Genomic DNA, 72,089 nt, shown 5'->3' with positions numbered 1-72,089 from the left:
TGCCAGAAAGATGAGCCTTGGCAGAACTAAGTGCCAAGCTATTGCGACAAATGTCCTCCCTGCATTACCTGTTACTAGATGCACCATCACGCTCTAAGCGCTCATCATTGCCCATGGCTGAATAGGTGCGAGGCCCTACTTCTCCTTTGCAACAGATGCCGCGAACCACGGGACCATCAAGCGGTATCTTCTGGCTGTCAGGTCCTTTACTCCTGAACGTGGGGGTGAAAACAAAGTACTCGATTTTTATGAGGACTACATCAAGACGGCTCCAGCAATTTTGGGGCAAATAAAGACGAGGATACAGGAAGCTGGTCTCGACATTGAGCAGGTATCTGCCAACTGTGCCGACCACGCAAGCGTCAGTTGCGGTAAGCATAACTCTGTGTACACCCCAATCAAGAAAGAAGTCCCCGGGTTGATGAACGCAAACTGTGTTGCTCATGTATTGCGCAGCTGTGCTCGGTATGCAGCCGAAAAACTCAAGTATGAAGTCGAGAGTATCGTCCCTAAAATTTGCAACTACTTTTCTTCAAAGAGGCTTCATAACTTGTCGTTAGTGTGAGAATAACAACAGCAACACAATACTCAAGCAATACTAGCAACAGCAACAACAGAAACGAACAACAGCAACAGAATATTTTGCTCTCTTGAGGTACGTGCCAACTCCCTGGTTATCTCTTATTTCATCTGTGAAGAGGTTGAATGTCTGTTGACCGGCTGTCACCGGGTACTTTCTGACATGATAAATGTGGAAGCATTTCAATGGCCAGGAACATGGTGTGGAAGTGGAACCAGATGAACAAGCTGAAAACGCACGCGGCTCTATATCTACCTCAAATTTCTGGAGAACGCGATACATACCTTCCACAATGCTGTGCTTTTAGTCCAGGTCGACGAATTGACACCCTGTGAGTGCCACTACATCATGAGCACTGTCAGAACGTAGCTACAGCAGCACATCGACGATTCATTCTTTGGATTCGAAGCTGGTCAAGCCCCTGTGAACCTCGACGGGCCTCTCGAGAATAGCAGAGAAGGCGACTGGCGAGGCGAGAGCACATTGCACTTCTGAATGGGTTCACTCAGTCAAAAGGCCTACATGTCTGCAAGAAGAAGCCTCACAAATTTGAACAGTGCCGCTGGACACTTTCGCGACTCAAAGCTGGATCTGATGCAAGCAGATAAGGATGGAGGCTTTGTCGTTCTTCCTCGTGAGATGTATGAAGCAAAGGCTGTGAATGCAATTGAGAAGAATTTCAGCGCTTGCTTCTCAAGCCAGCTAAGGCTAGGACTAGAGCGCTGAAGCTGCTGAAGAAGTGTAAGCTGGGCAGACTGGAGAAGAAAGTGAGCAACTGCAAAGGAGATACATTCAAGTTTGTTTGTTTTTTTTTTTCAGTGCAGAAACACAGAAGGCTGCGTGCCCCTTCAGAGCCATCATTAGATAAAGACATAAATTGCAAGCTCGTCTCGGCAGGTTCCACCAGTCACCAACTAAGCAGTCTCAGCTAACATTCTGCGGAATGATTTGGACTGTGCAAACTTGCTTTCTAAGCGGACATTGAGGAATTTTTTACACGGTGCCGCTGTTTATTGCTGTGAGAGAGCGTATGGAAGAGGCGGGACCGGTGTCCTAACAAAATTCTTTCGGCGTTAATATTGAAACTTTTTATAACTCCTGACCATCTGCCTAATTTCCACGATTATTAGCCATGAAAAACATTTCTAGGTTCACAAACGTGGAATTTGTATTGGTTCGAGTGTTGCTCCTGTCCTATGTGAAATTTTTCGCCTAATTTTGAACGACCAGCTGCTTTAGTCCCAGTTGAGCGTTCAGCGCGTTTTGCATATTTTTAGTTATGTAGACGATTTCTGTGTTGTTCTTAAACTTTCTCCTAGAGAGTGCTTAGCTTTAGTTGCAGACTCGATCCTAACCCGATTCGAAGATATCATAAATTCACTCACTTTTGTTGCGAAAGCAACACTACACTAGTCGCCGAGCCATTTCGCGGAGCTTTGGAAAGGCCAAGCTGCGCATGCACGAGGAGTGGGTGACGTCACATGGCACACAGCTGGCGCGCTGGGCCGCCGCCGCCACCGTGCCGCGCGCGCTCTCCATCACCTCGCCGACAGTTTCCCTCTCCCTCTCTGATGCGCAGTAGCGATTGCGAATCGCCAACTGCGTGGTTTGTCGTGTATATAAAATTGGCACTTGCCTAGCTCTACTATGCCAGGATATGCGTAGCGTGAGGCGAGGGCGAGGTGTCCACATCTCGGTGGATACCTGAACCACAGGGAAGGCGCATAAAGCAGGGGACACATGTCCGGCAACGCGTCCGGCGCGCCGCTCCGGTCGCCGCTTCCGAACTGCCGCACCACAGCAAGCAGGGACACACAGGGAGCGGTGAGCATCGCTGCGCCGCTCAACCCAAGCTCCGCCCACAACCGGCGTCGCACTTCGCCGCCGCGCAGCAGTGCCTGAGCGCTGCTTGGCTTGGTGTACAAATATTGCAAGAAAAGACGGCATCGCCTTGTTATCAGAAAGACTGCCACCTATACTCGAGCGGCGACAAAGCATGCCTGCTTATGTTGCGAGCTTTCGGCAACGGCACCGCTCGTTGGCGCTCCGGGCGACGAGCTCTGCTGCTGCCTGTCTGCAGTGGTCGTCGCTAGGCCTATAGCCTGCTTCGCATCGAAGCGGCAGGGGCCGGCTCTTCGGAAGTCGCCTGCGCTATAATTGAAGGCCTATTCTTCACTCCGCTTTGCTGTCAACAGCATCATCTCACAATAAAATAATGGTATGGTCAGTTTCCGTGGCGCCTTCAGCAGCGGCTAGCGGGCGCCAGTCGAGCCGGACCCCAGCGTCGGGCCAGCTAGCGGCAGCTGCGAGGCGGTTTTCGCAACTAATTCGCTCGTACCACAGTTGTTACTTTTACCAGCAACTCGGTATTAGGCAATGAACCAGAAAAAATGATATAATTTTCTCATTTCCCTATCCCAGGGTTTATTATTTACGTCAAGAACACTCATTCGCTCGTTTTTATGACGCCGGCAGACGGGATCCAGGCTGGCCGGCCGGCAGGCTCGGTTCGCACTAGAAAATACAGAACAGCCATGCTACCAGAAAGATTGCTTCCTAGATTCGAGCAACGACAGCATGCCTGTTCTAGAGTGGAGCTTTCGGCATAACGACATCGCCTGCGGCAATGCCGGGCGACGAACTGCGCGCTAGTCCCCGACTGCCCTAGTCGTCGCTAGGCCTAGTGGTTTCGTATCGACGCCGCAGCAGAGGGCTCTTCGGGACTGGCCAGCGCTCAAAAAAGGTGCTACACTCGGCACCCCTTGTTCGTTCTCCCAAATCCGGGACTGTTTGAACAAAGACATGGTGTTCGGGGAAAACAGCGCTGTCAAACTAACCCTACAATTCAGCAGCCGACACACTGCTCACCACTGGGCCTCTTCGATTAACCACGCTCGGGCTGCCCGCTGGCGGCCCGCAAGTTCGTCTCTGACAGGAAAACGCATCACGGTCACGTGGGCTGGCGGCCACCGGAACCAGCCGGTCGGCAATCACGGCTGCAAGCAAGTCGCGGATCACGGAGGGCACATGCTCTCTCTCTAGTTTCGCGTTCTGCTGCGTCTCATTGTTACGCACGCGAACGGAAGAAACAGGCTGCTTGGTATCGAAAACAACGACTTGCAGTTATTGAGGGCTGCGTGCCGCAGACTGCAGAGCAAGCAGCTGATCAAGCTCGCACTCGTATACATCGGCAACGACAACGCGAGCGTGTGCCTTCGCTGCACTGTGTAAGCTTCAAGAATTCCTCAAAAGCATGCGATGAGCAATCGCAATCTAACGTGTTTCAGTCGACACCGCATAGGACGGAAAAACTGCCCGTGCGTTGTTTATCAAACGGCAAGCCGTACTCTCGGATTATTATGACCGCCGACGATCGACCCTGGTGGACTCTGCCGTGGTCGTTGCGATTTCTACGCTCGTAACCTGCTTCCTGTAAGCTGTAAGCAGAATAGAATTGGGATACGTTTCGTTCAACTCTGTCGGCCGCCGGCTTTTGCTGCGGGCAAGGAACGCATAATCTCGGCAAAAGCGCATATCAGCTTGTTGAACGTCCACCTATAGAACAAGCGGGTGCACTGTATAAATTTAGCTGCGTATCGTTTCTGTAATAATACAGCTTTATATCAGAGAACTGGCACTGGAATGAAAGGCGCTACAATAAAGCCCTGCGTGTCGGCGCCTCACGTTCTGCGTGTGTTTGCACGACGATCAGCGCTAGAGCTCATTTTTATCTCTCTTTTTTTTAAATGAGCCAAACGCGAGGAGGTGCATGCCTGCGGTACTTCTCAGATATTTTGAGCATATGTGGCAGAAGGCCCGAGCATGAAGCTGTACAACAATTGGCGACGACAGAATCAGCACTTGGTCGGCGCGCGACAACTGTGTGGCCACATATATGCTCGCAGAGATGTCTCGGGCAATGTGCTCGTGAGGGCTTTTAATAAAGGACATATGTTTCAGTCAAGCGTTTTTCTAAGCATATCCACTTTTGCACTGCGCCAAACGCAATGAAGACCATACGCTCCCGTATCGCGCTCAACCAACACTTCGTAAAACACGTTCAGCACATGCATATATGCGCGCGTCTGAACGCGTACTCGAAACTGGAATCCCGCTGCTCTCGTGAAAGGCCTCGAACACCATCGCAATATCCGCCGGGCGCACGAAATTAACAGCCGAAATATTTTGTGAATCAGAAGTATGCGATCGTAATCGTAATATGAAGCGAGCAATTGTGCTTGCTAGGTGGTGAGACGATCGAAATATGATCGCGCATACGCACGCAAAACATATCAATTAACAGCGAGAACTACCGCAAAAGCTGCCATTGCAGGCGACACAGTCGATATGCACCGTGGCCTAGTCGAAACAAGCGCCTGCATCGCGCAAAACATCGCATGAAGAACCGCGGTCCTTCTAGTCCATATAAAAATGGCTGCGCGAGCTTCCCGCTACCGTACACCTCTCTGTCGTCTGCTAGCTGCCCGAGCGCTGCCAGCACAAAATCGTCCTGGCGAGTCTGGCCGCCGGCTGGCAGCCCGAAACCGCCCAGCCAGAGAAAAACGAACGCGGTCCGGGCAGCCACCGGAAGTGGGCGGAGCAACCCGAGAAAATCGAGCGCGCTCGGGCAGCCCGCAAGCAACCCGCGGGCTGCCAGAGGCGGATAATCGAAGAAGTACTCTCTCGTGCTCACCTGTGACGTCGCGAACTCGACGTCATCGTGACGTTGGTGCTCTGCGCGCTCGCATTGGCTGCCACTGCCCGCCGGAGCGGCGTGCCGAACATTCGCCGGACGCGGTGCGCCGGACATATCTACGCGGTTTGACGCGTCCGGCGGTCGCCGACTGGCCGGAGCGGCGCCGCCGGACGCGGCGAGCCGGACCGGATTCGGAGCGCCCGCCTGACATGTGTCCCCGCCTAAATCTTGGAACAGTGGACACCTCAACCCTGCTTTAAGCTAAGTGGCGGTAGTGACTGGTGTGCGCTGCATGCGTTGGCATCGACAACGTTGTGCCAGAAACGCGGCGCTGAAGCCATAGGCCATCGGCGTTCGTTGTGCTCATTGGTTTTAGCGTTCATCACGTTTTACACTTCGAACATTTTAAGGAAAGGAAGTGCGCATAATAGCTCCCTGGGTCAGTGGAAGCCTGAATCGTGCTTATAGGTACGTGGGGTGATGAGAGAGAAATGTGAGCTGCAGGCATTGACAAGGTTGTGCCAGAAATGCGGCGCTGAAGCCATATATGCCATCGGCATTTATTGTGTTCATTGGCGTTGGCGTTCTCTACCTTTTACACTCCAATCATTTTAACGAAAGAAAGGCGAGCTCGCACGGCAAGGCACGCCAGCTGTGCGTAGTGACGTCACTTGCTCCTCGCGCATGCGCAGTATGGTCGTGCAAGAGCACGTCAAACGGCGAGACAGTGGGCAATGTAGCTCACGCAACAGTATATGGCTACGCGCAGATGTTGCTTTCGCAATCCTCCAGGTTTAACCAGAGTTACACCACAGACAATTTCTACTGTATGTACTGTATGCAACTGTATGCATGCCTGCATACAGTTTTATGCGAAGCATATTACAATAGGTAACCCAAGCCCTTCGTGACGGTTACACGCCGTGCACACCACGTGACACAATGACGTCACGACAGATGAGAGACGGGGCTCCAACTGATTTTTTTGGCATGAAGCTTGGCCGGCATGTTTTGGTGCTCCGCATGAGCTCCCGCGAACTTGATCGACAACGGAAGATATTGAAGGCGGAGGACTCTGAGACTTCAAGAGCCGTTTGCCGGAGCAACGGAGCTTCGAAGGGATACAAGTTTTTGATGGTAGGCCCGTTTTCATGATTTTATCGCCATTTCTGTGCGGCCTCGTAGGAGCCGAGCGCTAAGCCTAGCCTTCGACCAACCATCGTAACGTGGTCGGGGACTCACCGACGCACGCAAGATACCGGAGCTGGCCGAGGTGGCAATTGATGAGAAGGAACGAGAGGAGGATTGCGTCGAGATGACGGCGCTAGAAGATGAAGCAGAAAAGTCAGGTTTTCAAACCGGCTGGTTTAAACGAGAAGGCAAAAGGTATATACCGGATGAAGATGGCGGCAACAGAAATGCGCAGCAGCAACCTAGCCTAGGAAAATTCAAGCCCAAACTAGGGAAGAAGCTGGCGGAGAAAGCGGTGGAAAAGAAAACAATAGACCTACCAAAAGGCGCTATAAAGCTGCTCCTCAGACCGAGCGGCGGCATAACGGCGAAGTGGGGGAACGTGGAAGAATTTGAAGTTGCGAACACACTAGCGCAAGAAGCAGGGGTGGATCCGAAGGTGCTTATGAAGGAAGACGTGGTCTCGATAAACATGACACAACAAACCATCTTCGTTTCATCAGCAAGCGAGGACAGGGCTGTGAAGTACCAAGACGCCAAGAAACTGACAATCAGAGGGAAGACGGTGGAAGTAAAAAACCATGCACCGATGCCGGACGGCGCGGGCAAGGGAGTCATACACGGAATTCCTATGAGCATGAGTATGGAGCTAATCAGGGAAACATTGGACTGTGACGCGAACCCGCCGATATTGGGCGTACGGAGACTCGGGGACTCCGGCTCCCTGCTGATTCTCTTCGAGGGAAGCGAAGTGCCTTGGCGGGTGAAGTGTCTGCGATCTTTCAAGAAATGCTGGTTGTACAAGAAGAAGCTAGAAGTGTGCGTGACATGCGGCCTACTGGGACACAGAGCTGATGTACGCCCTGACCCGAAAAAACTGAAGTGCCGAGGCTGCGGCAAGGAGAATCCGGAGCAGGGACACACGTGCATCCCCGTATGCCAGCTGTGCGGGGGAGCCTACATGCTGGGCGACAGCAAGTGTAGGAAGATGTATAGGAAGCCGTTCGTGGCGACGAAAGACGCAACTAGAGCTGTGCACGGGCCGCAAATTTCAGCCCGCGCCTGGCCCGAGCCCTACATTACTGACGGAGGCCCGACCCGGCCCGACACTGAAGAAACCTAAGCACGCCCGAGCCCGGCCCGAGTTAAGGCCCGGGCCGGGCCCGGCCCGACCTTTCAAAACTGAAATTGAAGTGACGATGAAACAAAAAGAGATAATTTAAGGAAAATCAGTTCATTTCAGTGTTTTTAAAATGCTCGGCTCTCATGGTCTAGAATACTACAGGAACCTTACTACCCGGAAACCCGCAGAGCTCTAAACTTTTGACTAAAGGCTAATTCACTCTGGTGACTCGCGGAGGCACTCGAATCGTCATGGAGGGGGCGACCCCAATGAGTTGCCAGCGACATGTTTGATGCCCGATTCCGCTGTCCTCCGTGACGAATCGAGTCGCGCGACCTCCGTGCATTCACGTGACGGCAACTAAACTATGCGCCTACGCAGGTAACCATGGCGAGCAAGAGATAATGGTCACAACACGTCGTTGTTGCCACACGAGCGAGAATCCTGTTGTTCCGTACACGTGATAATGACCCCCCCCCTCCCACCCGGCCCCCGTCAACGCGTGGCGGAGGGTACTTTTGCGAGTGCCTTCGGTCCGACGCACCTCACCTTCCTTTGTGCAGTGTCATTTGGGCTCGTGAGACCACTCATGTGGAGATTAGTTTCGAACCTTGCAACAGTAGGGCGGCTGGAGCCACGCAGGAGCAATCGCGATCGCGAAGCCCGGCCGGCCCGTCCGAGACAAATATACCGTGGCCCGAGCCCGGGCCGGGCCCGGGTGAATAGACTTCCACAAGGCCCGAGCCCGGCCCGCGGGCCGGGCCGGGTACGGGCTTTCGGGCAGGCCCGAGCCCGTGCACAGCTCTAGACGCAACTAGACGAGAAGATGGGAAAGACGGAGCAGCGCAGGCCAAGGACGGGCCCAAGGGAAGGTCCAGATCTGGGACGCCCTCGAGATCCGAGTCCGGGGCGAGACTCACGGACAAGAAGGAGTTCCCGAGCCTGCCGTCCAGGGAGGACCCGAGACTACCCAAGACGGGGCCCGAGAAAGCGGTAAGCTTCGCGAGCAAGGTCACCCAGGCTAACCCAGAAACAGTAGCGCTGAGGAAGGAAAATGCAGAGTTAAAAGCGAAGATAGGGAAACAAGAGGCAGAATTAAAGAGGCAAGGAACGGAAATTGCGGAGCTGAGGAAAATGATAGAAGAATTAGTAAACAATAAGCCGAGGTCGGTGGCGCCTCCCACGCAAGCGGCAGCGCGAAAATTGCCGGAGGCGAAACTGGAGATGGAAGAAGCAGACGAGAAAATGGATACGGAGGTGGTTAGACCCACTTCGATAAAGCGAAAGGCGCCCGAGACCGACCCCCTTGTGACGCTGGAGAGGAAGCTAACGAGCAAATTTGGAAGCAACATTGATAGGCTGGAAACGCAGATGCAGGAAGTGAATGTAAGGTTAAACGCTCTAGGGGACATTAAGGGTTCAATGGACAAGATCCTAGCGGCATTAAACGGCCTCACTGCGAGGATGGCGAATACGGAGAGTGTGGTTTTTTCCAACAATGGACAGGAATCAAAGTAAGAAAGAGAACGCCACCATTTGGCAATGGAATTGCCGAGGGTACCGACGGAAGCGACCGCTATTACAGCACCACGTGCAACATGTAGAAGACAAACCAATTGCTATAGCGCTGCAGGAAACTGGGGGAAATCAGGTAAAACTGGCCGGATATCAAAGTTTCTATAGCGATAGGGGTGAAAAATGCAGAGTGGCCACGCTGGTGAAAAGGAATATAGCAACCCTAGAGCACGAAGTGAGTACGGGGGACATAGAAGCGGTAATGCTAGAAATGATTACGGGACGCAAGAGAGCAAAAAGCATATTTCTGCTTAACATCTACAGCAACCCAAAGCAGAAGAAAATGAAATTCGGGACGATATTTAGAAAAGCCATCAAACTGGCCGGCCAGAGCCCGTTGGTGATCGTGGGGGACTTTAACGCGGCACACCAGGAATGGGGGTACGCGAGGCAAGATCCGAAGGGGCAGACATCTCCTTGAGGAGTCCCAAAATCTCGGACTTACCTTCCATACCGAGCCATGTGCGCCCACTAGAGTAGGTAGCAGTGTAAGTAGAGACACCGCGCCGGACCTCACCTTCAGTAAAAATGCAGGCAGGGTAGAAACACCAGAGAAAATCTGGGTAATGACCACTTCATCGTAGCTACGAAGCTGGGAGAAGGAATCAAGCTACGGAAACTCAAACAGGCGAGAATAGCGGAGTGGGACAAATTCCGGGAGATTCGCAGAAGCCACAAAGCTAAGGAAATTGGAGACATAGGAGACTGGGCAAAACAGCTGAGGGAAGAAGCCAGGGACGCGGAAGCAGTAGCTGAAGGGGAAGATGCACCGGAGATAATGGATAGCAAGCTAATGAGCATGTGCAAGGAAAAGGAAAGGCTCGAGAAGAGACTTAAGTCTCAAAAATGGAACAGAAATTTAAGGCGTTCGTTAGCCAGACACACCAAGGAAATGGAAACGTATGCTATTAAACTAAACGAGCAAAATTGGTACGGCAGGTGCGACGAAATGGAAAGGGGCATGAGTCTAGCAAAGACGTGGAATATATTGCGGCATCTCCTCGACCCGGGAAAATCTAAACAGGCAGCGAGCGCTAACCAAGTGAAAGCGAGACACGCTTTCCAGGGGACGGACAAACAGCTGATGGACAGGCTCAGGGACATTTACATAGTGGACGCGACAGAAGTACGACAGACAGAATATGGAGGAGCGGAAAATGAAGATCTAGACGCGGACATTACGGTAGCGGAGATCAGAGCAGCTATCGCTGAGCTAAAAACTCGCTCGGCCCCTGGCCCGGATAAAATATCCAATGTCATGCTCAGGAATCTAGACAACGACTCGGTAGATGCAATTGCGCGATACATGAACAAAGTATGGACGGAAGGTAAATTGCCAGAGGAATGGAAGCATGCAGGGGTTGTTCTCATCCCCAAGCCGGGAAAAGAACCAAAATTGGAAAACCTAAGACCGATCTCGCTGACGTCTTGCGTGGGGAAACTCATGGAGCACGTAGTGCAAACGAGGTTAACGAGACACATGGAAGATGGAAACCTATGGCCGCACGAGATGGTGGGCTTTAGACCTAAGCTCAGCACGCAGGATGTAATGCTCAGACTCAAACATGACATTGTAGACAAGAAAGGATTAGATGCCAAGGTGATCCTAGGTCTTGACCTCACGAAGGCCTTCGACAACGTCCGACACGAGGCGGTGCTCAGAGGTCTGGAGGAGGTAAACGTGGGCAAGAGAACATACGAGTACATCAAGGACTTTCTCCAAGGGAGGAAGGCGGTGATTAAATTCCACGACGCAGAGTCCCCCGGCATAAGGCTGGGCAGCAAAGGTACCCCGCAAGGCGCCGTACTGTCCCCCTTCTTATTCAACGTAGCGATGAGAGGTCTCCCGGCCATGCTGAACAAGATCCCTGATCTAAAATTCAGCATGTACGCGGACTACATAAACATGTGGAGGAATAACGGAAGCGACGCGGGAATTGAGTGGAGTCTTCAAAGGGCAGCAGACGTAGTGGTGAAGTACGCGGCCGAAAGAGGCCTGGCGTGCTCACCGCAGAAGTCGGAGCTCTTCGTGTAATATAGCGACAGCAGGAACAAGAGAGACGTAGAAATTAAAGTGGTGGTGGGAGGCCTGGAGGTGCCCAGGGTCGAGGAAATGAGGATCCTAGGCATGTTTATCAACAAGAAAGGCAACAACACCAATACCATAAAGAAATTAGCCACATATGCAGACCAAGTGGTAGGCATATTCAGGAGGGTAGCGGTAAAAGAGCGAGGACTAAAAGAAAGGAATCTCCTGAGAATGTCGCAGGCGTACGTAATAAGTCGGATCTGCTACGCGACGCCGTACTTAAGCATGAACAAGGCAGAAATAGAGAAGGTAGACAGAATATTGAGGAAATGCGCCAAGCGAGCTCTGGGACTTCCGATATCTACGTCGACGGAGCGGCTTGAAAAAATGGGGGTACACAACAGATGGGTTGAGCTGGCAGAGGGGGTGAGAATATCCAAATTAGAACGGCTCGGCCAGTCTGAAACGGGCAGGACAATACTCGAATGGGTAGGAATCCGGCCAGAAAGTAGCACGCACAAGATGGTAAACATCCCGGCAGGAATCAGGGCCAAGATATGCGTCCGACCTATGCCGCGGAACATGCACCCCGTGTATAACAAGGAAAGGCGAGAACATAGGGCTAAGGCCTACGAGAGGAAGATGCAGGAGCGACCGGCATACCTGGTGGCGTACGTAGACGCGGCGTGCGGACAGCACGGGGCGGCTGTATCCGCTGTGGTCGACGGGGCAGGAGTACCAACGGTAGCGGCTTCGAGCCGCACGAGAGATGCCAATGCGGCGGAAGAGTTGGCGATAGCGCTCGCTTGCGTCGGTACCAAGGCCACGACGATTTTAAGTGACAGCAAAACTGCAGTAAGAAACTTCGCGAAAGGAAGAATCTCGGAAGAGGCCAAACGCGTCCTCGAGGCGAGGCCGATAGAACGTAACATATAGATAATATGGATCCCAGCGCATGAGTCTATTGCAGGAAATGAGGCTGCACACGAGCTTGCCCGAGCTCTCTATCACCGGGCGGCATGACATGAAAGATAGCCTAATTTCATACCACGAGATCACGGAACATTGTAAGCTGAGCAGGAGGGTCTATCCGCCGCCCGACCATTCCCTCGCAAAAGAGGAGGCAATTGCGTGGAGAAGATTGCAAGGGGGGAATCATATAAGCCCCTTCTGGGTATACATAACAATTTCCAAAGAGGGTAAAGACCGATATTGTATAACGTGCGGGGACAGGGGCACTCTCGACCATGTCATATGGGAATGTGCTGGAAGCCCGGGCGCCGAGCAAAAGATAGAAGATAGAGAAGCCTGGGAGACCTTGCTGCGGAGCGAGGACCCCGCTAAGCAGCAACAAGCCATCCGCCTGGCGGCTGAGGCCGTGAAGCGACAATGTTTCTTCACCAGACCTTAGTTTGCGTGGCTCCTAAGTAGGGCTCCCTTAGGCCTGCGTGCCGGGGGGTCCAAAAAGGAGTCTCATTTCGATGGAAATAAACGTTTTGATGATGATGATGACGGGGCTCCAACTCGTGCCGTCGCTGCGGTTGCACGCCGTGCAGACCACGTGGTATGGTGACGTCACACCACGTGACACAATGACGTCACGACAGATGAGAGACGCGGCTTCAACTTGTGCCGTCGCTGCGGTTGCACGCCGTGCAGACCACGTGGTACGGTGACGTCACACCACGTGACACAATGACGTCACGACAGATGAGAGACGGGGCTCCAACTTGTGCCGTCGCTGCGGTTGCACGCCGTGCAGACCACGTGGTACGGTGACGTCACACCACGTGACACAATGACGTCACGACAGATGAGAGACGGGGCTCCAACTTGTGCCGTCGCTGCGGTTGCACGCCGTGCAGACCACGTGGTATGGTTTCGTCACACCACGTGACACAATGACGTCACGACAGATGACAGACGGGGCTCCAACTTGTGCCGTCGCTGCGGTTGCACGCCGTGTGAATCACGTGGTATGGTGACGTCACACTCCCGCGCATTTCAAACGCGCGTTCACACTCGGTGTAGGTAAAACGCTCGCTCCACCGAGCAGGCGGACGCGGCTTCCGTGCCAATCCAGGCGCTCACCCAACGCGCGTCTCGGGGTTAGTCGGCGTTCCGCTGTAGCCATGCCGTTGTCTTCCCCCACGACGAAGGCTTCTAGTGGTTGTATTAAAATTACCAAGTATTCAACCAAGGAAAGCCATGTATTACCAAGCCTAGCCACCAATATGCTTCGCATCTGACTAGGCTTAACCTTAGCTAAGCCTCAGCCATTTTTTACATTTTCACCTGTATTTATTCATGTTGGGCATTTCTGCTGGGCTTACCCATGAAAGCGGAACTGCTTTACGCCTCCTATCATTGGAAGGTGATCAAGCGAGGCATAGCAACCACATGTCCTAGATCAGCACTTATCGAGCCCTGTCCTCACAGAGTGGGAGTATGTTTTGACACTCAGGTTCAAAGACAAGAAAGTTGGCTCCCCTGCCGATGTTCCCGTGGCAGTCGGAAAGGCTGTCAGGAAAAAAAGCTATAAGAATAAAACACCCAATTACCCCAGCAAAATGCACCAGTAGAACAGCAGAAAAGGAAGTTTCGGGATAATGTTTCATGGTCACACGCTCTCGCACAACTTGAAGAGAGTGGCAGTGAAATTTGGGTTCGGCATCGTGTTTTCAGCACCCCTTAAGTTTGCAGGGGTATGTGCTTTAGAAGTCCATGAGAGGGAAAATAATTCAGGATGTGGCACAAAACACAGGATGCCGCACGTTTCATGCTCCACTTGCATTGTTTTTTAGTTCTCTCTCCGCTTTGGGAGTGCGTACATTGGGCAGACGAGCAGATGTCTAACCGTAAGTCTGGGTGAACATGCCTCTTCACTTCGTCTACACACTGGGGAACACTTGCCAAAGCCCTGTAAGAACACTGCGCAGGTCGCTTTCCCTTTCTAAACCGCACGCAGAATTTAGGACGTGGTAAATATCAAATGGCGAGGGAAATCTCGGAAGCCCATGAAATCGCGAAACGCAGTAGTGACACGTACATTAGCACACCTTTCGTTTATCTCTTGGAGAAAGAACGAAAGTTTTTAAAATGCTCTTAAGTTTTCAAAACAGACTTCGCGAACTTTCGGTATTTTTCTGTTTCTTTTAATTTTTTTACTGCCTAATTTTTCGGTCATCATTGTTAGTGTTTTTTTTTCATTTTTTCAACATTTGTGCCTTCAAACCAACCAACCAACGAAGAATGAGCACCTGCTTTGCACGTCTACTTGGCTTAGCTACGTTAAACCCCTACGAATTGTTTTTTTTTCAGCTACTGGGAAACGTTAGTCTGTTTACAGAACAGGTGGAGCAGACGATCGACGATCGTGACACACAAGATGGCCTGCAATAACAGATAGAGAAATAACTCCAGCATCTAAATGCCGTCTCCACCAGCGCTTATGTTTTTTATTTTCAGTTTTTTTTTCGGCAGTGATGCTACCTCAGGCGTTTACGCTGGCAATCAAACCTGCGCCTGCAATACTAACCAAGAACCGGGATAATGATTTTTCGGATTTTTAAAAAATGTGTTTGCTGTCATAAAAGGAGCAAAGAAAAAGTGTTGCTGCTTTCGATGGTCTTACAGTTTTGTCTTCTCTGTGCGTCTGTTTAAGAAGCATTACGTTAGGTTGTCGTTTGCATCTTGTTGCTTCTGAGCTGCAATATGCGCATTGCGTTACGCTGCGCACTCAGCACGCATTGATACGACAGGATCAAAGTAGATGACACTTACAGGTACCCGATTTGTTGCCCATAGTATGTGAATTTATAATTGCTGTACATCGCGTTTTTATGTTGAAATCGCAATCGTCAACGCTGTGTTGGTCAGAGTCCGAGAATAATTAAATTTAGATTTGGTTTGGTTTTATGGGGGTTTAACGTCCCAAAGCGACTCAGGCTATGAGGGACGCCGTAGTGAAGGGCTCCGGAAATTTCGACCACCTGGGGTTCTTTAATGTGTACTGACATCGCACAATACACGGGCCTCTAGAATTTTGCCTCCATCGAAATTCAGCCGCCAAGGCCGGGTTCTAACCCGCGTCTTTCGGGCCAGCAGCCGAGCGCCGTAACCACTGAGCCACCGCGGCGGGGCTAATTAAATTTAGAGTATATGGTTTACGGTGTATGGGCTTTTAACCTTCCAAAGCGACTCAGGCTAATTTACAGTATATCTTAGAGCGATATTATAGATTAGATTGACCACTCCGATCATTAAAGTGCGAGGAATGTAATAAAGCCAATGATAATACCAATATTATTATTATGAACACTTCTGCACTTAAATGTGAAAGCCGAGAGTACTAGAGCTTTGTATCCATTGGTGCTAACGCACTCTGATGTGGTAGAAGCACTTTCTCTTCTAGAGCAGAGCAAGCTCCTCCAACTGGCCATCTCTCTTACAGCTGGCGGTAAAAGTGAAGGTTATAGCGCAATCTGTAGATTGTTCATAGACGACGGTAAAATGAAGGGTACAGCGTAACCTGTGAAAATTTTACGGTACGCTACACCTCTCAAAAATGGCGTTGCACAATTTTTTAAGCCGTGCGCCTCGCGTGTTACCGATATTTGTGGGCAGGAACGCCATCAAGGCGTTACTACACACTTATCTTGAAGTACGCCATAAAATATTTGAGCCACAGCCTTCAGCGCCCGTCTGTAGACGTACTGTGAGCATCCTTTGTTTCATGTGCACACCAAGGACAGGATGAATGCGTTTCATTCACGCAAGGAAGTGAAATAAATAACCGTCTTTTTATTTCGCGTCCATTATACCCCTAGCAAGTGTAGTGCAGGCAAGGGAAGCGGAAAGACGGGCCCGTTACGACATACATGACCGAAGCTAACAGTCACCGAAACAAAGGATTTTTTTTTTTCAGTTTGTGGTGATCAATAGGAGATTAATAAGGAATTATTCAAAGATTATCAATTAGATGGCAGAAGAAAAAAATTGGAGGCTTATCAAGGTTAAGCCCAGTGGATGCGAAGCATGTCTTTAGCGTTTGGAGGCATCTTGACCGCATACACGCCCGGCGCAAGGACGCTGACGCGGTTACGGGCACAGAGACTGACGCGACGGCGGGCGCGCGCCGCCTCATCCCTGGCGTGACGTCACATATCACGTGATGCAGCGATGGTGGCGCCGCCGCCGCGTCGCGCGCGACGGCGCGAACCGAAGCGTGGAGGCCTCCGCCGGGCGACGTCCGACGGCGCGATATGAGGCCCCATCTGCAGCCGGTGTGACGTCATCACGTGACGTCATGTCACGTGACCTACTTGAAGGTCACTTGAAGGTCAATGGTGGCCACCGCCGGGCGTCGCGCGAAGGCCCGAAACCTACGTTAATATGCTTCGCATAAAATAACCACTTGCCTGCCGTGGGAACCGATCCCTGGACCTTTGAATTTCGCGTCCAGTGCGCTTCCAACTGAGATACGGTGACGGCTGTAAAATCTCCTGCTTTCTGGGGTATTTATGTGTAGTGCAACCGAACCTTGAGAGTCAGCGCCACCCTCGTCCACAGCGGTGGACGTACTACTTCCTGTATTACAGCGGGCGCCACGTGAAACGTGATCTTAAGGTTAGGGCGAAAGCTGTGCGAGAACCCTCTTATGCTATAGCAGTGGCACCAAGACTGCCAGAACCGAGGACCTCGTTAGCTATTGAGAAGACAAGGGAACGGAAAGAGGAGAGCTCGTTATGGCATACATGACCAAAACCAACAGTCACCAAAATTAAGCAGCATAGTGGATGATTTCTTTTTAAATGGTAGTTTTCACCAATGGGAGAAAAATAGGTAAAAATAAGTGATTAGAAAGCAGAAGAAAAATTATGGCTGAGGCTTAGCTAAGGTTAAGCCTAGTCAGATGCGAAGCATATTGGTGGCTAGGCTTGGTAATACATGGCTTTCCTTGGTTGCATACTTGGTCATTTTAATACAACCACTAGAAGCCTTCGTCGTGGGGGAAGACAACGGCATGGCTACAGCGGAACGCCGACTAACCCCGAGACGCGCGTTGGGTGAGCGCCTGGATTGCCACGGAAGCCGCGTCTGCCTGCCCGGTGGAGCGAGCGTTTCACCTACACCGAGTGTGAACGCGCGTTCGAAATGCGCGGGAATGCCGCTCGAGGACATTCCGGCGTCTGTGCGATGGCATCGTCACGACGACGTCACGGTGTCACGTGGCGTGACGGCTAGGGGTCCCACGGCGACGGCGCGAGGTGGAGGCCGCCTCTCTCATCCGATGTCACGTGGTGTGATGTCACGGCGTCACGTGTTGTGACGTCACGGTGCCACGTGGTGTGACGTCTAGGGGTCCCACGCCGACGGCGTGAGTGGTAGCTCTAGCAATATGCTTCGCATAAAAGAACCACATGACGTCGGTAGGTTGGCTACCCAAGTTCCGGGCTGCCAAACCGGTACTGTGTGCTAACCTCCTTGACTTTTGTTTACCTACCCACAATTCTCCGAGGAAAAATCAACTTTTTGCTTGGCATTCCCTCTTGCAGGAGTCGGCCACCACTAAGGTAGTGGCAAGGGCCACGTGGCCGAGTCTTCAGGGTGTTCTACGTATATCTGTCCGCCCAACATCCGGTAGCCCTCCAGCTGCGCATCGTCAGGTCAGGCACTAGGCAGCGTGCCCTTAAAGGGGCCAAGAAACACAACCTTAGTTAACTGTTTTGCCTGTTGATTGCGTACAGTGAGTTATAATGGTGCTATTAGCGTCGGTAATACCGCGTATATTCCGTTTTTTAATATTTTAATGTCCTCCCAAAAACAACTTCATGGCTCTGATGGTGTCGCCACACAGTGGCGGGTTTTTAGCAGCGGATATGACATCACCTGGCGCGAGCTTGATGATCGGACAAACAGTAAATATACTGCAAATTGGGTGAATAAATAGAGACACATTTTGTCACCTGTCTGCGTTTTATATTAGATCAACAAAAACAACTTGTTTGTCTTAGATAAGAGCCCTGCAAAGCAAGTAAAATAAAAATACACCACCAGGGGCGCTCTGGCATGGAAACGACGCTAGCCTGAGATGATAGCCTGTTCGTGCTTACCCAATGCATAGAAATAGCTAAGGCGGAAAACAGACCTCTGTTTTTAGCCTTTCTGGACATAAGCGGGGCATACGATAACGTGAACAGGGAACTCCTGTGGAGCATATTGAAAGATTTAGGTATTGGTGGTGAGGTAATTGATTTTCTACAGGAAATCTACCGAGATAATGAAGTTGAAATTACATGGGAAGGGAAAAAAAGTACCACAACTGTGGGGGTGCACAAAGGATTAAGGCAAGGTTGTCCTCTATCACCGCTGCTGTTCATGCTTTACGTGATAAATATGGAAAGAGGGCTAGAAGAAAGTAATCTAGGTTATAATCTGTCGTGCACATTAGGCGGAAATGTAGTTGAGCAGCGACTCCCGGGTTTAATGTATGCGGACGATATTGTACTGTTAGCAGATAGCCAGGAAGATTTACAAACTTTGGTTAATTGCTGTGGAGACGAAGGAGATGCTCTAGGATTCAGTTTTAGCGCAACTACATCAGGTGTGATGGTTTTTAACGATACAACTGACCAGGTGCTTACAATACAAGGCCACGAAATACCCAAAGTGGCCGCATACAAATACCTCGGGATATGGCTAAACGAAGGACAGATATACACGGAAAAGCACGAACAGGCTCTTAGGGCAAAAGGACGAAGAGGCGCCGGAATAATGAAACATAGGGCATTATGGGGGTACAACAAATATGAAGTACTAAGAGGTATTTGGAAAGGAATAATGGTGCCGGGACTTACTTTCGGCAATGCGGTTCTGTGCTTAAGGGCAGAAGTTCAGTCGAGATTAGACGTAAATCAGAGAGCTGTTGGAAGATTAGCACTAGGTGCCCACGGCAAAACAACAAACGAGGCAGTACAAGGGGATATGGGCTGGGCATCGTTCGAAGCACGGGAAGCTAAGAGTAAAATACGATATGAAGAACGCCTGAGGAAATTGGACGATAGCAGATGGGCAGCTAAGGTATTTAAATATATATACAGAAAGAACGTTGACTCACAGTGGCGGAAAAGAACTAGAAAACTAACCATTAAGTATGCAGGTCATGAGGACGGAGAAAGAAAGAGCATTAAACGACAGGTTAAAAACGCGGAAGTTAAAAATTGGATGAATACAATGGAAAAGAAACATAGTGTAGAACTATATCGATGCTGGAAAAGGCAGATCAGGAAAGAATTTTTCTATGATAACTCAAGAGGCAGTGCCCTACTTTTTGAAGCTAGGTCAGGGTGTCTTAGAACGCGCAGCTACAAAAAGAAATTTAACGAAGAAGATGACACATGTGCAGTGTGTGGTAGATCTGTGGAAACAATTGAACACCTCATAATCAAATGTGACGGTATCCATCCGGATGTCGATGCAGGCGCAGTCACTCTTTCTGAGGGCCTAGGGTTTAAAGATAACAATGGTCATGTAAATAAATCTGCAGTGGAAGTCAGCAAATAGCGATTGGAGGATTGGTGGCTGAAAAGCAGAGATGTGGCATAAGGTTAGAATTGTAGGAAACCGTAGGTAAAGATGGTGGCGATTCTTAATGAGAATTGGCAACACAGTAAACAAAAAAAATAAAGAAGAAAAGCTGAGCATGGTGGCATTTGCCACCACCCCGTTTCAAAGGGGGCGCTCCTATCCATCCATCCATCCATCCATCCATCCATCCATCCATCCATCCATCCATCCATCCATCCATCCATCCATCCATCCATCCATCCATCGACGCTGCCAGTCTCAGCAAGAACGAGTTACAGAGAGCAGGCAACCATGGAGTACAAACTTCCGCGACGTGCTCTGGCTGGCTGTTTTGATTGGTTGCGCCAGGTGCCGTCATTGGGAGAGCGAAATAGGAGTGGGAAGCCCCGCCAAAATCGAGTTGAGGGCAGCGTTTTGTTTGCTTGTATTTTGAAATTTCTTCACTGAATAACTCCCGTTCCTGTGCATCGATTCCTGTAATTCTTTTTAGGTCAGCATCTGTGTGACTTAAAGAACCCACCTGAAGTATAGCCGGTATCCCCCCAAGCAGTGTTTTGCAGCCCCTTTAAGACCACTGAAGGAACACCAGCTGCAGACTCTGGGAAAACAGCAGCAGCGCACTGTTTAAGCGCCTGTGTCACGTGAGGTATAAAATATGAGTATTCAAGTGGGCCTTCTGTTGTTTGGTTTTATTTTTTGCTGAATTCGAATGGCGAAAATCGGCCGATATTATTCGGGTTTAACCACCGGCATAATTTCCCTTAAAACCAAAAAGTTTCAGTATTCAGGTTTTTTCCAGCTCACTTTCTGCACGGAGAGAACATTTACTATCAGCTATAGCTCTGTTTTTGCGGCAACAAATTTAATACTTTTTTAGCGATTATATTCATAACAATTTGGAAATGAAACGTAAACTAAAAACTTTTTTCGAAACAAGATATTTTTAAATATTTTTTTCATTGTGGACATTACCATCCCCGGCATTGCACTCTCATGTCCGAGTAAAACCTGCCTCCATCTGTAAACACCGAAAACATTCCTTCAAGTTCACAGTGACCATTATACACACAAGGCTTGGATAACGTCTTCAGAGTGGGTAGGGCCTGATACAGGAGTTTCAATAAGGCATCTAGTCACTACCTTTGTTTTGGCCTTTCGTTTAAAAAACAATTCCGAAATTATAAAATTAATGCACTTCGTGAAGCATAAGCTTTAAGAGATTTAAAATAACCAGTTCACTAAAGACATTCCTTTGGAATCTTATTGTTGTTTCTAAGGTGTGTAATCGAAACTTGCCTTCTCTTGGAAGCGTAACTTCGAGTAGACATACGCTTAACCTAATTATTTAGGAAACCTCTTCGAGCTTTCGGGTGAAATTTCGAAAACGAATGGCTAATTTCATCCGAAAACTACGAATGAAATTATATATATATATATATATATATATATATATATATATATATATATATATATATATATATATATATATATATATATATATATATATACCGGCTGTTTCAGCGAACATTTTCAAAAATTCTCATAAGTAGAATTTTCTTGGTAAAGATATGGCTTTTGCAGCATAGTATTACCAACGTTGGCGGACACCAGAAAACCGGTGAATCGTATTAGGTAGTAAACTGGTTCACAAATTTTAAATAAATAATTTTTTAACTATTACAGTTAGGCACCTAGTTGCAATTAGATATTTGTAGCCGGTCGTTAGTAATAGCCATATAAGTTTTTAGAATTTCGAAAATGCGATTATCCTCGGCGCTATGGCTCGACAAAATTTGGCTTTTTCGACTAGTTACGTGCACTGGAGGGGATGCTTTGCCTGCATGCTTTCGATAGCGCATGTATACATTTTTCGCCCGATGCAGCAAAACTTAGTCGAGCCACAGCGGTGAAGGTAATTGCGTTTTCGAAATTCTAAAAACTGATATGGCTATTACTAACGACCGGCTACAAATATCTAATTGCAACTAAGCGCCTAACTGTAATAGTTAAAAAGTTAATTATTAAAAATTAGTGAACAAGTTTACTACCTAATATGATTCACCGGTTTTCTGGTGTCCGCCAACATTGGTAATACTCTGCTGCAAAAGCCATATCTTTACCAAGAAAATTCTACTTATGAGAATTTTTGAAAGTGTTCGCTGAAACACCATATATATATATATATATATATATACAAAGCGCGGCTCCTGTTTTTCAGCGTAATTCACACGACGTTGTCAGGCTTGTTATATGCGTCTTTGCTTGTTGGGATCTTGCTGCCAAATTCAAACTCATGAGATTGTCATCGTTCCTCCGCATGCATTCTGCTAACGTGAGTGTGCAGTTACTGCCGCAGAAACGGGAGCCGCGCTTTCTTTCAACTCCCGTCCGAACCCACTGGCGCTTATCTTGGAACCAAGCACATCGCGAAGCCCTGTCTTGGGCAGCACGAAAGGTCCGAAGCGGGTGATGTTCCTTACGAAGCACGGATGAGAGCGCTGTAATCGCGGCGCATCCGGGCGCACGGAGCGCGCTGTCACGTGGTATTTTTTTTAAATTCCGCGGGCTTTCGCTTTTCCCGAATAAAAGCGGCCACGCTAAGTCTATCTCGTTGGAAGTGCCTGGGTTGGACGATCCTTGGGGTGCATTTTTCAAAGCACCTTACCTGGAATGAGCATGTTGATCACCTACAATCAAAATTGTCATCTGCCATTGGTGTCATTGCTCGTCTGCGTCGCATTCTCCCGACCAAGGTAAAATTAATGTTGTACAATGCACTGGTGGTATCTGTCATGCAGTATTGCATTGTGGTGTGGGGCACAACTGGCGTGACAAACTTGCAGAAACTACATTTGCTACAAAAAAGAGCTGTACGTTACATATCTGATGTCCATTATACATACTCCACAAAACCACTTTTTCCAAAATATGAAATTCTTCCTGTGTTTTGTTTTTATAATTACAGGTTGATGTTGTGCTACAAAGGTTTTGTAAAGTTTGGCATTGATTACATAACTCATCTGGCAAAACTCCAAGAAAACACAAATATTCGTCAGACCCGACATAAAGAAATGTGGTTTGTACACACCCCGAGAACCTCCTATGATGAACAATCTCTATCTTATACACTACCTTCGCTGTTAAACTTACTAGACCGACAAAATTTTGATCCCTCCAGAAACCGAAACTGTCGCATTAAACGTTTTTGTCAACTTCTTCATTTGCAAGACTAAACCATGCCTTCCTATTCGCCTAATTTTGTTCACTAATGTTGCTTATGTGTGTTGATTTATCTGTATTACCTTTTGTTGCTTCTCCGATTGATTGCCGTCTTGTTTCATTCTGTATTACCCGTTGCTTTGTGATATTTTTTCATTTTTGTGTAAGACTGGCCGTCATCCTGCTGTCATGCCAACTAACAAGGGGTCGGGACCTCGTCAAGCTGCTCGAGCTTTTAGTCCCGTACTCCTCCTTTTCTAAGGAAATAAAATGATTGATTGATTGATTGATTGATTGATTGATTGATTGATTGATTGATTGATTGATTGATTGATTGATTGATTGATTGATTGATTGATTGATTGATTGATTGATTGATTGATATTTGTGGAGCTCCACAACTTTCCTATTGACGCCTGAACGTTTCAAGCTATATTTCAAAAGTTAATTTTTTTATCTCGACTAATTATTCAAATAGGAGAAGCGAAAAAATGGTACTGTAACTTTAGATAAACCTCAACAACATCCACGCGATTTCAGTTCTTAAGAACGCTTAGTTTTTTTTATAAACCTTGGTCCAAGTTAGCTGGGACACCCTGTATAAGGTGCGACCGGCAGAGCTCTGAGTTTTGTTTTACAAAAAATGCAGAACTGGGTGAAGTAAAAGGGGAAATATTGAAAAATTCTTTCATGCCAGTTTGTTATGATTTATATTTTTTACGAAACCAAAAGACTTTACGGAAAATGTGCTTTTGACATCTGGCTACGGCGTGCTGTTGCTTTAAAGGCAGAGTGCAGACAGTCAGTACTCTGCATCACATATTCGTTGAGGCGAAATTCTAGAGTCCCGTGTACTGTGCGATGTCAGTGCACGTTAAAGAACCCCAGGTGGTCGAAATTTCCGGTGCCCTTCACTGCGGTGTACCTCATAGCTTGAGTCGCTCTGGGACGTTAAACCCCATAAACGAAACTGCATCACATACTGTACAATTCCATAAACGTTCTGATAGCATTATAGAACAAGTCAACGCGTTCAACATATTGTGTTAAGTTGGTACAAAATAAATGCACAGCTAAATGACACCTTGCATGAAATGAAGATGTAAACGACAAAGTCCACTTGCTTAAGCCAGTACTGGAAATGTGGAAGTCATGTGCGCAGCGGCAATGGTTTATATAAGCGACTCGATGCCGCCTTTGCAGCGGACACGCGCATCATATACAGAACTTCATACGAAATACGACCAACCGATTTGTGAGGCATGCAGAGAAGTGGTTACAATTAACCGCGACTTATTTTCGTGCATATAATTTGAGAAACTATAGAACAATATTTCATGCCATTATAAGACGAAGACACCCTATTCCCCTGTCTTGCTTCTAGAGAAAAGTGGATTTGTTGAATTTTTTTTGTTTCTAACTCTTAAAAGAAGCGAAATTTCTTATCTATCAATAGCATTTTATAATAACGCAGTAATTACGCATTGATCTCCACCGAAGCGCAGCCATGCGGCTGTTAGGATAGCTACCTCCAACACAAACTTCGTAGTTAAATATATTTCGTGCGAGGTACGAAACAAGGGCTACTGCCTCGCCGGCGCAATAGCTCTACCAACTGAGCTCACCAGGAAGGCAGCGTGTTACTACAAATCTTCGTGCCCATTGTTTCTTCACGCTGAAAGCCTTCGGCGCTCGGTATTATCATTTGCTTGTGAGGCGTAATGCGAACTCGAATGATCGAAACGACGCGCAGCTGCTTCCACTTTATTCCAGACTGTTGCAGTTGTTTCGCCGTCTGATCTCGATGGTTCCTCGCCAGCTTTAAATTGAGCGCAGCCAAAAGAGCGAGGCATTTTCCGTTCGACGACTGCCGAGCCCGCCCGTTACTATTGCCAGCGCTCAGTAATTCAGCTCCTTGTGGGCACCAGTGAGCCCCAATAAAAGGTTTCTTTTGGAAGGTTTTTTTCTGTCTTCCTGAGTGCCGGACTGCCGTCTCCACTACGTGGCAATAAACTACGTCAACTTCTTTATATATATATATATATATATATATATATATATATATATATATATATATATATATATATATATATATATATATATATATATATATATATATATATATATATATATATATATATAGGAGCGCGTAACGCCTGCGTGTATCTTCGCGCCAAGGAGGCGCACACATACACACAGTATTGACTACAATTTTCTTGTCATTCTCGAGCCGGGCGCGTCCCCATTGGTAAGGCTTGGAGACCGTTTTCCACAAATTTCTGATTCTTTCTTTCGATCAGCCGCGGCCGGCGCGCGAGCGAAGTGGAGAGTACAGCAGCATACACAAGGTTAGGCGCTCTTCGGGGTTCTTGACAGATCTTGAATTCTGTACGGCGCGCACTACAGAGATTGCTTCCGCGCCGCGCTGATTTTTGTGACAGATGGTCTGCGCTACTCTTGTTCTTCGGCAGCTTTCCTCTTGGCCGCGCCGGTGCTGTGCTTCTCGGCGTTAGGACTATATACAACCCCTTCAGACCGGTGCCATGGATGACATCCCCGCCGACTGAGCGGCACTAGTCGGACTAAGACTCAGATCGACGTTTAGTAGCCAGAACGGGTACAGCACCAATGGGCAGACCAAGGGCCCATGGCGAAAGTCACTGGACTTAAAGTGAGCCGGTCGGAGCAGCCTCTTGTCGTAATCTCCCCCTCTTTTTCTTCTTGCAGCCATCCCACCAGAAAAGGTTAGTAAGCAAATGACCGACGCCTCAGTGGTGGCATCACAACCGCCACATACCTAACCCAAGAACCAACCAGCCCTGGTAATCACCCCATCCAAACTCACGCTGAACGACAAACCAGCAAAGGAATTTATAACGCACGTAATGCTGGAGAAATTCCGCCAAACGACGCGCGCCAAAACGAAGCGCATGTTCGACGAGCTAGGCGGAACCTTCCACAACAAGCTGCGCAACGAGCTGCGATCTTTAATGCATGAATAGCAAAGCAGATGCAACAGCAAATGCAAGAGGTGCAGCAGCAGATGCAGCTACTCATGCAACAAATTTCGCGGCAAGTTTCGCTTCAAATACGCGCGGTAGTAGCCGAGCTCCGCCAGCGAATGAATCCGAACCACTGATGGATGACACGTACGGCGACGGTGGCCACCGCGAGGCCATATGACTGTTCCCGTAGCACACCCACCCGAGTAGTGAGAGTTGGACAAAAAGACAACACACTGCAACGCCCTACAGACGCGTTAACAGTAATGCCGCCGCGACTCACAACACACCCTTGATTCAATAGCAACAGCACTTAAATAGCGGCAACACTAACCGAAAACGAGACCTAAGACGCGTGCCTCTAAACAATACTGCACTGGTGTAAGTGCGAAACTACAGAGGTTATCGCTACAAAAGGGCTTGGTTTGGTTTCCTTTATAGGGGTTTAACGTCCCAAAGCGACTCGGGCCATGAGGGACGCCGTAGTGAAGGGCTCCGGAAATTTCGACCACCTGGGGTTCTCTAACGTGCACTGACACCGCACAGTACATGCGCCTCTAGAATTTCGCCTCCAACGAAATTCGGCCGCCGCGGCCGGGTACGAACCCGCGTCTTTCGGGCCAACAGCCGAGCACCGTAACCACTCAGCCACCGCGGCGGGGCGCTAGAAAAGGGATACTTAGCTGCAATTCTTAAGCACTAATGCAACCCCGACGTGATAACTCTTTAAGAAGCACACAGCAAGCCAACCCAGCCGAGTTACGACACTCTAGTCCGACGATTACACAACCCTCCAACATCCTGCACGTAGGCATCTTCGTGACCAACGTATACGAGTGCAGCCTTCCCCAGAGGGCCAAGGAGGGTATGTTCGAAGAGCTGCTTCACGACACGCTCAGGTGAGACAAACAACAACGCAAATCGCCCCTGATCGTGGGCGAATTCAACGTGCAGCATTCTTTGTGGGGCTACGAGACAGAAGCGCCCAAGGGACTCAAGCCAACCCTTGCCATCAATCCCACCCAACTGACCTTCAAAACCGAACCCAACCATTCCACCCGACGACTTCCCCATGGGAATAAATACAGCTAGATGCGGACATGAACAGACATATCTGTGGTGCAAGCTGGCAAAAAGACCCCAGAAATCGACCAACACCTATTCCACCTGCGAGAGTCTCGAAGAGGACTAGTCCGCACGGGCGCAAGTAGTCATATCAGCAAGAAACGAAAGCGCATAGTGCAAGTCACGCATTGAGGAGGAGCTGACCAACGCTAACTGCCACAAACTCTGATGCCTGTAAATGGCGCTGTTGGAGCTTAGACAGCGACTTGTGTGGGTGAGGGCGGGTTTCCTATCCCCTTGCCGCCTTGCCCTTATTCACCCCTGTGCCTTTTCACTCGAATATACGCTCTGCAGCCATCTCCGAACGGATTATGTTCGTATTCTTTATTCATATACGGCCCTTTCTCTCCCCGCTTCCTTCCACCTAAGCAGTCCGCAGTTGTGGAAGGCTGCTCGAGCTCGGAGCCGTATGTTCAGCTACGGCTTACGACCTGGGTAGTGGAAGTCGCCGCCAGGCATGACATGGAGGCCACGACCAGCAGCCGGAAGGCCACGAACGGAGCGGCGGCATTATAATTTTCTTTTCTTTTTGGCCTTCGCTAAATAAAGTTTTCACCACCACCACCAGACTCTGAGGCAGGCCCCACGGAACGCTCGGGAGGGCCCAAATGTAGGTACTCTCCTGTGGTCTCCTGGACCAGAATAAGAAAGTGGAGACCTCCAAGTCTGTCACCAGGCTCCTGTACAGGGAATCGCATGACATCACCGCACTGCCTTTACCCTGTAGTCACCTATACAGGGACGGGTGCCTGACCACAGTGCTCTGCACCACCATGGAGGCGACTGAACCATCCGGCATGATGAGATTGTGGAAGCATAGGTCTCCTCGCGAGCCTCACGAGAAGAACCGCAGCTGGAGCAGAACGCGCCAGGCACAATCGTCTTCATGCCTGTCTAGAGCGCTTGAATGGCGCACTGGGAAGGACATTTGCCTCATTTACTAGTGGCCTAGCTCTCAAATGCTGACCTTATCGTGCTTGCACTTTTTCAGTGGTATCGTTTTTAGCTCCATATATCTTTGAGAGCTGCATCTGGACGGCCAGGCAGCCGCAACAGGCATAAACGCACAACAGAGCGCGCCGCTCGAGCGCTCCAGGCAAGTGTGTGGACGACTGTACCGTACAAGATTCTGACGAGCATAGAGGACGGGTCGATAGCAGCCCTTAGAGATACTACAATGAAGAGCGGTAGACCGGGACCCTGCCACAAGAATGGCGCCGCGTTGACTTTCCAAATCTGGTAAGCCGCTGGCCTTCCAGAACCTCAGACCTATATTCCTCAGGTCGTGTGTTAGCGAACTGCTCGATCACGTCGTGCTGAGCCGACTGTACCCCCGCCTTGAAACAAACACCTCTTTCCAGACATAATGTTAAGGTTCCGTTGCATCTCTGGATCGAAGACGCGCTTCTCCGACTTAACGAAGACGTAATCGATCGCCCCGAAAGGACCACTCAAGCACTGATGAACAGCCGTGTCACGCACTTCGCGTAGTACCATCAAATAAACCAAAGCGATCTGAACCACTTGAACGTCCTCATCTGATCGGCGGTCAAGATGGCCCTCGGCCTACCTCTGCCCACCGCGACCCACCGCCCGCTCCAAATGGGCCTGTGGAAGAGCTTGTTGCGCCTACAGTGAAAGTACACCACAGCCTAGACAGTGTTGAGTTTCAAATTGACATTCTTATTGCGCCGTTCCCTTCGCTTGCCAGTGTCAACTTCGCCGTCAGTGCGCGCCGTCCACAGAGCGGCGTGAATGGCGCTACAGGGCACTGCCACTCCATACAGTGCGAGCCGCAAAAGCAATGATGAGGGCGCCTGGACGGTGATGACTGAAGTCCAGAAGGAGGCCAAAGTCTAACATGGTGTGGAGCTGCCGAGGCTGTGTAGAGGCCGAGTTTGGTCGGGGGCAGTAGGGATTTTAAGCCAGAAATTCGACTGCCGAAATTACTTCGGTGAAAGTCAGGCAGTAAGAAAGACGCACCGTTTGCTATGAAGTATCCACCATGTTTTGCAAACGACGGGTTGAGAAAGAGCAGTGACGAACTGTAACAAAGAGCACTGTATGTACCTTGGGACGATGGGATGTTGGCGGATCGAAGAGTGCATCTGGAGATGCACATTTACCAACACACAAGTATCAAAGGTGTAGATGTCTCGCCGCACTGAGCTTTTAATGCGCAACCAAAGTACGGACCAAATCGCCATTACTTTGTGTCCTGGGATTGCGACTGCTCTCCGAACTTTCGTGTTGCCCGTGAGAGATCTGTGGTGAGCTTGACTGAGATGTTGACGATCTGAGGTAGCGATAAAGGACGTTCAGCGTGAGTCCCCGGCCTGGCCGCACATTACTCTACAGTGGATGCGGCGGGACCTAGAGAGCAGAAGTTTTCTAGAAGCCATCACGACAAGACGCTTTTCTAGGCTAGCGAAGGTTTAATTTAGTGACGCAGCAAAGCGTTTTGGGGATGGTGCGGCGAGCTGTCATGCTGCGAAGCAAGAAAGAAGATGCATTATTATGCCGGGAGATTTTTCTCGGTTGTGAGCAAGGTCTGAGAGAATGCTGGCCACACATGAAAGTACCAACGCTGTCACTAGTCAGGGTAAAACCAAGGAAGCGGACGGCTGAAGGGCTAAAAGGCTGGTTCTAAAGAAGCTGGGAGAGTGGCCGTGGTATCAGCCTCGGGTATAGCAAGAGGGCTGTACCTGGTTCCGTAGTGGCTCATGACAGCAACTCTTAGGTCGTGGTATAGGGAGGTACAATAAGTTTAAATCTTGTAAGACCTACTGCAGAAGCGCGCAAACCAGCAAGTCATGCCTGATTGCTTGGTTGGTTATGGCTTTCAGGAACACGGGGGCCTCGAACTGCCGTAACTACGTGCCGACGCTACTTCAGTGCAAGGTAGTTAGCGGAGGGGTAAGCTCAGGCTCCGACCAGCTCGCCATCCCGCCGTCAAGGTGTGGAAATTCATTGTGCTCCAGGTTTAGCGAATACAGCGTGGTCGCCACCACCAGGCTGCGTTATGTGGATGTTGCCATCGTGAGGAAGGTCAGGCAAGCAGTTCCATGGTAGAGGTCAAAGTGGGCTGAAGGGACGTACTCGGACCAGGACACTAAATCTTGTCAGAGGCACGGCGAGGATAGACCACCAACGATAGCGTTTTAACTGGAACGTTGCTCCACACATTTTATGCAAAACAAGAGTTATCAATTTTGTCCTTTATTCTTTAATGAATAATTAACCCGCATTGAACGAATGCATTGAGGCAGAAGGGCCACAGATTGTGAATAAACGCATATTCTTTACAGACCATATTTTTTAGTTCCGAAAGCCAGTTTCATTGTCGTATAGTTTCAACAAAAAATGAATTAGCAACCAAATTTTTCGGGGCCGAGTACTCTAGAATTTTGCAGCAATGCTCATGCCGTAAAGAAACGTAAAAGTGCTGTAGGGACTTAAAAGGGCAAATATCTGTATTTGGCACACGCTTCAAAGTCTCAGTAACTAGCTGGAACCTAAGTGCAACTAAATTGCGGTTAAGTTTTTGTGCCATGCCTTCAGACGCTATGAAATAATGTGCTCAAAATCTAAAATGAGCGCACATAGGTTCGCATGCATACAAAAAAAACAGTATACAAATTGCCTTGCATTTTTTTCGTGCTGAGGCAACTATATTTTAATTATTATAATATGCTCTCAATACCAGCAACGTCTAATCGGCTACACTTCGTCCCTCTGAACTCTTCCTTACCCAAGGAATGGTCAGAGTGGGTTCAAAAATAATATGCCTGCCTTCAACGTCTTCATAAGCCGCGGAAGTGTCAGGGACTCCTTACTTGGGTTCGGAAAACCTAGTAATGTGAAGAGCGCGCAGAAATTTGGAGAAGATAAAGTTCCTTTTTATTCGTTTGTGTTTCTTCAACTGTACCGGTTTACTGTTTTCCTTTCAGGACTCCATTAATGCCCCGACTGCGTCCGAACCTATTTGTGCAAGAGAATTGTTGGTCCAGCTCTGCCGCTCGTTAGAAAATAGATCTTGCGGCAATCTTGAGTTATCAATGAGGGTGTGAGCTTTTTTCTTCAGCCGACGACCTTCAAGAAATACGCAAGCACGTGCCTGGCAACTCTGGTGGTTTTCACACGACGCGCTGCGCAGAGCTGCAAAAACAAGGAATCCGAAGAAAAAAAATCAGTGGTAGGTGTGTCAAAACGCGGCATAAATTTGCAAATCGCCACCTTTATTTTGTTATTTGCAATTATCAAAAACCAAATATACAGACTATAGCAAACCACGACGGCCACCCATTTCTAGCGACCTATTTCCTACCGTCCTGGCATCTGTTAAGTTCATATGAAGAGGCTAGCTCCAGGGTTAGACGGTAAGAAAATGTATTATTTCCTAAAGCTCGTGATGCTCATTTTCCCACAAACCCTGAGGCAAATTACGGCAGTGCAAGGTTCATAACCAGACGTCCTTCCACAATTCACACATAACTCGTTTTTGCAAGGAATGCATATGAAATCCGCTCCGTGGGTGCCTACAAAATCGCTGAAACCTTACCCGCATGCGTTGTGAGTTATTCTGATTACCATTGTGTGTTGCGTTGATTTTGTTGTACACAGAATGCGCTACGCAGAATGCTCTTAGAGAAATGCTGTTCTATGTAAATCTTGAAATTGTGAACCCATTGCTATTGGTGTGTGTCTGAGGCACTGAGCGCTACCTCAAGCTGCCTTTATCAGCTTTTTTGCCCTGTGTCCTACTTCCCCATACGGCATTGAAGTGTGTGGAGACAAATAAATTTTCACTTTCAGAAACACTGTATCCAAGCAGACATCGGCATTGTTTTGCTCCCTGACAAAATACAACCAATAGGCAGTCCTATAGCCTGGCTTTGGGATGCAATGTCTACGAGGCCTTTGTGAATTTTTCTTCTCCGCATCATTTTTTTAGTGTCCCGCTCTTGTTACTCTCTCGCCTTCTTGCTATCAAAAGAAACGCGATTTGTTTTGATTCTCTGTACGCAACCGCGACATTCGGACGTAAATGTAGGTCAGACAAAACAGAGCTTGCTCTACTCGTCGAATGTGTTGCACAAATGACCGATCTTGCTCGCCAATAGAGAGCGCCGCTTAGGTTACCAGAAACTCAATGCAATTCCTTCGCATTCTCTTATTATCTTCGCATATCTCTGGTGGGCGTCTTTAGGGACACCAAACGCATGGCGACGCCGGCGCTGCTTAGAGCTTTGCAGGGCTTTCTTCGCATCTGCTTCGCGCCGGTCGGCAATCAGTGTTTTGCTTCTGTTTCTTTGTATCACCTTAGAGGTTGAGAAAACAAGTCCCAAACTTTACAGCAGTCAGTAAAATTATTATCTTTAGTTGCGCCCCTGCCGAACATCACAATATCACGGTGTACTTAACGTATAGCCTAAAGCTCAAATATTTTCTTCCGGAGAACTCTAGTTGTGAACATTCTTAAGCTTTGCCTAAGATAAGAGCAATACCCAATCGTTATAAACCAATACTTAGGTTAGACTAGAACGCTTGGTCGGCTTGAGTGGCGTAGGACATGTGGTGTCCAGAAATTCTCTACATTTCCACCACTTTCTCGTTCACTCAGGCTGACTTGGCAATACTTATCTCTCCTGGGAAAAACTCGTCAGCGTAAGTTGTGTTATAGAAGACATGAGCTAGGTTCTGCCCACGAATTATTCAATGAATATTATGGCTCGTGCGTAAGTTAGCTGGCGCCAAGAAGATCCAGTGTGTCTCATTTTGCTCCATTGCCGCCGCATTGGCTCAGTGGTTATGGGCTCGGCTGACCCAGCAGAGGCGGGTTCGATCCCGGCCGCGGTGGTAGCATTTCGATGGAAGCGAAATGGTAGAGGCCATTTAAAGAACCCCAGGTGGTCGATATTTCCGGCGCCCTCCACTACGGCGGTCCCCATAGCCCGAGTCGTTTCGGGAAGTTAAACCCCATAAACCAAACCATTTTGCCTTATGACGCTTTCTACCCAACTCTCTCCCCGATTTCCTCCATTCAACTAGTTCACAAGTGAAGCTCGTTTCCAGTTTACAGGGGAAAGCAGTTTTCGAATAACCTGGTCACGGGCAGATGTTCTTCCCTTCGAAAGGTGAGACAAGGCTGGACACTACATCGGGCACAAAGACAGGTGTTATTTCTGGTGAGCTGTATATATGCACCAGGCCCTCCCTCTCAGTATTCTGGAATACTTTCTTAGGACCGCTTAGGACCGTTAGGACCACTTTCTCAATCAGTACTGTCCTCGTATTGACGTGCTGTCAGCCGCAAAAGTTTGCGGGATCTGCGATGCGTGGTGAAGCGAAGCACTGCATTGCTTCGCCACCTGCCGTCGCAGAACGTGGTGACGAGGCTCACTGCACTCCTGGTGCGGCAGTACCGTGAGCGTCGACACCACGTTCTGTGACGGCAGATGGCGCAGCAATCCAGTTTTTACTTCGCTGCGTCACGCATCGCAGATCCCGCAAACTTTTGCGGCTGACTGTACGTGCGAGTTGTCAATTGCAGCTACGTTTCATGAGCAAACAGTCAGGACTCACGAGTACCTGATGACGACCGTACTCCTTTTGATAGCTTATTTATTCCCCACGGTTTGTTGGCAATTAGCGATCTCATCACGTCTGTAGTTTCCACTGCACTGGTCAGAAAGTTGTTAAGTGGCGTATAGTAGGCTCGTCGATACTCGCCGCACACGCAGGCGGGATTCAGACTTTCCCTGTGATTCTGGACGACGCGAGTGAATGTGTACCGAACAATGCACAGCAACTGCCACCGAGTCTCCCTCACTCATTCTCAGCGCAAGTTTGCCAAATAAACCGCACGGATTCGAAGCCCCATCTCCTTGTCTTCCTGGCTATGTTCCTGCACTCACCCCCAAGTGACAATACCCCATTCATAATCCGCACGCGCTTGTGGCATGCTTGTCATCGGTGTTTCTTGGTAGTTTGCTGTTCGCGCCCTAAGGGCGAATCCTTTTAGAAAATGCTTTGTTATGAAAGTCTCGACAACTTTACCTTTGGTCAAATGATTTGGGCAATCTCCCAAGGAGGAGTAGGTTCGTAATAAGGGAGTAATTACTCATTGACATCCACCCGAGCGCAGCCATACGGCTACAAAGGAAAGATATACAGCTTTCTCAGAAACTTCGTAGTTAAAGAAAAATTCGTCCTGGTCTGGGGTTCGAACCCGGGGGATTCCACCTTGGGGGATTCCCTTAAACATTTGACCAACAGAGTTCCCACTTCGAGTTATTGATCAATTCGCCCTCGCCCTACCATAAGCTTGCCGTCCCGGTTAGCTCAATTGGTAGAGCGACTGCTCCGGTGAAGCGGTGGTCCCGGGTTCGAACCTCGGACCAGGACGAATTTTTCTTTGACTACGAAGTTTCTCAGAAAGCTGTATAGCTTTCCTTTGTAGCCGTAAGGCTGCGCTGGGGTGGATGTTAACGAACTTTAACTTTACAGAGAAGTCTAGGCTACGTTCCGGATATGATGGAGGTCGTTAAAGCACTCTGTTGAATTGCGTTTGCGCTGTCATGCAATGTATGCAACGCTCATTTATAGCGACTGACATGAGAACGAGGTCACTCCACAGGCTGACTTAATAGCCAGTCATCAGCCCTCACTCAACAGCCAGTTTACCACTGAAAACCACGGTGCCAAAGAGGTAAATTTCTCACCATCGTTTCTTCAGCGATCTGCATGTCTGCAACAGGAACCACGTCGGTACCCAACTGAAAAGGCAGCGTCGAAACGAAATTTGGTTACGTTTGGACAGACAGCATTCCGCAAGAACACGTGCTGGGTCATCTTGGGTAATCAGCCAAATTCATGAACCTTTCTGCCGTTTCGTCACTGGTTGCTTTTCGACGCCACGGGGCGGAGTGTTGTGAGTGTGCCAGCATGAAAACGTAGCATTGTGGCCTCTATCGCCCGGGGCCCGTTCACGAGCAGGCATACAGGGTGTTTCGCCTGGCATTTTGCACAATTTTTAAAAATATTCATTTTGGGTTATAAGAGCGCTTTTTCTGGCATAGCACTGTCAGAGGTGTAGTACATCAGAATACAGGCAAGATGTGCTCAGTAGCAGTATGGTTAACTAATAATGAATACTCAACTTTTTAACTATTACTGTTAGGCTCTTTAGTTATTGAGAGGCGTGTAGTCCACCATAAGTGATATTCATATCCGTTCCTAGAACTTCAAAAACGTGCTTACCCTCGGCGCTGTGGCCCAACAAATTCTGGCTACATCGCGTCGCAATACATTTCAGCTTTCGAGAAGCTTGCGGGCAAAGCAACCACTACAGTGGACGGAAATCGTCGAAATAGCCAAAATTTCTTAGGCCACAGTGCCGAGTGTAACCGCGTTCTATAAATTCTAAATATGGATACGAATACCACTCTCGGTGGGCTACACGGCTGTCAATAATTAAAGAACCTAACGGTAATAGCTAAAAAGTTAACTGTCCAATATTAGTTAACCATACTGCTAGCTAGTGCGTCCTAGCTCTATTCTGATGTGCTACACCGATGACAATGCTATGCTGAAAAAGGTGCTCATCTGAAGAAGCCTATATTTGGAAGTTGTGTCGTCTTAGGTGAAACACCCTGCATAAAACCAACAACCTGTCTAAGGTGCATGAAAAAAGGGCCGTTATTGAGCCGGAGTTCCTGGGTTCGAACCCAGCCGCAGCGGCCTCGTTTCGCTGGAGGCGAAACGTAAAGGCGCCCGTGACCTGTGCGATGTCAGTGCACGTTAAGGATCCCCGGGTGGTCGAAATTATTCCGGAGCCCTCCACTACGGCACCTCTTTCTTCCTTTCTTCTTTCACTCCCACCTTCCTCCCTTCCCTTACGGCACAGTTGGGGTGTCAACCGTGATGTGAGACAATTACTGCGCCATTACCATTCCTCCAAAACCAATTAATTTAAAAAAGACCCGCAGAAATTTGTGTTAGAGATATCATTTAGCACCTAATTTTTTCTCTTTGAAAAGACACTTCACGCTGCGTCACAAAGAAGTAACAAAACGTTAATGAACATTTTATCATATTTTATGTAACTTCGCTATTTTTCTCTTCCTGCTAACGGCCGCTTCAAATTATAGGCAGCGGTAGCGTTTCCAGGCTTCCTAATCAGCGCCAGCTTAAGTTCACTGTAATGTTGTTTTTCTCGGCAAATGAATGCCAAGCTACAGATATTTCGGGTGGCATCAGAAAACAAACAGAAAACGATAAAATAAACACGCCTTTGGAAAGGAAGAAGCTCGACATCTCTTGCCGCAGAAGGCCATGATGGCCGTATTGCTCCACACAGTGCCATCGAGTAATATAAAGGTTAAGCCTAGTCTGAATAAGGAAGAACTCACCCAGTTCGCCCACAGCCACCCTTGTATGCAGGGAATTATTTCCTAAGTGAAAAGTAAAGCACATTTGTTGCGTTCATTATTCTAATCAATGCCCTGAAAAGCCCAGAATAAATAATTCCTTGCAAACTAACACTGCGAGAAATCTGGCAATTGCGTTTTTCGAACCAATATTGCGCAGGCAACCAAAAAGTGAAGGGAAAAGTATGGTGTGTTATTCGATTCTCTGCAAGACGTACCCACTCAGAACATTGCAGGAAGGTGCCAGCGAAGCCAATTGCGCATTGAAGAAAATACACATGCCAAGATCACTCATCCGTTCCCTGAGCCATGGGTCATAGTCGCTAATATACAGACTAATGGCACTGTTTCTTCGGCACTATTTCGCACAGTACTTGTTTAAGTGTCCAATATTTGCCATTATTAATATAAGCCATGCTTGCATGGTACTTTCTCCTATAACAGTAAGCTGAAAACAAGGCACATTTCTATGCTGCCCTGGAAGCTGTCTTATCATAAACAATAGAGCGGTTTCATTCCAGACTACTGCTTTCGGCCTTTGTTATTCGCCGAGGCGCCACTACACACAGCTATCGCTGGCATCAGCCATACGGCACGGTTTATGCCATCGATAAAGTAGAACAGAATGAAAATAATCCTCCAGCCCTGCGCATTTGCTCGAAGGTTGTGGATCATGTTAGAAACATGGCGCCCTGCTTCAGGATGCCGTCGAAGGTGCCCACTCGGAGCGGTGGAAGCGCTGACTGCAGCCATTCTGCATGTTTAGCCAAGGAAATGTGAGCCGTATGACTGCCTTTGAAACACTTAACGAGCACGTTAACTGTGCTGCGCGCTAACCGTTAAGCATCCTGTTATTCACGCTATTCGCTGTCACATGCGTGCTTGTTGGTGGCCTGGCTTTTACCCTCTTGCTAGCCACAACAATTACCGGATACGCAAAAAGAAAGAGCGCTCAGAGCATTTATGTAAGGCTGCACACACAGCCACACGCAAACTGTTTCCAACAGAAGAAAAAAATGCAACACTAAGAAAAGCACTCACAAGACAAGACGGGCAGTCAACATCCGTTTTGTCTCATGCACACCCTTCTTATTCTCGCTTAGTCGCGCCGGTTTTGGTCTGCTTGTTTCCGCAGTAGACCAAGCATAGCTAACTACAAATTTTATCCTAATAGAACATAACGCCCACCGGAAGATGTCAAGGTCTATCCAGGGCACACTTTTAATTTTGATGGTTTTCTTATAATCCTTCGTACGAGTTCGTGGCGCCACGGTCCTGAAGGAACTTGCACATAGGACACCAAGTTGCTACAGAGGCTAGCAACAGGAGGTCAGCAACCGGTCTGCTAAGGATCACAGTGCTAATGCAGATACCTGAAAGAGAGATATTATAGAGTTCTTAGTGGCCGAATCTACACGCAATCACGCTGTAAGTCACGGTCTGCTGAGAAAGCAGGTCGCTGTCGCAGTGGTGGCAGGAAAACCTTCAGATGCTATGAGGCGCCTTACCTGAAAGTCTTCGCTGCGGACGACTTTTTCGCATATACCTATGGCTTCGCATATGCTTCTCACGAACTGCAATGGAAGAAGATAAGACTGTCACAGACTCTTCAGCAATAAAGTGGAATACCTTGGAAGGCCAACATATCAGGTGGCGCCAGAGATCCGACCGGGTGAGATAAGTGAGATGAGGAAATAAGTTTGCCTGAGCTAAGGCAGGACAGATTAGAGACCGTTTGTCTTATAGTTAGAAGGTGATTATAATGATTATGATATAGCAGCCCCAACACAACAGTGAAATCAGTGGTACTGTCGGGAACAAGTCTCCAGGACGCGTCATCGAGAACCTACGCTGATAGCCCTGTGATTAGCCGCTGGCTGGAGAACACACTTTTCCAGGTGAAAGTCGGACTCGCGTACTGAGATATGTACTAGTGGTAGCAGGTTATAGCTTAAATACATGACAGATATTAGCCAAAATCGCTTGTCGCAAGTCGTGGAAAATTTTGCCCCCATAGTACGTCCGCAGTCCCGCTGTTTTTTTTTTTTTAACCTCAAGTTTTATCTTATGCAACTTGCAAACAGTGACCCGAATAAAAATAAAGTGGCCAATCTTACCTAAACGCATAAGTTTCACTTGTTGTTTTCCTCTCTGTGAAACAAACATCCTCGATACAATGTAAGTAGGGGTTAGTTGACGCTATTCTTAAGTCTCTTCCACAGCACGCCACGGACAGCGACGAAATAAAGGAACCCACCGGACACGCGCGTCCAATGTTTTTTTTTATTATTATTATTTCGTCCGTGTTTTTGATGTGCTGTACATTATTTCAAACATGAAAAAAAAAATGGAAGCGATCCTGGCGTTGCAGAGCAGACACTGGGTCGCAACCAAAGTGCTAGCACGCTCCACCTGACAGCCCTGGCAGCTGACAGGTTAGGTGCATGGGGTTTAACGTCTCTAAGCGACTAAGGCTATGAGGGATGCCGTAGTGGAGGGCTCAGGTTAATTTCGACCACCTGGGGCTCTTTGACATGCGCTGAAACCGCACAGTACACGGGCCTCTAGAATTTCGCCTCCATCGAATTGCGACCGCCACGGTTGGTATCGAACCCGCTAGCAATCGCATTTCGATGGAGGCGAAATTCTAGTGGCCCGTGTACTCTGCAGATTCAGCGCACGTTGAAGAGACCCAGGTGGTCGAAATTTCCGGAGCCTTCCACTACGGCGTCCCTCATATCCTTAGTCGTTTTGGGACGCTTAACCCTATAAACCAAACAACCTGTCACCTGCCACGGTTGTGGCGGCTTCATCCGCAGGTAGGATGGCTTTTTCACTAGCGAGGCATCCAGTGCTCGCGCACTAAAAAAAAAAGAGAAACAGGACATGACTTGGTAACGAAGCAACGCTAGTGTTCGATACTAGAGATGCTGCGAATTTAACCCACTATTTATTATTACAGCCATGCGTCTTCAAGTTTTTGTTCGTGACTTTTCGGGGAATTTTAAGAATCAGAAAGGAAATGAGAGAATAGCTTTATTTCGGCTATAGATAAAGGTCAGGGCCAGAGCGAGGCGAAAACACAGTTGCAAACTCTGAAAAGAAAAACACAGCAGCACCTAATTCCAACATGTATTGGTTATGCGACAGCATTCGAACCTATTGATCCCTTTCCCGGAAGTGACTACTCAAGCTTTTGAGCCCCAAGTTGCTCTTCCCGCGTGGCAGATGGGGGCTTCAGATAAGCGAACCTGGTATGGGGCCGTCAGTGTCCTAATGGTATCGTCAATGAGATATATCTATTCTGGTGGCGTAAATGATGCCGCCACTGCCCGCCAGCCAATCATAATTTTCTGAACGACCCCGGACGCCGGCGGGTTTTTGTTCTGTGACTGTTCTATGCCATCGCATGAAAGCAAGTTCCCTGAGCAATCGATGCCAGTGAGGAAACTATGGCCGCCATCGAGCCTTCTCGAAGTACATTTGCTACAACTGCTATCGCAGCGCTTGTCTCTTGTCACGGTGTTTTGCGCTGTTCCGTCACAAATGAATAACCAACATGCCCAAGCTGCTGTCCTGGCTAATTTCATTTCTAGTACCTCGGGCTCTTTTCAGTGTTTCACTCTCGACTTCCAAACTCTTTACAGCAGCGCTTGTCTCTTGTCCCGGTGTTTTGCGCTGTTCCGTCACAAAAGCTTTCAAGTGCCTCTCATTTTCAAGAAAGCCATGAGGAAGATTCCACTATAAGGCCAATAAGAAGATCGGCATTGGGTCCCAAGTAGCGTGTTCGCACCGTTTATTGATGCGTTGGCATTACAAGAGCCTATGCAAGTGGAAATGACGACCTACGTCACGTGTGGTGCATGATGCGCTGCGAACTTTGTGACGTCATCAACTCCTGCACGCCGCGGCAGACGCACTTATTAGGCGCTGCGTCAAGAGGGCGCTGCGCCTCCCCACGTGCCCCTTGCACCGCGTGGCAGATGGGGGCTTCACATCCAACCAACCGCCATCCAATGGACCGCCTGTTGGAAAAAATTGGGGGGGGGGGGGGGGGGGGCTGAACTAGTCGACGCTGTGCGAATCGCCCAGCTCGAAAGACTGAGTATAACGAGTACGGGAGGCACCATCTTGGAGTTGGTCGGACGAAGATTCGGTAGAGGCATATGCAACAAGGTCACCCTACCCCACAATGTCGCGAGAATATTACAGTTCCCTCCCAAGCAACACGCACCCCGAACACCATAGGAAAAGGCGGGAGAAGGAAGCGGAGGCACTAGCTAGAATGGCCGAGGAATTTAGGACCGGAGAGGTAGCCTACGTGGACGCAGCGAGTGGCAGGTCGGGGCGGCGGTCGCCTCCGTAGTCGACAGCCGAGGTGCACCATTCGCCGCCGCCTCCACAAGTAGCAACGCAGATACGGTGAGGAGGTCGTAATATCCCTTCCTTGAGCCGAAACCAAGCTAGTTTGATTCTCAGCGACAGCAAAACCGCAATCGGCAATATCGGAAAGGGTAGGGTATCGCCGGAAACGGCTCGCATCCTGTCCGCAGTCAAAGTGGATCACACGATCACCTTAATTTGGGTCTCAGTGCAGACATCCGTCCCCGGAAACTAGGTGGCCCACGCGTTATCCCGAGAACTCTACTTCCGGGCAACCGTAGAGCCGACCGACTGCCAGGGTATGGACAAACGTTTGCAAACATATGCGTAAATCGTCGAGAACTACAGGTTAGGAAGACGTCTGGTGCCACCACTGGATCTAAGCTTAAACAATAAAAGGCCGTCGCCTGGCAATGATTAAAGGCCTAAAATTTTGCAAACCCCGTCAGGTTGTTTCGCACCCAGGTAGCCGATAGGAAATACGATAAATGCAAGACCTGCGGAGCGAGGGGGACCCTCGATCACATACTTTAGGAATGCCCTGGATCCCCGAATACAGGGTTAAAAAAAAAACGCGTGTCGATGGAATTGCACAACCAGGCCTGGGGTGCGGCCTAATCTCGGTGACCCGCACTCGGTGACAACGCACTCCCTCGCCAGAGCAGGATTTGGCCACCCTGGTGTAGTAGGTATACTTAGGGCACATGTACTTAGGGCAGGTAGTGGCTGCTGATCCGGATCATGACAGGGAAATAACTAGGAGGATAAGAATGGGGTGCAGCGCATATGGCAGGCTCTCTCAGATCATGAATGTCAGTTTGCCATCATCCCCCAAGAGAAAAGTATGCAACAGCTGTACCTTACCGGTATTCACCTATGGGGCAGAAACGTGGAGGCTAACAAAGAGGGTGCGGCTTAAGTTAAGGACAACGCAGCGAGCTATGGAAAGAAAAGTGATAGGTGTAACGTTAAGGGACCGCAAGCGGGCAGAGTGGGTGAGGAAACAAACGCGTATAATGACATCCGTCGACCAAGCTGGAAGGTGGCGGTGAAATTAATGATTGATTGGTCCCGACACATTGCTCGGGACCGCGTGGATCGCACTAATTCCGCCAGTGGCAGCACTTGCCACCCCATCCTAGGGCTGTGGAGTACCGCTTAACCGCTGCGCCAGTGCGCCAGGAGTGGTACGAGGACTCCCAGAAATCTATAAATGTTAAGTAGGCAAAAATCGATTCTGCATATATGGCCATTAACCCTGGAGCTGTCGCGTCATAATCTTAAGGGGGAGTGCGCGCCGCGGTACGGCAGCGACTGCCTTCACGAAGTTAGCGGAGAGATCAGAAGGGGTGCGGCAGCTATGTAGCGCCATGCAGACGTAAACTGGTAACTATTATGCCTACTGGTTACATTACGCTGCAGCGCTCGGCGACTTCGTTCCCAAAGTGAGCGGGCGGCCTTAAGTCTTCTCACACGTAAGCAGTTTGAAGTATCTCTGCCGACTTCCTTTTCTGCTTTCTCTCCTCTAAGATTACCGTTGTGGAATATGCTTTGTAGTATTGAAGCAATCCTGCCTTCCGCCGGAAATATGCCGTGGCTGTCCCGCAGAAATATGCGGCACGAACCGGGTGTAACTGTTTATTCAATTAAAATTACAGACTGAAAAAAACTGATTTGTGATTAGCAGTCCAACCTGCATTTTACATCGTCCGAATCATCCTTTAATTTTTATACATGCCCATGGAGCTATATGGCCTCGTGTCAGCACGATCGATGCGTATAGCGAAGAAGTGTTCACAACTAACAGCCTGCGCCCGTGTGCTGCGTGTTGTCAGTGCACGTTAAAGATCCCTAGATGGTCTAAATTATTCCGAAGCCCACCACCATGGCGCCTCTTTTTCTCTTCTTGCACTTTCACCCTCCTCCCTTCTCTCTTGGCGTGGTTCGGATGTCCATCGAGATAGTGAGACAATTACTGCGTCATTTCCGTTCATCAAAAAAAGAAAACAATTTTCACTGTTGTCCAGCACTTCATGGGTGAAAATGAACTCTACCTTGCCGATGAGGGATGCAGGAGGGTAAGGCTTTATGTTCAACATTATCTTTGAGCAGTTCTTGATGAAGTGGTTCGTCACACGTCCAACGGCCGTTGACACGAAGAGTGCTGCAAGAGGAGATAAGCACACGATTTATGTGCTGCTCGCAGCAACGGGGCTCCAAGAAAAAAAAATGGCTGGGGTACAACGTGACTTGAGCCTAGTTATACGAGCGAAAACTCTAGTAAGCATGATCTCCATTGGCTCAAATCAAATCTCAAGGTCAGGATCAAAGGTCAAGTACCCGATGGTCACAGACGTACGATCACATGGCCATACTACCATCGCTTGGGCCATTCAAACACGCAGTTAAGTTCGGTTTAGCCTTGTGAGGCATTGAAGGTCATTGTCGAAGTGGTGCCCGCTGGCTCAAATATAATGTCAAGGTCAAAGGTCAAGGTCAGGTACGCAGTGGTCATAGTAATATGGTCACGTGGTAATACCACCATAGCTCGGGCCATACCCCCACACAGTTAAGTTCGGTTTGACCTTGTGAGGCATTGAAGGTCGTTGTCGAAGTGGTGCCCACTGGCTCAAATGTAATGTCAAGGTGAAAGGTCAAGGCCAGGTACGCAATGGTCACAGTCATATGATCACGAGGTCATAGAACCACAGCGTAGACCATACCCCCCGCAGTTCAGTTCGGTTTGACCTTCTGAGGCATTGAAGGCCGTTGTCTCATCCACATCTAAATCGGAAACGGTACCCCGAGGAGTGGAGGTCTCGCTTTAAAACGAACACTTCGGAATCAGGAACTTTGGGGTAGCAGACAAAGACGGCACGGTAAGGACTGGCAGAGGCGACCGGTAACGACTATCGGCCTATTACCAGGGTATTCATCACCGAACTGCTATGTATGATAAAGGGGCGAGGGGAAAAAAACAAACAGGAGAGAATAAGCTATTCGATACCAGTCCTCGTGTATATAGCGATTCGGCGACGAGGACCCTGAGTTGGCAGTCTGCCGCCGTGTTTGTAAGTGCTTACCACGCCCACTCTTGCCGAAGATCAAGCTCCCACCGCCGGACAGTAACCACACGCGAGGCACCTACATATGCGATTTTTCGGTGGTTAGCCTGTTTAATAGTTTGCAGAATTTTTGCATATCAATCAACCACCTCAATTTTGCATATCATTCCGAGTACTGTTCCAAGACTGTTCAATTCCAAGACTGTTAAATAATCTTAATAAAGGCCATACAATGCATGAACATATTAGAAACCTTGACGTCATGTACAGTTGATTTTTATTTGTGGTATATGAATTCTGATGAATGCAGTTAATGTGTATATGTGTGTGTGAAAGTGGTGTGTATTATGTCGACATTTTTTTACACGGCAACGAAAAATTGCCACTCTCTGGTTTGTCAAATTTGCATGTTATTACAGTATTTATAGAGTTGTCATGTGTTTTGATAATAGTTGTTATCTAATTACTCTAATGACTTTACAAAATATGTAATTCCTGATGTTTCGCGCATGTACTGTGTCTGCCCTTGTCCATATGTAATAGGGGGTGCGAGCTTGTCAAGCTGCCCGTAAGGCAGCTTTTTTCTCTCGCCCCCTCATGTCCTTTCAATACGTGAAATAAATAAATGAAATGAAATGAAATGAAATGAAATGAAATGAAATGAAATATCCTGTGCCCGGAGGGAATGTCAGTAGCGCATCCCTGTGGAAGTACAACTGGCGGCGAAATTATACCCGTGCCACACGGACAGTTCCACGCCGCCGCTCACTGTACGCTCTTGCAAGGCAGAGTGCCATACGCAACAGCTGCGTCACACGAGGGAGGTGCTTCACGCCGAGAGCCGCGGTCTCGCAGGCGTAATTAGACGAACTTGAACGAAATTTTAGACGCGCGTATCTCAGGGCACAGGCGTGTTACTAAAATTGCACAATATGGAACAGCCCTGAAAAGCAAACGCCCCCAAGTTCTCATTATAAGTATGCATGCTAACTTCAGGCAATAAAAAGTTAATCAGAATCAGAATTTTTTTATTAGTCAATCATATGAACAATGTACAATGATATGCAGAAGGAGGTCCCATAGTCGAATGACTGAATGAATGGTCTTTAGCTAATTACGGAATTTATGCCGACAATTATTACCCCAATCGGTGTCCGCCTGGTCGCATTACCAAAGCGCAAAAGCGGCATTAGCGTACGGCGTTTCGCTTTTTTTTAAATCAGTAAAGTCTAACTTTTAACACCCTGTATATACTGCAAACATTAGGTGTTTCAGCGAAGGTGAACTTGAATTCTGCTAAATAGGCTTTTTGAGGTATGAATGCGACGTTTTTGGCGCAATAATACCTGCTTTGGCGGACATTAAAAAACAGATGAATTAATTTAACAAGTTAGCCGCTTAACTAATTTGTGATAAATAACTTTTAACTAGTAGAGTTACGCGCCTAATTACCATTGCAGATTTGTATCCGGGCGTTACAAAAGTCATGTGAGTTTTCAAGTTTTCAAAAACGCGATTGTCTTTTGCGCTGTAGCTCAAAAAAATTTGCCTTTTTCGACTAGTTACGTGCACTGGAGGGGTTGCTTTGAGTACACGCTTTCGAAAGCGCGCGTAATTTCGCACTATGCCGCCAGATTTTGTCGAGCCACAGCGATGAGGTTGATCGCGTTTACTAAATTCGAACAACTGATGTGGCTTTTACTAACGACGCGCTGCAAATCTCTAATTGCAACCAGTTGCCTATCAGTGCTAGTTAAATAGTTATCAGAAATTACTTAAGCGGCTAACTAGTTCACATTATTTACTTGCTTTTTTGATGCCCGCCAAAGCAGATGATATTGTGACGCAGAAGCCGCCTTCATAGCTGAATGGGCCTATTTTAAAAAATTCTGGTTCACCTTCGCTCAAACACCTGGTATATTGAGGAGCCCCCTGCTCTTCATGAAACTAATATCGTGCCTTGTCTCTTTGCTATTTCTGATCTCCTCAACATCGCTGACGAACAGCGCCAAGATTTCTCCTTACGACCCCTCATTGGTGGCCGCAGTTCAGAACACCCGAATCCGGCCCTGAAAATTTCTCAGAATGACATTCTCTACCGCCGCAGCCTACGTCCTGATGGCCCACCGCTATTGATTGTCATTCCTCAACAGCTACGCTCCTCTGCCCTTGAAGAACTCCACGAGCTACCGACAGCTGGACACTTTGGTGCCTCCCGTGCTTGTGCTTGGGTCCGGCGCCGCTTCCTTTGAGCCAGTTTATATCGTACCATCAATCGTTGCGTCGCTGCTTGTGGCCTGTGTCAACGCCGGAAGAAGCCCGCCACATTGCCAGCCGGTCTTCTCAAACCCATTGATGTCCCGCTGGAACCTTTTCACCGTGTTGCCCTCGACATTTTCGTCCCTTTTCCTGCCTCCCTACCCGGCAACAAGTGGATCATTGTCACAATGGACTATGAAACTCGTATGCCATCACACGGGCCTTGCCGAAAATCTGCGGCACAGGTGTCGTTGATTTTCTCTGGCAAAATGTCATCCTGCAGCATTGCACTCCTCGCCAACTGCTTACCGACTGCGGTCGTACGTTTCTGTCCAGACACATTGACAACGTCCTCCGTTCATGTTCCACGCAGCACAAGTTCGCCACAGCGCATCACCCACAAGCCAATGGGCTTACCGAGAGGCTCAACCGAACTTTGACCGACATGTTAGCTAACTATTTCTCCCCCGACCACCGTGACCGAGACAACGCATGTCTTATGTGACCTTCGCATACAGTTCTTCACGGCATGACACCGCTGGCTATTCGTCTTTCTACCTTTTTGTTTGGTAGGTACCCCCCCTTGCCCTTGTACACTCTCATGCCACCTTCACCAGTCTCTGCTTACGCCCGTGACGCCATCGATCAAGCCGCCCAGGCGCGACAAATAGCCCGCCGTCGGCTCCAAGCATCTCAAGCCTCCCAGAGGTCCGCCTACGACCGCTGACATCTTGAAACAATTGCGAACATAAATCACTTGTCCTTCCGTGGTCGCCTTCGCGTCAAGTTGGTCTCTCCGAGAAACTTCTTTCTCACTACAGTGGCCCTTACCGTGTAGTGCGCAGAGTGAGTCATGTCAACTATGAAATCGCTGGTCATGCGTCCTCACCGTCGACCTCTCGCCCCGGCACAGACATCGTCCACTTCGACCGCCTTAAACCCCTACCACGGCGCTCACACTTCGGTACCCTAACGTTGAGACGGCGCTTCTGCCGCCCGGGGTCTCGAAGAGATGCATTACGCCACGAGTCGACGATGGACGAAGACGACAAAGATCTTTCGCTCGGTCCGCTCGGCGCTGCTCGCAGCTATCACTGTCCATACCTGTAAATATATTCTTCTCCGCTGATACTATATATATATATATATATATATATATATATATATATATATATATATATATATATATATATATATATATATATATATATATATATATATATATATATGTGTGTGCGAAATTGAGAAACGCTTCATTTAGGTAAACATTATTGGGAGTCGACGTTTCGGAGTTTACCTAAGTGAAGCGTTTCTCAATTTCGCATTTGACCTCTAGCAAGCAAGTGCATTTATATTTTCGTGCTATATATATATATATATATATATATATATATGTATAGTTATATATATATGCAGACGGGACGCTGCATCGACGACCGCCTACGTGAGCACGCCACAGATATCGAGAACAAGTCGCAAAGAGACCATCTTGGCGTGCATTGTGCAGAGTACAAGTCTGAAGCGTTTTGAACCATACTGCCATCATCTCCAAATATAAAAACGAGACCTAGAGGCTTATTTCCGAGGCCGAAGATATACAAAATGCAAATGACGCATAAATCAGTAACCCGTCAATAGCCTTGTTGCTACAGTAACATGGTTATCTTAATCAGTGTCTATTTGTAATTCTTCCCGAGTGCGTGGCATGTGCTCCCCGTTTTTCCTTTTTTCTCGTTATTGCTCTTGTTATCTTGCTCACCAGGTGTCCTTTAGGCGCTGCTTCAGTCTTCCCAATAAATCACTTTGGTTGCTAGTAAGCGCAGGCGTCTGTCTCGTTCTCTGTCCAGTCTTCTAAAATCGTTGCTACTTCTTTTTCGTCAACATTTACCAAACCGCCCGTATCATCCCTCTTCTGATATTTCTGGCCCTGAAGAGTGAAAATGGCCGATTTGATAATGTCCAAGCAGACAGGACTCTCGATTACAGCACGCAGCTATTCGCCATGTCGAGGAAACACAACATGGACTAAAGTCCGACCCACGGCTACAACCGCTCCCAAAGAGAGGCACATAAAATCAGAAAAAGCCTCGAGAATTCTCTGGGTGCCACTACAATTACTGTTGCGAGACAGAATATATTGACAGTTAATCACACAAGCGAAGGGAACCGCTGCAAGCGGCGCCGAGAACTTCTTCTTCTTCACCTCTATATAATGGCACATACCCACGTGGGGGGATTGGCCAAGGTATAGTGGTATACATAAGGAAATTTTCATAAGATTGCGAGAAAATATCGGAGCCAAACGTGAATTTTGAAAAATGTATTCATGAAAAACGACAGAAGAATATTTGAAGTGAAATGACACAGCGAGAGCTTCGTTGACGTCTTCGTCTGTTGCAGCCCGTGCAATGTCGTTGTTGTTGTTGCTAGCCTTTGAAAAGATGGCACATACTCGCACTGGGGGATCGGCCAAGAATCGTGAGGAAAAGGTTTCCATTCACCTGTACATACTAAAGGCAAAAGAAAAGCACACGGGAGAGCAACACCGGGAGAGTCTACCACAAGGAGGGCAGGGAGTGAAGAGATAAGAGTTTGGATGGGAGAGAGAGAGAGAAAAGGAAGAAGTGATTAATTCAAAAGTAATAAAGCATAGAAAACGAAATACTGTAAGATTTAGCAAGGCAATCGATGAGATTCCAGCAATAAATTTTGAACAGCGTCACAAACAAGACCTGTGACTGAACCCAAGCACGGTGGCATCAAATGATAGCAAGAGTTGGCTGCTCAAACTAAGGCCAAGATGCTGTAAAGTCAACTCCAGCAGTCTTCTTCTCAAAGAGGACAAACGACGACAATGGAGCCAAAAATGATCGATAGATTCAGGATCACAGCAAAATGCACAGAGGGAGGATAGTCTCATTGTCGTCGCAGTCGTCGTCTACCCGCTGCATCAAGCCGGCTGTTGAAATGCCGTCTCGGCGTTAGGGTGGCGACGTATGAGCGTCGTGATTTGGTTTAAGGCTGCGTACATGGACGATGTCGGTGGTGGGGACAGAGGACAAAAGTGAGGACGCAAGGGGAGCAATTTCGTAGTTCACATCGGGGACACGGCGCACCAGACGGTAAGGGCCATGGTAGGGAGAAAGAAGCTTCTCGGAGAGACCGAGGCGGTGAGAAGGCGACCACAAGAAGACAGTAATCCTGGGTTGTAGTCGACTGCGCGGTGACGGCGGTCGTAGGCGTATTTCTATGAACCGTGAGAGGCATAGAGTCGACTACGGGATATTTGGCACGCCAGCGTGGCCTGGTGATGGCGTCCCGTGCGTAAGCAGTGGTGGGGACTGAAGAAGGCGGCATGAGTGTGTCCAAAGGCAAGGTGGTGTGCCTACCAAACAAAAGGTAGAAAGGGGAATAGCCTGTTGTTTCATGCCATGAAGAGTTATATGCAAAGGTCACATAAGGCAAGGCTGCATCCCAATCTCTGTGGTCGGGTGAGACGAACATTACTAACATGTCGGTGAGCGTGCAGTTGAGCCGTTTCGAAAGCCCGTTGGTTTGTGGATGGTATGCTGTCGCGAGCTGGCGCTGTGTAGCACACGAACGGAGAATGTCATTAACTACCCTGGACCGCAAATTACGAGCGTGGTCGATGAGTAGTTGACGAGGGGCACCATGGAGAAGAATGACGTTATGTAGAAGAAAATCGGCGACATCGGCAGCAATGTTGGTAGGCAAAGCACGCGTGATGGCGTACCGAGTCGTATAATCAGTTGCGACAGCTTTCCACTTGTTGCCGGAGAGGGACGTGGGAAAAGGGCCAAGAAGGCCGAAGACAACACGGTGAAAAGGTTACCGAGGTACGTCGATGGGTTGTAGAAGACCGGCAGTCAAAGTGGAGGGCCTTTTCCGACGTTGACACAGGTCGCAAGCGGCAACGTAACACTTGACAGAACAATACAGACCATGCGAAAAGAAGTGATGCCTGACCCGAGCGTACGTGCGGGACACGCCAAGGTAGCCGGTTGTCGGCAGATCGCGCAATTCTTCAAGGACACAAGAGCATAGACGTTGGGGTGTGACGAGCAGCAGCGGAGGACCATCGCAGCGTAGGTTGCGGCCATACAAAATGCCATTTTGTAGCACATAAAGGTTTAGAGACGGAGATCGGTTTGCAGAACGGATGCCATCAAAGGTAGGTCATAAAGATGAGTCATGGCGCTGTTCGTTGGCAACATCGGTGAGATCAGAGATAGCTAAGAGGTATGGCAGGGTCTCAGCGTCTTCAAGGTCAGGTGGCTCCACAGGGTATCGGGATAAACAGTCAGAGTAATGGTGGTGACGCCCGGACCTGTACACGGCGGAGTATGAATATCCTTGAAGCCGCAGTGCCCAGCGACCAAGGCGACCGTTAGGACCTTTTAGTGAAGATATCCAACAGAGAGCGTGGTGATCAGTGACAACTGTGAATGAACGGCCGAACAGGTAGGGTCTGAATTTAGTTACTGCCCAGACAAGGGCGATAGACTCGCGCTCAGTAATAGAATAATTTCACTCTGCGGTGGAAAGTAGGCGGCTGGCAAAAGCGATGACTCGATCTTGACGTTGTAGACGATGGGCTAGTACGGCGCCGATCCCGAGTCCGGAGACGTCGGTGAAAACTTCTGTCGGACCAAACAGGTCACAATGGGCCAAAATCGCCGGAGTTGACAGCAGACGGTCGACCGAGGAAAATGAGTTCTCTTGGGCAAGGACCCAGATAAACGGGGTATCGTTAAGAAGTTCGGTGAGGGTACGAGTGATGCCGGCGAAATCTTGGATAAAACGGCGAAAATACGAGCACAAGCCGACAAAGCTGCGCACATCTTTCGACTTCCTTGGAAGAGGAAAGGGCGGCTTGAATTTTGACTGGATCTGGGCGTACACCAGAAGCGTCAACAAGGCGTCCAAGAATAGTCAGTTGGCGGTGACCGAATTTATATTTCGATGAGGTGAGCTGGAGTGCTGCGTTAAGGAACACTGTCAGAATACTGGTGAGGCGTTCGAGGTGCTTGGCAAAAGTAGACGAGAAAACCACTACATCGTCTAGGTAACAGAGACAATTAGACAACTTAAAGCCGCGAAGAAGGGAGACCATCATTTGTTCGAAGGTAACTGGCACGTTACAGAGCCCGAACGCCACGACTTTAAAGTGGTATAAGCCATCAGGCGTCACGAAAGCGTCCCTTTCGCAGTCGTTTTCATCAACTGCGATTTGCAACTGCACCGATCGAAGATCAATTGAGAAATATTTGGTGCCTTGGGGGCAATCTAATGCATCATCGATCACCGGGATAGGATATACGGCCTTTTTTTGTGATTCGGTTGAGGTGTCGCTAATCAACGCAGAAGCGCCAGCTGCTGTCCTCTATCAGGACGAGTGGTGAAGCCCAAGGGCTTGACGAGGGCTCGATGATGTCTTTTGCGAGCATCTCGTCCACCTCTTGATTTATGACGGTGCGCTCAGCGCTGGACACTCGGTACGAATGTCTGTGGAGAGAAACGACATCACCGGTGTTTATACGATGCGTCGCCACTGAGGTACGAGCCAAAACGCGGGCACCAAATTCGAAGTTGTCGCGAAAAGATAAGAGGCACCTAAGATCGTGAGCTTGAGTCGGTGGTAGGTGCGACGCGATCATGCCGGCGTATTCGTATGTTGGTTTCTCAGTTCATGTGGCCGCAGGCAACAGGTGTTAATGAGTCGAAGGTGAGCAGCTGTCCACCACTGATATGAGTCATATGACACACTCGGCAGCACAGCGTGGCGAGTGAGATGCCTTGAGGGAGCGGTTGGATGGACGAGTCAAAGTTCAGGACCGGAAGGTACGCTCGGTTTCTCGACATTGTCAAGACGATGTGCGCAAGCGAAGCATGAGGGCGGCGTCAAATTCTGGAGTGGCTACGTAGTGGCCATCAGGAACAGGGGGAACAGATGAGAAAATGTAAATTGCGGCTTGAGGCGGTAGATGGACAAAGTCGACAGCACAAAGACGAGGTATAACTGGGGGACGGCGACTCAGCAAAAACAGGAAGATCAAGCTGAACAAACTGGTGGCGCAGTTGATGAGGGCTGTCTCTCCCTGCAGGTCCGTTCACGAACGCTGACCTGTTGCCTTGTCGCCTTTCTCCCTGCCTTCTTTTTCCTGCGCCGTCTTCCGATGGCCGCAGGATCCTGTCGACTGCGCCAGTAAAGTTTCACAGGTTCTTTCGTCTTCCTTATTGCACCAGCGGTGCACCGCCAGAGACGGTTGGTAACTCGAAGACTGAAGCTCTTCGCACCAGGGGTGCCACGTCAGAGACGCTCTTGTGATCAGTTGACACGCAGGGATAAAAAAGGGCAATAACTGAGGTTTATGTACAGATATTTACAGCGTACAGGAGTTTAGACACTCGAGACAAATTAAACGGCAAAAGACAAACAACAAAAAGGTGGATCTGGCTAATACTAGGGGAGGCCCCTACTCGGCGTTGCCGAAGATGCGTTGCATCTCGCCTTAGCCCAGAACCCTGCTTCCCGCTCCGGGGCCCGGTTTTAAAGCCCTAAAGGCCCGGCCCACATTTCGTGGCTTCCAATCATGTTACAATGTTCACATGATTGGTTTTGGGAGAGCCTGACCAGCCCTCCAGCTCCCGTAAGGTGAAGAACCCTCTCCACCACAAAATAAAAACAAACACAAATACACATTCGTGCCAGCACGTGCGCGAATCGGTACCGCGGGGCGGGGGGACACCCGAATTTCCCGGCGCGTTCGCAAGCGGCCGCGTTCCGAGAAACGAGACGCTTCGCTTTGAGCGCTCCCAGCCGCGTTCCGATCACCCCCGCGAACGCTACCGATACCTTACAGCACTGGTCCAGAACAGAGTCCACAACGGATGTATGGCGGCCGGATATGCTCACACGGGCTATACATAGCCCAACCACAGTACGCGTTCCGCCGTCGGCAACACGGAGAATGACTGTGGGTGCAGGGGTCAGTACTTTTCTGAGGTGGTGGCGTAGCGTTTAACTCATGACGCGTATGTGCGCGCCGGCATCGATCAGGGCTCTCAAAGAGACTCCACCGACCCGTCAGGGAGCGTCCGTAGGGGCCAGGAGAGGAGCGACGCAGGGGGAACGGGGAGCGGCTGGAGTGGGGAATCTGGCCGTCCATGGCAGCGCTGTGCTGCCGATGCTATTTCAGATGCTATTTATTACACATGGTAGATGCTATTTATTACAATAATAATGCATAGAGCGGGCCAGCTAGCTAGAAAGCAACAACGAGGCATTCCTCGAAAATAAACGGCTATATAAAAAGGGCTTCCGACTTACCGGATACGACAAATGCTCGACTTCGGCGGTGTCGGTGGCGAAAGTTCGTACGAGCCGAGAATGGTCGCATACAAGAGCTATCTTGGCGCTTTATTTAAAGGAAGCTTTTGATAATACTCTTCAATATCCTACAGGACCTCGCGGATGCCATCTGCTGCGCCAGAGACAACAACTACATCTTAGAATTTTTACCAGCCAGGCAACCATCATTAACTTATGCGAAATCAAGTCAGACCCAATCAATGTGGGAACGAGAGGAACTGCGCAAGAGACGGTACTGTCACCCCTCTTGTTCAATTTGGCTATGAAAGACCTACCAGCCCTTTTGTCCACAATGCCGGGCATCAAACACAACTTGTATGCGGACGATATTGCTGCCTGGTGCAACGCAGGGAGCGACGCCGAGATCGAGGACCGTCTTCAGGCAGCAGCCGACACTGTGAACCGGTGCGCCGGACAGAGGCATCCAGTGCTCACAGAAGAGTCGGAGGTGCTTATGCTTAAAAACCCGAGGAAACCTTTAGCGCAGAACATCACGGTGCATATAAACAACCAACCAGACAGCAACCCATGTAAGTCAAGATCCTAGGTCATTATAATCCACAGGGACCACAGAACACAACTACTTTGAATAGGCTTTCTACACGCACCGAACAAACGAATGATACACCGTATCAGTAATAAATACAGTTACATGAAGGAAAGAGACGCCATGAGCTTGGTACTAGCTTTCGTGGTCTCACTGTTGTTGCACGACGCGGCATTCCTTAATCTTCCCAAGACGGAAAGTGGGATACCCTGATTAGGAAATCCTACAAGGCGGCGCTGGGACTACTCAACTCCACGCATACGACAAAGCTCATGGCACTAAGAGTGCACAATGCCCTCAAACAGATGTGGGAAGCACAACGGTTCTCGCAACACCCCAGGCTCACCCTCACAGAACCGGGCAGAGATCTGCTCTAGAAAGTCCACATTAGTCTGCCCTATACCATCGAACAGAGGGAGGAGATACCACCCCATGTCAGGAGACGCATCAGCGAGTACCCGCCTTCAAGGAAGATGCATCCTTCGTATAACACTGAAAGAAGAAATGCAAGAGGAGCGGCCCTGTAGAAAGCATAGGACGAGAAACTCAAGACTAAATCTGGACGCGGCAGCCCCAGATAAGGGAGTGGTTACCATCGTGGTCTCAGCCCTTTCAGGATCGCTCGTCATCTGCGTCGCGGTGAAAATGTCTAACCCGACTCACGCAGAGGAAGCAGCTATCGCCCTAGATGCGTCGGCCATGTGTGCTCGCTGACTTGTTGAGTTGCTTAAAGAAAGCCCTGTGGCAACAATTGTTGCGGTAGGAGTAGGTCACGTACTCCTCGCACAGTCATGCTTGTCGTACGTCGATACCTCGCTGTATAATTCATCGGCTTAGTCTTTGGTGGCGCGTCGGTATACTAAGATACATATTTGCTTACTTGCCTCGATTGCAGTTTCATTTTGGCAAGGTGTAAGTGCAAGGAGACGAGCACTAGACTGACACAGCGATGCACGAAACGATGGCACACGGATCGGACGGGGCGCGCACAGTGTGCCGTGTGCCATCGTTTCGTGAATCGCTGTGTCAGTCTAGTCCTCATCTCCTTGCGCTGCTATTTATTTGTTCAAGACATGTACCAACACGCCAAATTTTCCACGTAAGTCAAGTTGATTTCTAGTGCATAGGGCTCTTTCTCTGTGTGCGCCCCGTCCGATCCGTGTGCCATCGTTTCGTGCATCGCTGTGTCAGTCTAGTCCTCATCTCCTTGCGCTGCTATTTATTTGTTCAAGACATGTACCAACACGCCAAATTTTCCACGTTAGTCAAGTTCATTTCTAGTGCAAAGGGCTCTTTCTCTCTGTGCGCCCCGTCCGATCCGTGTGCCATCGTTTCGTGCATCGCTGTGTCAGTCTAGTCCTCATCCCCTTGCGCTGCTATTTATTTGTTCAAGACATGTACCAACACGCCAAATTTTCCACGTTAGTCAAGTTCATTTCTAGTGCAAAGGGCTCTTTCTCTGTGTGCGCCCCGTCCGATCCGTGTGCCATCGTTTCGTGCATCGCTGTGTCAGTCTAGTCCTCATCTCCTTGCGCTGCTATTTATTTGTTCAAGACATGTACCAACACGCCAAATTTTCCACGTAACTCAAGTTGATTTCTAGTGCATAGGGCTCTTTCTCTGTGTGCGCCCCGTCCGATCCGTGTGCCATCGTTTCGTGCATCGCTGTGTCAGTCTAGTCCTCATCTCCTTGCGCTGCTATTTATTTGTTCAAGACATGTACCAACACGCCAAATTTTCCACGTTAGTCAAGTTCATTTCTAGTGCAAAGGGCTCTTTCTCTCTGTGCGCCCTGTCCGATCCGTGTGCCATCGTTTCGTGCATCGCTGTGTCAGTCTAGTCCTCATCCCCTTGCGCTGCTATTTATTTGTTCAAGACATGTACCAACACGCCAAATTTTCCACGTTAGTCAAGTTCATTTCTAGTGCAAAGGGCTCTTTCTCTATGTGCGCCCCGTCCGATCCGTGTGCCATCGTTTCGTGCATCGCTGTGTCAGTCTAGTCCTCATCTCCTTGCGCTGCTATTTATTTGTTCAAGACATGTACCAACACGCCCAATTTTCCACGTAACTCAAGTTGATTTCTAGTGCATAGGGCTCTTTCTCTGTGTGCGCCCCGTCCGATCCGTGTGCCATCGTTTCGTGCATCGCTGTGTCAGTCTAGTCCTCATCTCCTTGCGCTGCTATTTATTTGTTCAAGACATGTACCAACACGCCAAATTTTCCACGTTAGTCAAGTTCATTTCTAGTGCAAAGGGCTCTTTCTCTGTGTGCGCCCCGTCCGATCCGTGTGCCATCGTTTCGTGCATCGCTGTGTCAGTCTAGGCCTCGTCTCCTTGCGCTGCTATTTATTTGTTCAAGACATGTACCAACACGCCCAATTTTCCACGTTAGTCAAGTTCATTTCTAGTACAAAGGGCTCTTTCTCTGTGTGCGCCCCGTCCGATCCGTGTGCCATCGTTTCGTGCATCGCTGTGTCAGTCTAGTCCTCGTTTCCTTGCGCTGCTATTTATTTGTTCAAGACATGTACCAACACGCCCAATTTTCCACGTTAGTCAAGTTCATTTCTAGTACAAAGGGCTCTTTCTCTGTGTGCGCCCCGTCCGATCCGTGTGCCATCGTTTCGTGCATCGCTGTGTCAGTCTAGTCCTCGTCTCCTTGCGCTGCTAATTATTTGTTCAAGTCATGTACCAACACGCCCAATTTTCCACGTTAGTCAAGTTCATTTCTAGTACAAAGGGCTCTTTCTCTGTGTGCGCCCCGTCCGATCCGTGTGTCATCGTTTCGTGCATCGCTGTGTCAGTCTAGTCCTCGTCTCCTTGCGCTGCTATTTATTTGTTCAAGTCATGTACCAACACGCCCAATTTTCCCCGTTAGTCAAGTTCATTTCTAGTACAAAGGGCTCTTTCTCTGTGTGCGCCCCGTCCGATCCGTGTGCCATCGTTTCGTGCATCGCTGTGTCAGTCTAGTCCTCGTCTCCTTGCGCTGCTATTTATTTGTTCAAGTCATGTACCAACACGCCCAATTTTCCACGTTAGTCAAGTTCATTTCTAGTACAAAGGGCTCTTTCTCTGTGTGCGCCCCGTCCGATCCGTGTGCCATCGTTTCGTGCATCGCTGTGTCAGTCTAGTCCTCGTTTCCTTGCGCTGCTATTTATTTGTTCAAGACATGTACCAACACGCCCAATTTTCCACGTTAGTCAAGTTCATTTCTAGTACAAAGGGCTCTTTCTCTGTGTGCGCCCCGTCCGATCCGTGTGCCATCGTTTCGTGCATCGCTGTGTCAGTCTAGTCCTCGTCTCCTTGCGCTGCTATTTATTTGTTCAAGTCATGTACCAACACGCCCAATTTTCAACGTTAGTCAAGTTCATTTCTAGTACAAAGGGCTCTTTCTCTGTGTGCGCCCCGTCCGATCCGTGTGCCATCGTTTCGTGCATCGCTGTGTCAGTCTAGTCCTCGTCTCCTTGCGCTGCTATTTATTTGTTCAAGTCATGTACCAACACGCCCAATTTTCCACGTTAGTCAAGTTCATTTCTAGTACAAAGGGCTCTTTCTCTGTGTGCGCCCCGTCCGATCCGTGTGCCATCGTTTCGTGCATCGCTGTGTCAGTTTAGTCCTCGTCTCCTTGCGCTGCTATTTATTTGTTCAAGTCATGTACCAACACGCCCAATTTTCCACGTTAGTCAAGTTCATTTCTAGTACAAAGGGCTCTTTCTCTGTGTGCGCCCCGTCCGATCCGTGTGCCATCGTTTCGTGCTTCGCTGTGTCAGTCTAGTCCTCGTTTCCTTGCGCTGCTATTTATTTGTTCAAGACATGTACCAACACGCCCAATTTTCCACGTTAGTCAAGTTCATTTCTAGTGCAAAGGGCTCTTTCTCTGTGTGCGCCCCGTGCGATCCGTGTGCCATCGTTTCGTGCATCGCTGTGTCAGTCTAGTTCTCATCTCCTTGCGCTGCTATTTATTTGTTCAAGACATGTACCAACACGCCAAATTTTCCACGTTAGTCAAGTTCATTTCTAGTGCAAAGGGCTCTTTCTCTCTGTGCGCCCCGTCCGATCCGTGTGCCATCGTTTCGTGCATCGCTGTGTCAGTCTAGTCCTCATCTCCTTGCGCTGCTATTTATTTGTTCAAGACATGTACCAACACGCCAAATTTTCCACGTTAGTCAAGTTCATTTCTAGTGCAAAGGGCTCTTTCTCTGTGTGCGCCCCGTCCGATCCGTGTGCCATCGTTTCGTGCATCGCTGTGTCAGTCTAGGCCTCGTCTCCTTGCGCTGCTATTTATTTGTTCAAGACATGTACCAACACGCCAAATTTTCCACGTTAGTCAAGTTCATTTCTAGTGCAAAGGGCTCTTTCTCTGTGTGCGCCCCGTCCGATCCGTGTGCCATCGTTTCGTGCATCGCTGTGTCAGTCTAGGCCTCGTCTCCTTGCGCTGCTATTTATTTGTTCAAGACATGTACCAACACGCCCAATTTTCCACGTTAGTCAAGTTCATTTCTAGTACAAAGGGCTCTTTCTCTGTGTGGGCCCCGTCCGATCCGTGTGCCATCGTTTCGTGCATCGCTGTGTCAGTCTAGTCCTCGTTTCCTTGCGCTGCTATTTATTTGTTCAAGACATGTACCAACACGCCCAATTTTCCACGTTAGTCAAGTTCATTTCTAGTACAAAGGGCTCTTTCTCTGTGTGCGCCCCGTCCGATCCGTGTGCCATCGTTTCGTGCATCGCTGTGTCAGTCTAGTCCTCGTCTCCTTGCGCCGCTATTTATTTGTTCAAGTCATGTACCAACACGCCCAATTTTCCACGTTAGTCAAGTTCATTTCTAGTACAAAGGGCTCTTTCTCTGTGTGCGCCCCGTCCGATCCGTGTGCCATCGTTTCGTGCATCGCTGTGTCAGTCTAGTCCTCGTCTCCTTGCGCTGCTATTTATTTGTTCAAGTCATGTACCAACACGCCCAATTTTCCACGTTAGTCAAGTTCATTTCTAGTACAAAGGGCTCTTTCTCTGTGTGCGCCCCGTCCGATCCGTGTGCCATCGTTTCGTGCATCGCTGTGTCAGTCTAGTCCTCGTCTCCTTGCGCTGCTATTTATTTGTTCAAGTCATGTACCAACACGCCCAATTTTCCACGTTAGTCAAGTTCATTTCTAGTACAAAGGGCTCTTTCTCTGTGTGCGCCCCGTCCGATCCGTGTGCCATCGTTTCGTGCATCGCTGTGTCAGTCTAGTCCTCGTCTCCTTGCGCTGCTATTTATTTGTTCAAGTCATGTACCAACACGCCCAATTTTCCACGTTAGTCAAGTTCATTTCTAGTACAAAGGGCTCTTTCTCTGTGTGCGCCCCGTCCGATCCGTGTGCCATCGTTTCGTGCATCGCTGTGTCAGTCTAGTCCTCGTTTCCTTGCGCTGCTATTTATTTGTTCAAGACATGTACCAACACGCCCAATTTTCCACGTTAGTCAAGTTCATTTCTAGTACAAAGGGCTCTTTCTCTGTGTGCGCCCCGTCCGATCCGTGTGCCATCGTTTCGTGCATCGCTGTGTCAGTCTAGTCCTCGTCTCCTTGCGCTGCTATTTATTTGTTCAAGTCATGTACCAACACGCCCAATTTTCCACGTTAGTCAAGTTCATTTCTAGTACAAAGGGCTCTTTCTCTGTGTGCGCCCCGTCCGATCCGCGTGCCATCGTTTCGTGCATCGCTGTGTCAGTCTAGTCCTCGTTTCCTTGCGCTGCTATTTATTTGTTCAAGACATGTACCAACACGCCCAATTTTCCACGTTAGTCAAGTTCATTTCTAGTACAAAGGGCTCTTTCTCTGTGTGCGCCCCGTCCGATCCGTGTGCCATCGTTTCGTGCATCGCTGTGTCAGTCTAGTCCTCGTCTCCTTGCGCTGCTATTTATTTGTTCAAGTCATGTACCAACACGCCCAATTTTCCACGTTAGTCAAGTTCATTTCTAGTACAAAGGGCTCTTTCTCTGTGTGCGCCCCGTCCGATCCGTGTGCCATCGTTTCGTGCATCGCTGTGTCAGTTTAGTCCTCGTCTCCTTGCGCTGCTATTTATTTGTTCAAGTCATGTACCAACACGCCCAATTTTCCACGTTAGTCAAGTTCATATCTAGTACAAAGGGCTCTTTCTCTGTGTGCGCCCCGTCCGATCCGTGTGCCATCGTTTCGTGCATCGCTGTGTCAGTCTAGTCCTCGTCTCCTTGCGCTGCTATTTATTTGTTCAAGTCATGTACCAACACGCCCAATTTTCCACGTTAGTCAAGTTCATTTCTAGTACAAAGGGCTCTTTCTCTGTGTGCGCCCCGTCCGATCCGTGTGCCATCGTTTCGTGCATCGCTGTGTCAGTCTAGTTCTCGTCTCCTTGCGCTGCTATTTATTTGTTCAAGTCATGTACCAACACGCCCAATTTTCCACGTTAGTCAAGTTCATTTCTAGTACAAAGGGCTCTTTCTCTGTGTGCGCCCCGTCCGATCCGTGTGCCATCGTTTCGTGCATCGCTGTGTCAGTTTAGTCCTCGTCTCCTTGCGCTGCTATTTATTTGTTCAAGTCATGTACCAACACGCCCAATTTTCCACGTTAGTCAAGTTCATTTCTAGTACAAAGGGCTCTTTCTCTGTGTGCGCTCCGTCCGATCCGTGTGCCATCGTTTCGTGCATCGCTGTGTCAGTCTAGTCCTCGTTTCCTTGCGCTGCTATTTATTTGTTCAAGACATGTACCAACACGCCCAATTTTCCACGTTAGTCAAGTTCATTTCTAGTGCAAAGGGCTCTTTCTCTGTGTGCGCCCCGTCCGATCCGTGTGCCATCGTTTCGTGCATCGCTGTGTCAGTCTAGTCCTCATCTCCTTGCGCTGCTATTTATTTGTTCAAGACATGTACCAACACGCCAAATTTTCCACGTTAGTCAAGTTCATTTCTAGTGCAAAGGGCTCTTTCTCTCTGTGCGCCCCGTCCGATCCGTGTGCCATCGTTTCGTGCATCGCTGTGTCAGTCTGGTCCTCATCTCCTTGCGCTGCTATTTATTTGTTCAAGACATGTACCAACACGCCAAATTTTCCACGTTAGTCAAGTTCATTTCTAGTGCAAAGGGCTCTTTCTCTGTGTGCGCCCCGTCCGATCCGTGTGCCATCGTTTCGTGCATCGCTGTGTCAGTCTAGGCCTCGTCTCCTTGCGCTGCTATTTATTTGTTCAAGACATGTACCAACACGCCCAATTTTCCACGTTAGTCAAGTTCATTTCTAGTGCAAAGGGCTCTTTCTCTGTGTGCGCCCCGTCCGATCCGTGTGCCATCGTTTCGTGCATCGCTGTGTCAGTCTAGTCCTCGTTTCCTTGCGCTGCTATTTATTTGTTCAAGACATGTACCAACACGCCCAATTTTCCACGTTAGTCAAGTTCATTTCTAGTACAAAGGGCTCTTTCTCTGTGTGCGCCCCGTCCGATCCGTGTGCCATCGTTTCGTGCATCGCTGTGTCAGTCTAGTCCTCGTCTCCTTGCGCTGCTATTTATTTGTTCAAGTCATGTACCAACACGCCCAATTTTCCACGTTAGTCAAGTTCATTTCTAGTACAAAGGGCTCTTTCTCTGTGTGCGCCCCGTCCGATCCGTGTGCCATCGTTTCGTGCATCGCTGTGTCAGTCTAGTCCTCGTTTCCTTGCGCTGCTATTTATTTGTTCAAGACATGTACCAACACGCCCAATTTTCCACGTTAGTCAAGTTCATTTCTAGTACAAAGGGCTCTTTCTCTGTGTGCGCCCCGTCCGATCCGTGTGCCATCGTTTCGTGCATAGCTGTGTCAGTCTAGTCCTCGTCTCCTTGCGCTGCTATTTATTTGTTCAAGTCATGTACCAACACGCCCAATTTTCCACGTTAGTCAAGTTCATTTCTAGTACAAAGGGCTCTTTCTCTGTGTGCGCCCCGTCCGATCCGTGTGCCATCGTTTCGTCCATCGCTGTGTCAGTCTAGTCCTCGTTTCCTTGCGCTGCTATTTATTTGTTCAAGACATGTACCAACACGCCCAATTTTCCACGTTAGTCAAGTTCATTTCTAGTACAAAGGGCTCTTTCTCTGTGTGCGCCCCGTCCGATCCGTGTGCCATCGTTTCGTGCATCGCTGTGTCAGTCTAGTCCTCGTCTCCTTGCGCTGCTATTTATTTGTTCAAGTCATGTACCAACACGCCCAATTTTCCACGTTAGTCAAGTTCATTTCTAGTACAAAGGGCTCTTTCTCTGTGTGCGCCCCGTCCGATCCGTGTGCCATCGTTTCGTGCATCGCTGTGTCAGTCTAGTCCTCGTCTCCTTGCGCTGCTATTTATTTGTTCAAGTCATGTACCAACACGCCCAATTTTTCACGTTAGTCAAGTTCATTTCTAGTACAAAGGGCTCTTTCTCTGTGTGCGCCCCGTCCGATCCGTGTGCCATCGTTTCGTGCATCGCTGTGTCAGTTTAGTCCTCGTCTCCTTGCGCTGCTATTTATTTGTTCAAGTCATGTACCAACACGCCCAATTTTCCACGTTAGTCAAGTTCATTTCTAGTACAAAGGGCTCTTTCTCTGTGTGCGCCCCGTCCGATCCGTGTGCCATCGTTTCGTGCATCGCTGTGTCAGTCTAGTCCTCGTTTCCTTGCGCTGCTATTTATTTGTTCAAGACATGTACCAACACACCCAATTTTCCACGTTAGTCAAGTTCATTTCTAGTACAAAGGGCTCTTTCTCTGTGTGCGCCCCGTCCGATCCGTGTGCCATCGTTTCGTGCATCGCTGTGTCAGTCTAGTCCTCGTCTCCTTGCGCTGCTATTTATTTGTTCAAGTCATGTACCAACACGCCCAATTTTTCACGTTAGTCAAGTTCATTTCTAGTACAAAGGGCTCTTTCTCTGTGTGCGCCCCGTCCGATCCGTGTGCCATCGTTTCGTGCATCGCTGTGTCAGTCTAGTCCTCGTCTCCTTGCGCTGCTATTTATTTGTTCAAGTCATGTACCAACACGCCCAATTTTCCACGTTAGTCAAGTTCATTTCTAGTACAAAGGGCTCTTTCTCTGTGTGCGCCCCGTCCGATCCGTGTGCCATCGTTTCGTGCATCGCTGTGTCAGTCTAGTCCTCGTCCACTTGCGCTGCTATTTATTTGTTCAAGTCATGTACCAACACGCCCAATTTTCCACGTTAGTCAAGTTCATTTCTAGTACAAAGGGCTCTTTCTCTGTGTGCGCCCCGTCCGATCCGTGTGCCATCGTTTCGTGCATCGCTGTGTCAGTCTAGTCCTCGTCTCCTTGCGCTGCTATTTATTTGTTCAAGTCATGTACCAACACGCCCAATTTTCCACGTTAGTCAAGTTCATTTCAAGTACAAAGGGCTCTTTCTCTGTGTGCGCCCCGTCCGATCCGTGTGCCATCGTTTCGTGCATCGCTGTGTCAGTCTAGTCCTCGTTTCCTTGCGCTGCTATTTATTTGTTCAAGACATGTACCAACACGCCCAATTTTCCACGTTAGTCACGTTCATTTCTAGTACAAAGGGCTCTTTCTCTGTGTGCGCCCCGTCCGATCCGTGTGCCATCGTTTCGTGCATCGCTGTGTCAGTCTAGTCCTCGTCTCCTTGCGCTGCTATTTATTCGTTCAAGTCATGTACCAACACGCCCAATTTTCCACGTTAGTCAAGTTCATTTCTAGTACAAAGGGCTCTTTCTCTGTGTGCGCCCCGTCCGATCCGTGTGCCATCGTTTCGTGCATCGCTGTGTCAGTTTAGTCCTCGTCTCCTTGCGCTGCTATTTATTTGTTCAAGTCATGTACCAACACGCCCAATTTTCCACGTTAGTCAAGTTCATTTCTAGTACAAAGGGCTCTTTCTCTGTGTGCGCCCCGTCCGATCCGTGTGCCATCGTTTCGTGCATCGCTGTGTCAGTCTAGTCCTCGTCTCCTTGCGCTGCTATTTATTTGTTCAAGTCATGTACCAACACGCCCAATTTTCCACGTTAGTCAAGTTCATTTCTAGTACAAAGGGCTCTTTCTCTGTGTGCGCCCCGTCCGATCCGTGTGCCATCGTTTCGTGCATCGCTGTGTCAGTCTAGTCCTCGTCTCCTTGCGCTGCTATTTATTTGTTCAAGACATGTACCAACACGCCCAATTTTCCACGTTAGTCAAGTTCATTTCTAGTACAAAGGGCTCTTTCTCTGTGTGCGCCCCGTCCGATCCGTGTGCCATCGTTTCGTGCATCGCTGTGTCAGTCTAGTCTTCGTCTCCTTGCGCTGCTATTTATTTGTTCAAGTCATGTACCAACACGCCCAATTTTCCACGTTAGTCAAGTTCATTTCTAGTACAAAGGGCTCTTTCTCTGTGTGCGCCCCGTCCGATCCGTGTGCCATCGTTTCGTGCATCGCTGTGTCAGTCTAGTCCTCGTTTCCTTGCGCTGCTATTTATTTGTTCAAGACATGTACCAACACGCCCAATTTTCCACGTTAGTCAAGTTCATTTTTAGTACAAAGGGCTCTTTCTCTGTGTGCGCCCCGTCCGATCCGTGTGCCATCGTTTCGTGCATCGCTGTGTCAGTCTAGTCCTCGTCTCCTTGCGCTGCTATTTATTTGTTCAAGTCATGTACCAACACGCCCAATTTTCCACGTTAGTCAAGTTCATTTCTAGTACAAAGGGCTCTTTCTCTGTGTGCGCCCCGTCCGATCCGTGTGCCATCGTTTCGTGCATCGCTGTGTCAGTCTAGTCCTCGTCTCCTTGCGCTGCTATTTATTTGTTCAAGTCATGTACCAACACGCCCAATTTTCCATGTTAGTCAAGTTCATTTCTAGTACAAAGGGCTCTTTCTCTGTGTGCGCCCCGTCCGATCCGTGTGCCATCGTTTCGTGCATCGCTGTGTCAGTCTAGTCCTCGTCTCCTTGCGCTGCTATTTATTTGTTCAAGTCATGTACCAACACGCCCAATTTTCCACGTTAGTCAAGTTCATTTCTAGTACAAAGGGCTCTTTCTCTGTGTGCGCCCCGTCCGATCCGTGTGCCATCGTTTCGTGCATCGCTGTGTCAGTCTAGTCCTCGTTTCCTTGCGCTGCTATTTATTTGTTCAAGACATGTACCAACACGCCCAATTTTCCACGTTAGTCAAGTTCATTTCTAGTACAAAGGCCTCTTTCTCTGTGTGCGCCCCGTCCGATCCGTGTGCCATCGTTTCGTGCATCGCTGTGTCAGTCTAGTCCTCGTCTCCTTGCGCTGCTATTTATTTGTTCAAGTCATGTACCAACACGCCCAATTTTCCACGTTAGTCAAGTTCATTTCTAGTACAAAGGGCTCTTTCTCTGTGTGCGCCCCGTCCGATCCGTGTGCCATCGTTTCGTGCATCGCTGTGTCAGTCTAGTCCTCGTTTCCTTGCGCTGCTATTTATTTGTTCAAGTCATGTACCAACACGCCCAATTTTCCACGTTAGTCAAGTTCATTTCTAGTACAAAGGGCTCTTTCTCTGTGTGCGCCCCGTCCGATCCGTGTGCCATCGTTTCGTGCATCGCTGTGTCAGTCTAGTCCTCGTTTCCTTGCGCTGCTATTTATTTGTTCAAGTCATGTACCAACACGCCCAATTTTCCACGTTAGTCAAGTTCATTTCTAGTACAAAGGGCTCTTTCTCTGTGTGCGCCCCGTCCGATCCGTGTGCCATCGTTTCGTGCATCGCTGTGTCAGTCTAGTCCTCGTTTCCTTGCGCTGCTATTTATTTGTTCAAGTCATGTACCAACACGCCCAATTTTCCACGTTAGTCAAGTTCATTTCTAGTACAAAGGGCTCTTTCTCTGTGTGCGCCCCGTCCGATCCGTGTGCCATCGTTTCGTGCATCGCTGTGTCAGTCTAGTCCTCGTCTCCTTGCGCTGCTATTTATTTGTTCAAGACATGTACCAACACGCCCAATTTTCCACGTTAGTCAAGTTCATTTCCAGTACAAAGGGCTCTTTCTCTGTGTGCGCCCCGTCCGATCCGTGTGCCATCGTTTCGTGCATCGCTGTGTCAGTCTAGTCCTCGTCTCCTTGCGCTGCTATTTATTTGTTCAAGTCATGTACCAAACAGAAGGGTTGAAATGCGGGCCAGTTGGTACATTGTAAACTGAGAAAAAACCAGTCACACAAGACGACGGACAAGAAGAGAGTACACACCACAACGACTGGACTAACAACTGAAGTTTATTGGAAAAAACATGGTCCGAGCAAGGCCTGCAGAGCATGCGCAACAGCATCATCACTAATCACTGCGCAAAAGAGACAAGGACAAGAAATCTAAACTATCGTGGACGACCTAAAAAAGCAAATTCTTTTTCAAGTAGGCGCACCGAAGTTGTGCTTATACAATCAGAGCCTAACAAACCGATATGATATGCCTCCAGTATTTCCCGCTCCTGTTTTCCCTTGCCTCTACCAAGAATGGTGGCATTGCTAAACAAAGGATAACAGCCACATTCATTGCAATGGCGAGGCAAGTTAGCACCGCCACCGGACCCCAGGGAGGAGTGATGCTCTCTGTGTACTCTCTTCTTGTCCGTCGTCTTGTGTGACTGTTTTTTCTCAGTTTCATGTACCAACACGCCCAATTTTCCACGTTAGTCAAGTTCATTTCTAGTACAAAGGGCTCTTTCTCTGTGTGCGCCCCGTCCGATCCGTGTGTCATCGTTTCGTGCATCGCTGTGTCAGTCTAGTCCTCGTCTCCTTGCGCTGCTATTTATTTGTTCAAGTCATGTACCAACACGCCCAATTTTCCACGTTAGTCAAGTTCATTTCCAGTACAAAGGGCTCTTTCTCTGTGTGCGCCCCGTCCGATCCGTGTGCCATCGTTTCGTGCATCGCTGTGTCAGTCTAGTCCTCGTCTCTTTGCGCTGCTATTTATTTGTTCAAGACATGTACCAACACGCCCAATTTTCCACGTTAGTCAAGTTCATTTCCAGTACAAAGGGCTCTTTCTCTGTGTGCGCCCCGTCCGATCCGTGTGCCATCGTTTCGTGCATCGCTGTGTCAGTCTAGTCCTCGTCTCCTTGCGCTGCTATTTATTTGTTCAAGACATGTACCAACACGCCCAATTTTCCACGTTAGTCAAGTTCATTTCTAGTACAAAGGGCTCTTTCTCTGTGTGCGCCCCGTCCTATCCGTGGGCCATCGTTTCGTGCATCGCTGTGTCAGTGTAGTCGCCGTCTCCTTGCGCTGCTATTTATTTGTTCAAGACATGTACCAACACGCCCAATTTTCCACGTTAATGTAAGTACATTTGGCAAGATAGTAGCGCTCAATAACCGCCCACAGCACCTTTTCAAATGGCGCGATAACACTGCGCTCAAATTCTCCTCATTCCACGTTCAGGGCAGGCAGATCTAACGCCTGAGTAGAAGGAGGTGAGCGGTCTCTGCTCTTCAGAACCGGTCTGAACTAGTCCGGTTAAGACTAGTAGACACACGCCGCAGCACTGGAGTCCTGAACAAGTAAACACCGCCCTGTACCAAAGCAGGCCTTTCTGACATGACCAAATAAAGTCTCTGTAACTCTCGCTTTAACGTATTTTAACCACTTACCGTCCATCGCATTAGACTCGCAGCAGTTTGCAAGAGAGATCACACTGTAGAGGAGAAGGCACTTGCACCAACTGACTTGGACTTCCATGCCACCTCCAGACTGCACACCTTTGCAGAGCTCACGCAAATGCCCCGCTTGGACCGTCGGACTTACCCTCCTCCACACCCCTCCCTTACCCATTCCCCACAGATCCTCTGGAGACGCCTCCAGAGCCGCTCTCTCTCATCCCCTCAGCTGCTATCTCTCTACTGTGGCACCTCCCCTGCATGCACCCTGTGCGGCGACCCTCCCGCCACACTCTCCCACATCCTTTTCGGCTGCCCTGCTGATCCTCCCCCGCAGGGACAGCCCGCGTTATCAAGTTGGGAGGACTGGGAGGTCGTGCTCTCGTCTCCGGACCCGCCATCGCAGCTTGCTGCGGTGCTTCGGGGTGCCGACGTCATGGACAAACACCGCATGAACGTTACGACGTAGAGTGGGACCGTGCGGTGGTCCAGGGACCCAAGGGGGGTCTAAACACACTTGCCATGATAAAGTTTTTCTCTCTCTCCAGACTCGCAAATAGCCGCTACCTTTGCTAGACTGCTAGGTTCACGAGCTCGCCAGCTCCCGAGGCAGTCATTATTCACGCTGGGGCCGCCAAGCGCCGTCGAATTCATCGCTCCTGGCCGACAATATACGATACAAGCTTCACTCTGCGCGGGCTCATTTTTTCTCCGATGTTTGCGTTGTGCGCGAATGCCAGCGTGATGGAGGACAGTAATGACACGTCCCGAGCAATAGCTGACCTGAAAATAAGCCCGTGTGTTGAAGTGGACCTATGTTTTGCAAGAAATCCTATAGTTTTCCTGAAAAAAAAAAATCCAACTCACAAGATGTGGAAAATGTTGCTGTTGCGATTGTACAAAACTGCAACTTTCGATCAGCGCACAGCGAAACATACGATTTTATGGAACGTGATTATTTTTGTTCAGAAAATGTGTGAAGACTTTTCTGTTTGTAAAAAAAAAACACAAAAACATTTTTTTAGCTCTTGATATTTGGCGGCCGAAAATTCGCCTTCAAGAGAATATCCGTTTCAAGACGTACTTTTGAAGACCATAACCTTACAAGGAGAAATAAAACTTGACGCTCAATCTTTTCCTCGAAGCTTGTCGCTCCTTTTTACTACCCTGAGGGGAAATTCGTACTTTAGACTGCTGAGTTTTTTTTTTAGTTGAAATGTTCTGGAATTTAAAAATCCCGAAAAATGGCCACATCAGCTTAAAGAAATTTTTCGTTCGTTATACTTGCAAGGTTACCATGTGGAAGCGTCCTTACTGAGAGGGCTATCTTCCATTGCGGAGGTGGACGTCTTTTTGCCGTGTGTGACTAATTTTCTCGAATAGGATTTCCATAAAGTAGCCGACTTTCTTTTAAAAATTTTCTAGAATGCCTGTATTACCTGCTAACTATAAAGCAACAATAAAGCGTTGTTACATTGTTCTAATTCTCCAAAAGAAAGCTATCAGGATTATCGCAGGTGCCAGTTTTACTGCCCATACGGCTGAATTGTTTACTAAGTATGAAGTAATTCGTGTCAATGTTTTTCTTGAGTACCGCCTATTATACTATCTCAAATTTTCTTCACCATCAATATGTAATTTTTTGCTTAATATCGCATTGTTAAAGCCCATAGAAAAGTATGTTCAAACCCGATCAACTGCAAAATGGACACTTCCACGAGCTAGAACTAACTATGGTAAAGAAGCACTTAACTTCCTTATACCTAATGTTCTAAGCAGCTACGAATCTAATCAGCTGAGCATGTATAACCTCCGACCACATGATTTAAAAGTGTACTTTGTAAAAAATATTCCATAACTTCTTTTTCATACATTGTAGTTTGTGTATGTATCGGTGTCCTTTTCCCCTTTGTAATCAACCCAGCAGTGTATAACTTTCAAATGCATTTGTTCAGTTTTAATTGTTTTTTTCTAGTTTCAAACTACATCTCTGTGTACCCATCAGTTCAATCGTAAATATTATAAATTCTTTCTACAGTGTGCTCGTTTCCGATCTGCCACCGTTGTATGCATGTGTTTATTTTATTATTTTGTAATGGCTCTTAAATGAGCCACAGGCATTTTCAAGCTATTTTCTTTAGCTTTTGGCCTGTGGCTCATCCTAAAGACTGTATGCACATTTGTAAAATAAAATAAAGTTTAAAGTTTGGTTTACACTATGAAATGACATGCGTAATGCAGACCACATTTCGTTCAGTTCTCATAAACAAAGTCTTTCCATACTCCTTCTGGTCACTAAACTTATCCGCAACCCTATGGCGGAGTTTCCTACGTTGCTGAAGACTGCTGTGTTGCGGTGCCACTGCCTACAACAGGGCATGTACTGGGGGAGCTTGGCCCTGTCACCACTGGGCAGGAAGCCTCGCTAGCTAAAACTCTGGCGTTTCAGTTCGACGTTTACTATTACGTACTTTGCGCCTTCAGGCTATGCCGTTCATCTGCAACCCTACCTGTTATTCGCTCGCACTTTGCTCCACGGGCCGTTCGAGCCACCACGCTCCCGGCCTGCCTCCTTCCTCTTTGCCGAGCGTGAAGCCGCCGCTAGTACTGCAGGGGCGCTGGTGTCTTCACAAACCTGCATGCGTGGGAACACGCCGAGCACATTTTATGCGCCGCGATGCCCCTCCAGCCACAGAGGCGCGATGGAGAAGGCATCGTTATTTCCTTGCCGAAGTAACACGAAGCTTCGAGAGGAATGGAACGAGCAGGAACGAGGTTATATATATGGGCTGCTGCTGCAGCCCATTTTTATCTTCCTCTTTGTCACGCATGTCCGTCTTCAGAATCGGCCACGGTAAGAAGAGGAGCCATCACGGCGACTTACGGTCGCGTTAACTTAGCGGGGTTCTAGTAAGGCTTGAGACGCTGGACATGAACTGTCTCGCGGCCGCGGAGGCGGAGATCGACAGACGGCGTGAGGGGTTCAACGACGTAGTCAATAGGACAGCTGCACTCCACGACGCTGTACGGGCCGTGATACATGGCAAGAAATTTCGATGACAATCCAGGGGTACTTGACGAGATCCACAGCCCCACAAGGGCTCCAGGAGAGAAGTGCGGTGTGGCGTGATCGGTGCCGTGGCGGGATCTTTGGAGATACTGGGTGTCGGCCTTGAGTGAACGGGCGATTTGGCGGCAGTCTTCTGTGTGTTGCGCGGCTTCAGTAAGGGGGGTTTATTCGGAGACGTCAGGTTAGTAAGAGAGAATTGTATCACGGTAGCAGATGGATGACGGCCATATAGAAGAAAAAATGAGAGGATCCGGTAGTGAACTGCGTAGCCGTATTGCACGCAACAGTCACATAAGGAAAGACAAGATCCCAATTCGAGCGGTTAGAAGCAACGTACATAGAAAGCATGTCCCCGGGGGTGCGGTTAAATCACTCTATGAGGCCGTTGATCTGCGGATGATAGGCGGAGGTGGTTCGATGAATCATGTTGCACTGGTTGAGCAGGGCTTTGACAACATCGGACACGAAGGCGCCGGCTCAGTCACTAAGCAGTTCACGCGGTGCACCGTGACGAAGGACAAAGCGCTGCAAAAGGAAAGTGGCGACTTCTGCTGCTGTGGCCGCAGGAAGGGTGGCGGTTTCGGCACATCTGGCCACATGCTCAACCGCAACGATAGCCCAACGGTGACCTGCAGCCGGATGCGGGCTTAAGAAAACTCCTGCGTGACGCATTGTGGGTCAGCGTGGAAATAGGCGCATATTTGCGTGCGCAAGTGGCAAGCAGACGTCAGAGAGGAAGGTCAAGACGTGCTTCAGGTGGGAGAGCTGGGTGTATACGTCAAGAGAAAATGCAACAATCTCGTCGAGGTAGCACAGGCACTTCTTCCACTTTAGGCCACGAAAAATTGTATCCATCGTCCTTTCGAAGGTTGCATAGGCATTACAAAGGCGGAAAGGCATCGCAGTAAATTTATACAAGCCGTCAGGTGTCGCAAAAACTGTTTTGGGGCGATCGTGCCCGTCCATGAGAACCTGCCAATATTTAGAACGTAAGTCGAGAGAAGAAAAGAGTTCTGCCTCTTGCCAACAGTCCAGGGCGTCGTCTATGCGTGGGAGGGGGTAGACGTCTTTGTTCGTGTTCTTATTTAGGCGGCGGTAATCCACACAGAACTGATGGAGCCATCTTTCTTTCTCACAAGGATGACAGGTGAGGCCCAAGGGCTGCTGGAGGGCTGAATTACGCCATATTAAAGCATTTGGTCGACTTTCTCTTGAATAGTCTGGCGCTCGGTTGAAGGCACACGAAAGGAGCGCTGTCGCAACGGAGTGTCGTCACCAGTGTCGAT

The 72,089-nt window shown here is 48.8% G+C and overlaps 1 protein-coding gene and 1 pseudogene across 1 annotated transcript; one reads left to right on the top strand and one right to left on the bottom strand.

The window, feature by feature from the left end:
- The first annotated feature begins 11,398 nt into the window (after positions 1–11,398).
- Positions 11,399–12,605, top strand: LOC149362206 (uncharacterized; annotated as a pseudogene).
- Positions 12,606–31,012: 18,407 nt separating this feature from the next.
- LOC149362205 (uncharacterized) lies at positions 31,013–67,825 on the bottom strand. The gene is made up of 6 exons (XM_089569660.1): positions 67,728–67,825; positions 42,998–43,107; positions 38,069–38,134; positions 36,543–36,584; positions 34,854–34,907; positions 31,013–31,287 (listed from the first exon to the last, which is right to left on the bottom strand). The coding sequence occupies exons 1-6, from the start codon at positions 67,813–67,815 to the stop codon at positions 31,210–31,212; spliced, it is 438 nt and encodes a 145-aa protein (XP_089425786.1). The 5' UTR covers positions 67,816–67,825; the 3' UTR covers positions 31,013–31,209.
- Between the last annotated feature and the right edge of the window lie 4,264 nt (positions 67,826–72,089).

This window comes from Amblyomma mixtum, chromosome 2 (assembly GCF_055824585.1).
Source record: "Amblyomma mixtum isolate Tamu chromosome 2, ASM5582458v1, whole genome shotgun sequence".
Lineage (NCBI taxonomy): Eukaryota > Metazoa > Arthropoda > Arachnida > Ixodida > Ixodidae > Amblyomma > Amblyomma mixtum.
Note: the sequence above shows the minus strand (reverse complement) of the source record. Positions and strands in the feature narration are given on the sequence as shown.

Excerpts from the sequence above, each read along its gene's own strand:
- LOC149362205 (XM_089569660.1), bottom strand. The coding sequence starts at position 67,815 with ATGGAAGTCCAAGTCAGTTGGTGCAAGTGCCTTCTCCTCTACAGTGTG. Across the intron at positions 38,135-42,997 it reads CTGCATCCCTCATCGGCAAG|TTCGTGAGAAGCATATGCGA; the intron begins GTAGAGTTCATT and ends CTTCCATTGCAG. Across the intron at positions 36,585-38,068 it reads TCCGCAGCGAAGACTTTCAG|GAAATAATTCCCTGCATACA; the intron begins GTAAGGCGCCTC and ends CTTTTCACTTAG.